Source organism: Phaseolus vulgaris, chromosome 2, assembly GCF_000499845.2.
Source record: "Phaseolus vulgaris cultivar G19833 chromosome 2, P. vulgaris v2.0, whole genome shotgun sequence".
Classification (NCBI taxonomy): Eukaryota; Viridiplantae; Streptophyta; class Magnoliopsida; order Fabales; family Fabaceae; genus Phaseolus; species Phaseolus vulgaris.
The window spans coordinates 18,960,602-19,032,106 of NC_023758.2; the positions used below are offsets into that span (position 1 = coordinate 18,960,602).

The window sequence follows — 71,505 nt, forward strand, 5'->3', positions numbered from 1 at the left end:
CTTTTGGGCTACCCTTGATCGCGCGCCACGCGGCCCATCGCGTGGCCCTCCTTTAGAGGCCTTTGCGCTTCCCCTGGGCAATCGACCTTCTGACGCGTGGCCCGATCTTGCGGCCCTTAGTTAGCGCCTCTTGGGTTACAAAATGTAACGTTTAAGTTACCCCAAACCCCGCGCTCACTCTACTGTTACATTCATTCACTCTGCAATTCCGCATTGTTCATCACCTTCAAAACCCTTTTCTCTGCAATCGCGATTCTCTCCTTCCTACGCTCTCCTACTGCCTCCAAAGGTACGGTTTTTCCCTCCTTGATGATTCTCTTTGCTGTATGAACTGCCTGGGACTGTCCATATTACCGCATTTCTCTGGATGTTGTTTGTATGCGTCGTTGTTCCTCTCGTTTCCCTTCTTTCTTTTGCGGGTAGGGCGCTCCTAGGGTTCTTCCATTTTCCCATTTTCTTCTCTCCAAACCCCTTTTCTCTGAACCCTTTCTTTCTCTTTTGATCTTCAGCATTGGTGTTGATGGCAAAAACCAAGACCACCGCGCCTCCCCCGCTCCCCAAGTCTCATTATAAGGGCGAATATGACTGGGCCCCCGACGAACTTCTGGACGAATGTTCCCTCCTGAACTCCGTTGAGGACGTGGAGGCCCACAGGGGGGACCCTGCCCTCTATAACTTCAATGCTTTCCACAAAAGTCATGACTCCCAAGTCCTGGTAAGCCGAGTGCGACCTGGGATACCCGTTTGCGCGGACTCACGGGATACTGGGGGATGCGCTTTCTTCTTCCTCTACCAGATGGTGCTAAAAAGGGTGGGCCTGCGTCTGCCCCTAACTCCCTTCGAAAAAGAGCTACTGACAGAGATAAACACTGCTCCCGCTCAACTCCATCCCAACAGCTGGGCTTTCGTGAGGGGGTTCCAAATTCTTTGCGGTTATCTAGGTGTTCCCTCCTCTGTGGACGTTTTTCTTCACTTCTTCGAGGTAAAGAAACAAGGGAAAAGTCTCTGGATGAGCTTTTCTGGCATCGCCGGGCGCATCATCCTGACGCTCTTCCAGAATTCGTTCAAAGGCTGGAAGGGGAAATTTTTCAAGGTACGCGCGACCAAGCGCGATCCTACCATTCTAGAGGGCTTTCCCCTGTACTGGACAGACAAGCCCATAACTATGAAGCCCTTGGCTCTGGACGAACTTGCCCCGCCTGACCGGGATATATGCAAAGCCTTGGCGGGATTGGGAATAGTCTTTGATACCGCCAAGCTCATCGCGAACGAATTCAATGCCCATGGGCTTTCTACATACTTCGGTATCTGTTCTTGGCGATTTATGATGCATTAGTTGCTATGGTTATCTGCATTACCATTTTTCACTGTACAATGTTACTTGCCTTTCGCATCTCTTCCTGTATTGTGAATCCACATAACCGCTCTAGTGCTAATCCTTGTTGTTTGGCCTGTCTTGATGTAGGATCGGTGATGGGCACTTCCAAAAGAATAATGTTGGCGAAAGCACTGAAGGAGGCTCGTGCCGCCAAGGCAGGCGCCTCCTCCGGCCCTGCTGCCAATCCGGTTCTCCCACCGGCTCCGTCACCGCCACCTCCCGTCACCGCTGAAGCTTCTTCTAGCCCATCTCCGGCGTCTCCACCTGGCTCTAAAGTGCTCCCGACTCCCAATTCTCCTCCGCCTATCGCCGCCGTTCCCCTAGCTGCGGCCTCATCACCGGCTCCAACCCCTCTCGACAAAGGGAAAAGGGTTTTGGAGATTCTGTCAGATGATGAGGAATCAGAAGGCGTGGCACCCTTCAGGAGGAGAAAATCCGCGCGGGTTCCTCTTCTGGTAGAGACGCCGCCGCCGGGAGGGAACCCCTTCATGGACAACCCTCCAAGCGCAACCTCACTCCCTCCTATGATTCTTCAAGAGGAAAGGGGCGAAGGTGCCGAATCTTCCCCTCCTCTGCCGCCGCCAGAAACCACCGCTTCCCCGGCTCCCGACGCTGCCGCCCCTGACTTCATTGCCATTCCCCCTCCAATCATGCACCTAATCAGGGGTTTCAGTGGCGGGAGTATGCCAGAAGGTACCGACAGGAGGGAAGGTATGCCTTTCGATTTGGGGGCCTTCTTGGCGGTGGCTCTTGAATGGCGCTCCCAGGCCAGAAACGCTGTCTTGCAAACTCAAACTCTCCAGGCCTTGGAAACGAAAGCAACCACCCTGGAGGAGGAGATGAAGGCCCTGGGACGCCAGAACGAGGCTTATTGTTCCTCTCTGAAACAAGCACAAGAGTCCAGGGCAGAAGCTGAGAGGAAACTGGCAGAGGCCTTGGAGCTCCAGGCTGACTTCTATGCTCGTGAAGTTGCTCTCCAAGTATAGGTAGCGGGTCTTCAGGGATTGGTCAAAGCAGACGCAGAAACTCAAAAGGACCTGAAGGACCGTTGCTGTGAACAAACTGCCAAGGTGGAACGGATGGAGGAGGAAATGGCCACGCAGGCCAAAGCTATGGACCTTCTCTGAGTTGACTACGACAAACTGCAGGTCGAGGTTAGCCGGCTTCGTGTGGAGAAAGAGGCTTTGGAGAAGCAGGTGGCCTCTGGAGACGCTGCCATTGAGGAACTGGAGAAGGAGAAAAAGTCCCTTATCCAGGAGATGGCGGGCACCTTCGAGGAGGGGTTCCAAGAGGCCCTGTCCCAGGCGTCCTGCGAGAATCCTGGCGTCAACCTTTCAAACTGCGACCCCACACACCACGTAGTCGACGGGAAGGTCGTGCCCATGGATTTGAACGACTGAACTGCTGCCCCTCATCCGCCACCCTCCTCTTCAAGCTTAACTCTTCATTCTTTACCTTCGCTTTTTAATTCTATCTGCCAAAACTTGTAATTCTTTGAACTATCCACACTCTTGTTACTGATTTGGAACATTCGCATGGTTGTCTCTATTTCTTTTTCACATGCGATTCCGCCTATGCGATCTCGTTCTCATCTTTTCCCTTCATACGCTTCAATTATTTTATCTGTGTTCCGCCCGTTTCTCACACTTCGTTGGGCGGTTTGGTATGATCGGGAAAGGTTGCGCGCCAACCCTCACGCCCATGGAGAGGCTCACTTAGTGAAGCCGTATCGTCCTCGGGACGTCTCTGATACCGAAAGGTCTTTTCCTTGATCTCAAACGCTCGGCGCCCACGCCTAAGGAGAGGCCTGCTAGAGCAGTGCCGTATCGTCCCGGGTGTCTAAAACGCCGAGTGCCGTGGGGGGTGGGGTCTGTTCCCTCCATGGTCTTTCCTTCCCATAGGTATCGGGGAACACCCTGCCAGTGACTCGCTGGCGCTCGGTGGTCTCGCCTCCCTCCACAGTCTTTCCTACCTGTGGGTATCGGGGAGGCGACGCCTGTGACTAACTTTGCTTTCTTTGCTTTCGTCTCCCTCCACAGTCTTTCCTACCTGTGGGTATCGGGGAGGCGATGCCTGTCGGTATTTGGGTTGGCGACACCCGCGACATCTCGCGCGGTCGTCGCCCTTTACGTCCTTCCTGGCAACGCCTCGGGCGTTACCTTTACCTTGACATTGACCTTAACTCTTGCCTTGGTCAACGCTTGATAACAGCGAAGAGCCCAAGGCTTTGTCTGTGCCATCCACGTGGCGCTCCTCGTATAGCTGATGGGACCTTCTGTCATTCGACCTGATCCACGTGGCGCTACTTGTATGGTTTGTGGGACATTTGGTCAGTTCATCAAGCCCTGACTCCTGCTATGCCCCTGACTCATTTTCGACGGCGGATCATACCCTTGGATATTCTGTTGACGGGACATTTTCTGATTTAAACCAGTGGTGCCAGAGTCATCCTTTCATCTTCTGCCACGTGTATCGATCGTGCGGTGCATCCATTCACGTCGTTTGGCGCTCTAACCGCTTTATTTAACTCTTCAAGCTCTGAAACTATCTTCACCATTTTCTCACTCTTCATAACCTACTTACGTTCTTTCTTCTTGCACCCTTTCTTCTTTGTCGAAGGGCTGTTCTAACCGCTCCCCTCGCTCAACTCTTGCATTTCCAGCCATCTTGATCTTGTTAAAGAATGTCTTCTCACGATGCTTCCTCCAGGGTCCGTCCCAAAGACTTGTACCCTTGGGCCTCGGGCGAACTTCTTGATGAGTGTTCATGCTTGCTCTCCACCAGGGCCGTACGGGAACACAAAGGGGATCGTGGGTTCGAGTCCCACGGTGGGCGCCCAATGTTCTGTCCGGTTGACCGGGACGTCTTCGTGCGCGACCTCGACCGTCAGCTAAGGACTCCTTCCCTCTGATTGCCTGTGATTCCTGCAAAAAAAAAGGACAAAGAGGCGCCCTAGCGGCCGTTTGCACTCCGACGCTCAAGTCAGCCAGCAAGAAACACCAAAAAGCTGTCCACCCACGTATCTGAGCACCGCGTGTGGCACTCTGAAGGTGGTAAAAGAACTGTGTATCTGTGTGTGTGTGTTGTCTCCTTTTGGCAAAAGTACTCTCCAGTCACTTGTACGTAACCTTAAAGCACGGGCAAGCAACCAAAGCGTTTCTCGTAAGTTTGCCAAAGGTTCCAACCCTTTTTCCGACATTCTCAGCGCTATTTAAACTGCCCCCAGCATTTAAAGCGCCTTAAAGCGCTTTTAAACTCAAACGTAACGTACTCATTAAAGCGCTTAATTACGAAACGTAGCGCATTTAAGACGTTGAAACGCTTGGGAGCCATAATAGTACCTGAATGCTGAAAAGGGAAACTGTATTGAATATCTTTAATTACCTGGCACCTGACTAGAGGGTGTTTCTATTCCGGCATTGCTGTCATACACGTGGAGGGCCTCACGACGCCATGACCCCATCTGGGGGCGTTTCTGCCCATCTGGGGAAGTTTCTACGTGTGGGTCCTCCTGCTTGGGAGTGCTACTGCGCTAGGGGTGGCTTTTTGGGTGCCAACTCATGCCCCCAAGTATCTAGCCACTTACTCTGAGAGCGTATCTGCCTTCCTCTCACACCCTGCACCCGGTTATCCTGGGCGTGACCTTCCTCTTGGGTCGTATCTGTCCCGAAGGCGTCTCTGGGGCGGCAGGGGTACTTCGCGAGTCAGGCTGCCCTTCACTGGTACTATCACTATGGCCTTGGAGCCACCTTTTCCTTCTCTTTATCACTTTCCCGAGATATCGGGACCTGAGGCTTTCCCACGACGTCGCTCCCTCCATGGTCTTTCCTACCCATGGGTATCGGGGAACCACACCGTGATAGCCTTGCTTTTACACTGTTTAATCTGGCGACGCCCTCACCTGGGCGACGCCTTCACCTGGGCGACGCCTTCACCTAGGCGACGCCTTCACCTAGGCGACGCCTTCACCTAGGCGACGCCTTCGCCTAGGCGACGCCTTGCCTTAGCGACACCTTGTCCTGCCTTGGCGACGCTTCCTCTTGGCGTCTCTACATCTGGGCGACACCTCGAGCTGACTTTGACTTTCCAGTCGTTGACTTTGACCTTGACTTAGTCAACGCCCTGATACGGGACGGTACAAAGGCTGTCTTCTCTTCATCCATGGGATGCATCTTGATCTGATTATACCCTGAGAAGGCATCCAGGAAGCTCAGCAACTTACACCCTGCAGCACTATCTACCAGGGTGTCTATGCTTGGTAAAGGATACGAATCCTTTGGGCAAGCTTTGTTCAGGTCGGTGAAATCGACGCACATGCGCCATTTCCCGTTACTCTTCTTCACCAGCACGACATTTGCCAACCATTCAGGGTACTGGACTTCCCTGATGTGGCCCGCAGCGAGGAGTTTCTGTGTTTCGTCCCTGATCGCCTGCCTCCTCTCCTCGTTGAACTTTCTCCTTCTTTGTCGCACTGGTCTCACCAAATTATCCATCACCAGATGATGGCACAAGAAGTCAGGGTCGATCCCGGGCATGTCCGAAGCGGACCATGCAAATGCGTCCAGATGCCGCTCAATCACCTTGGCGATCTGGTCCTGGAGCTCAACCTCCAGGGATCTTCCCAGCTTGAAGATCTGTACCGTCCCGTATCAGGGCGTTGACTAAGTCAAGGTCAAAGTCAACGACTGGAAAGTCAAAGTCAGCTCGAGGTGTCGCCCAGATGTAGAGACGCCAAGAGGAGGCGTCGCCTAGGCGAAGGCGTCGCCTAGGTGAAGGCGTCGCCTAGGTGAAGGCGTCGCCCAGGTGAGGGCGTCGCCAGATTAAACAGTGTAAAAACAAGGCAATCACGGTGTGGTTCCCTGATACCCATGGGTAGGAAAGACCATGGAGGGAGCGACGTCGTGGGAAAGCCTCAGGTCCCGATATCTCGGGAAAGTGATAAAGAGAAGAAAAAGGTGGCTCCAAGGCCATAGTGATAGTACCAGTAAAGGGCAGCCTGACTCGCGAAGTACCCCTGCCGCCCCAGAGACGCCTTCGGGACAGATACGACCCAAGAGGAAGGTCACGCCCAGGATAACCGGGTGCAGGGTGTGAGAGGAAGGCAGATACGCTCTCAGAGTAAGTGGCTAGATACTTGGGGGCATGAGTTGGCACCCAAAAAGCCACCCCTAGCGCAGTAGCACTCCCAAGCAGGAGGACCCACACGCAGAAACGTCCCCAGATGGGCAGAAACGCCCCCAGATGGGGTCAAGGCGTCGTGAGGCCCTCCACGTGTATGACAGCAATGCCGGAATAGAAACACCCTCAAGTCAGGTGCCAGGTAATTAAAGATATTCAATACAGTTTCCCTTTTTAGCATTCAGGTACTATTATGGCTCCCAAGCGTTTCAACGTCTTAAATGCGTTACGTTTCGTAATTAAGCGCTTTAATGAGTGCGTTACGTTTGAGTGTAAAAGCGCTTTAAGGCGCTTTAAATGCTGGGGCAGTTGAAATAGCGCTGGGAATGTCGGAAAAAGGGTTGGAACCTTGGGCAAATGGATGAGAAACTCTTTGGTTGCTTGCCCGTGCTTTAAGGTTACGTACAAGTGACCGGAGAAGATTTTTGCCTAAAGGAGACAGCACACACACATATACACAGTTTCTTTTACCACCCCCAGAGTGCCATACGCGGTGCTCAGATACGTGGGTGGACAGTTTTTTGGTGTTTCTTGCTGGCTGACTTGAGCGTCAGAGTGCAAACGGCCGCTAGGGCGCCTCTTTGTCCTCTTTTTTGCAGGAATTCGCAGGCAATCAGTGGGAAGGAGTCCTTAGCTGACGGTTGAAGCCACGCACGAAGACGTCCCGGTCAACCGGACGGAACATTTGGCGCCCACCGTGGGGCCGATTTAAAACATCAGCCCCATCGCAAGTTCGAGGAACATTTACCAAGCTACAGTAACGTTGAAGGAGGTTGGAGTGACAATGGCCCCCACCAGACGAAGAGCAGCGCGCGCAGCCCCAGCAGACCTATCCATGCAGCAGGTCCTGGAAATAATGAGGGGGCTGCAGCAGGACATGGCGGATTCAAAGATGGAGCAGGAGCGCATGCAGGCAGATCTTGACGCCTCGCATGAGCGCAACGAAGAGCTCCACCGTGTGAATGAGGAGTTGCGCCAGGGCCTGAGAAACGATCGGAGGCGGCCTGGGCAGGACGAGACGGAGAACCATTCCCCGCCAAGGGAGTTTTCCACCCCGTTCTCGCAGGAGATCCTAGACGCAGCGATCCCGAACATGTTCGCGGGACCCAAGGTAATCTTCACTGGGATGGAGGACCCAGAGACGCACCTCGCGGCATTTCACACGCAGATGGTCCTGATAGGCGGTTCTGATGCTGCCAAGTGCAAGCTCTTCATGAGCACCCTGACCGGGATGGCTATGGACTGGTTCATTAGCCTCCCAGAAGGTCATATCACATCTTTCCGCCAGTTGTCGCGATTGTTCCGAGAACAGTACTTAGCCAACAAGGCCCCGCCGCCGGTCTCCTACGACCTGTTTGACGTGAAGCAGTATCAGGGAGAGACCCTAAAGGAGTATATCAATCGCTTCGGGGCCCAGGTCGTGAAGGTTGGCACAACAGAGGAGCCTATGATCGTGTACGCATTTGTGAAAGGCGTATGCCCTGGCCCCTTCGGAGAATCCATTATCCGCAATCGCCCTAGGACTTTCGCTGAATTACGGCGCAGGGCAGTAGAGCATATTGCTTCGGAAGGGGAGGTATGTGTGAAGCGCACCAGTGCCGTGCCCTCACGCCCGAGGGGACCGGCGCGAGCTCAACCCGTCAGAGTCAATGAGACCACGACGGGGAGAAAGAAGCCAGAGGCGAGACGCCCCTACGAGGCCAGAAAGCCCCAGCCCCGGGGCCCAACAGAAGGCGAACGCCCCGCCAGAGAAAGAGCAAGACCGGCGAGGTACAACTTCGTGGTTGAGTTGAAGGATTTGATCGCCGTGCCCAACATAGCCGAGAGGCTGAGGCGACCGGCGAAGACCGACAAGGTGTTAGGGCCCCGTAAAGACTCTTGGTGCGAATTCCACGAGGCTTTCGGGCACCAAATTGATAATTGCCTGTCGTTGGGCTACCAGCTAGATGAGCTGGTGAGGACTGGGTTTTTGAAAGATTATGTCGCGGAGTCCACTACGACCGCCACCCTGCCGCCGCCGGCGGATGAGCCAGTACACGAGATGCCGGTGCTTGGCGAGGTGCACACCATTGCTGGGGGTTTTTCCGGCGGAGGACCCACCGCCTCCCAGCGGAAGAAAGACGCGAGGGGGGTGAATTCAATTGAAGAGAGGCTCTCGGGGGAGTCCTGGGAGTCAGATATTGTGTTCACATGAAGAGACCTCCGAGATGTGGTGCCCCATGACAACGATCCCGTTGTCATCTCGGTCGTCACGGCTGGAAGGAAGGTCCACAGAGTGCTTGTTGATCAAGGAAGCTCGGCAGACGTCATGTTTCTGTCAACCTTTAATAAATTACGGTTGTCCCCCGATCTGCTGAGTCCCTATACGGGATGTTTGTATGGGTTCGGGGATAACCAGATAGAGGTCCGGGGGTACCTGGAGTTGAGGACTACGTTCACAGACGGAGAGGCCTCCCGAACAGAGAGCATTCGGTACCTCGTCATGAACGCTAATTCTGCCTACAATATTTTGCTGGGCAGACCGGCGTTAAACCGTCTGAGTGCAATATCCTCCACTCGTCACATGAAGATGAAGCTACCGGACCTCAGTGGCCGGGTGATAGTCATCAGATCAGACCAAGAGGAGGCGAGGAAATGCTACGAAAACAGCCTGAAGACGAAGAGAAGCGTTTTCATGGTGTACGAACGTCCGCCGAGCGCGGACGCAACAATGATCGAGGCGACGCCCGCTAGGCAGACGCTGGAAGAGGCCATAGCAGAAAGGGCGATGCCCGAAGCAGATGTGCCAATGGAGGAAGCACACGTGGAAGAGGCGGCGCCCGTAGAAGAAGCGGCGCCCGCCGATGATGATAATAGGGAGCAACCCGCGGCCAACATCCTAGAAAGGGAGATTGGCGGCAAAGCTTTCAAGTTAGGAAGCACGCTAAGTCCAGAAGAACGGGAAGGGGTGGCGGAAGTGATTTCGCGCCACCTGGATGCCTTCGCATGGTCCGCCTCGGACATGCCGGGCATCGACCCCGATTTCCTGTGCCACCACCTCAGCATGGACGCCACGGTCCGCCCCGTGCGTCAGAGAAGGAGGAAGTTCAATGAGGAGCGACAACAGGTGGTGAAAGACGAAACGCAGAAGCTGCTGAGTGCTGGCCACATTAGGGAGATTCAGTACCCTGAGTGGCTCGCCAACGTCGTTTTGGTGAAGAAGGCAAACGGAAAATGGAGAATGTGCGTTGACTTCACGGACTTGAATAAGGCGTGCCCAAAGGATTCCTATCCGCTGCCCAGCATCGACGCCCTAGTGGACAGCGCGTCTGGCAGCAAAGTGTTAAGCTTCCTGGACGCCTTCTCAGGGTATAACCAAATCCAGATGCACCCCAGGGACGAGAGCAAGACTGCGTTCATGACTGAAACATGCAGTTATTGCTATAAGGTGATGCCCTTCGGGCTCAAAAATGCGGGCGCCACGTACCAGAGGTTAATGGACAAGGTCCTGGCGCCAATGCTCGGGAGGAACGTATACGCCTACGTAGACGACATGGTGGTGGCGTCGCAGAACAGGGTGCAGCACATGGCAGACTTGGAGGAATTGTTCAACACAATATCCAAATACCGCCTCAAGTTGAACCCCGAGAAGTGTGTTTTTGGGGTAGAGGCCGGTAAATTCTTGGGTTTTCTGCTCACCGAGAGGGGGATAGAGGCGAACCCCGACAAATGTGCGGCTATTATCGCCATGCGGAGTCCGACATCGGTAAAGGAGGTTCAACAGTTGACAGGGCGGATGGCGGCGCTCTCGAGGTTTGTTTCCGCCGGAGGAGAAAAGGGGCACCCGTACTTCCAGTGCCTCAAGAGAAACAGTCGCTTTGCATGGACTGAGGAATGCGAAGCGGCTTTCGTTAAACTGAAGGATTACCTGGCGACGCCTCTGGTTCTCTGCAAACCGGTAACGGGCGTGCCCCTCCGTTTGTATTTTACTGTAACGGATAGGGCCATCAGTTCTGTGTTGGTACAAGAGCAGGACCAGAGTCAGAAGCCCATCTACTTTGTAAGCAAAGCCTTACAGGGAGCTGAGACAAGGTACCAGGCACTGGAGAAGGCGGCGCTGGCGGTAGTGTTCTCGGCTAGGAGGCTCCGTCATTACTTTCACAGTTTCACGGTGGTGGTAATGACCAACCTCCCCATACAGAAGGTGCTGCAGAAGCCCGATGTGGCAGGAAGAATGGTACGCTGGGTTGTGGAACTGTCAGAATTCGACATACAGTACGAGCCTAGAGGATCCATTAAAGGGCAGGTGTCTCTGTCTCTTCACCTCAAAAAAGTGAAGAAAGAGGTCAACCGAGGGTGCACAACCCAGAAACCCAAAGAGGACATCGAAGGCTTTGACAAAGGCCCAGCTGTTGGGATATAACTGCGCTGGAGCCACGTTGATCTCCGTCAGCAGTTCCTTCTCGAACCGGGAGAAGGGTAAGCGCACCCCGATGGTCTTGAACACCACCTGGTAAAAGTAAAAGAAAGGGACCCCGTCGTCCGCTCGTCCGTCTCCACACACTGGCTCCCCCAGAGTGCAAGGGAGCACAGCGATGTCGTCATCGTGCCTCCTCGCGAAGGCCCGATGGTCGTAAGAACACAACTCCCCTTTGTGTTCCCGTACGGCCCTGGTGGAGAGCAAGCATGAACACTCATCAAGAAGTTCGCCCGAGGCCCAAGGGTACAAGTCTTGGGGACGGACCCTGGAGGAAGCATCGTGAGAAGACATTCTTTAAGAAGATCAAGATGGCTGGAAATGCAAGAGTTGAGCGAGGGGAGCAGTTAGAACAGCCCTTCGACAAAGAAGAAAGGGTGCAAGAAGAAAGAACGTAAGTAGGTTATGAAGAGTGAGAAAATGGTGAAGATAGTTTCAGAGCTTGAAGAGTTAAATAAAGCGGTTAGAGCGCCAAACGACGTGAATGGATGCACCGCACGATCGATACACGTGGCAGAAGATGAAAGGATGACTCTGGCACCACTGGTTTAAATCAGAAAATGTCCCGTCAACAGAATTTCCAAGGGTACGATCCGCCGTCGAAAATGAGTCAGGGGCATAGCAGGAGTCAGGTCTTGATGAACTGACCAAATGTCCCACAAACCATACAAGTAGCGCCACGTGGATCAGGTCGAATGACAGAAGGTCCCATCAGCTATACGAGGAGCGCCACGTGGATGGCACAGACAAAGCCTTGGGCTCTTCGCTGTTATCAAGTGTTGACCAAGGCAAGAGTTAAGGTCGATGACGAAGTAAAGGTGACGCCCGAGGCGTTGCCAGGAAAGACGTAAAGGGCGACGACAGACGAGAAGTCGCGGGCGTCGCCAACCCAAATACCGACTAGCGTTACCTCCCCGATACCCCCAGGTAGGAAAGACTGAGGAGGGAGAAGAAATCAGAGAAAAGCAAAGTTAGTTGCAGGCGTCGCCTCCCCGATACCCACAGGTAGGAAAGACCGTGGAGGGAGACGAGACCGTCAAACGCCAACGAGTCACCGGCAGGGTGTTCCCCGATACCTATGGGCAGGAAAGACCATGGAGGGAACAAAATCCCCACAGCACTCAGCGTTTCAGACACCCGGGGACGATACGGTGCTGCGTTAGCAGGCCTCTCCTTAGGCGTGGGCGCCGAGTGTTAAAAGATCAAAGAAAGAGCTTTTCGGTATCAGAGACGTCCCGTGGACGATACGGCGCCACTTAGTGAGCCTCTCCATGGGCGTAAGGGTTGGCGAGCGACCTTACCCCATCATACCAAACCGCCCAACGAAGTGTGAGAAGCGGGCAGAATACAGATAAAATAATTGAAGCGTATGAAGGGAAAAGATGAGAACGAGATCGCATAGGCGGAATCGTATGTGAAAAAGAAATAAGGACAACCATGCGAATGTCCCGAATCAGTAACAAGAGTGTGGATAGTTCAAAGAATTACAAGTTTTGGCAGATGAAATTAAAAAGCGAAGGTAAAGAATGAAGAGTTAAGCTTGAAGAGGAAGGTGGCGGATGAGGGGCAGCAGTTCAGTCGTTCAAATCCATGGGCACGACCTTCCCGTCGACTACGTGGTGTGTGGGGTCGCAGTTTGAAAGGTTGACGCCAGGATTCTCGCAGGACGCCTGGGACAGGGCCTCTTGGAACCCCTCCTCGAAGGTGCCCGCCATCTCCTGGATAAGGGAATTTTTCTCCTTCTCCAGCTCCTCAATGGCGGCGTCTCCAGAGGCCACCTGCTTCTCCAGAGCCTCTTTCTCCACACGAAGCCGGCTAACCTCGACCTGCAGTTTGTCGTAGTCAACTCGGAGAAGGTCCATAGCTTTGGCCTGCGTGGCCATTTCCTCCTCCATCCGTTCCACCTTGGCAGTTTGTTCACAGCAACGGTCCTTCAGGTCCTTTTGAGTTTCCGCGTCTGCTTTGACCAATTCCTGAAGACCCGCTACCTGTACTTGGAGAGCAACTTCACGAGCGTAGAAGTCAGCCTGGAGCTCCAAGGCCTCTGCCAGTTTCCTCTCAGCTTCTGCCCTGGACTCTTGTGCTTGTTTCAGAGAGGAACAATAAGCCTCGTTCTGGCGTCCCACGGCCTTCATCTCCTCCTCCAGGGTGGTTGCTTTCGTTTCCAAGGCCTGGAGAGTTTGAGTTTGCAAGACAGCGTTTCTGGCCTGGGAGCGCCATTCAAGAGCCACCGCCAAGAAGGCCCCCAAATAGAAAGGCATACCTTCCCTCATGTCAGTACCTTCTGGCATAGTCCCGCCACTGAAACCCCTCATCAGGTGCATGATTGGAGGGGGAATGGCAATGAAGTCAGGTGCGGCAGCGTCGGGAGCCGGGGAAGCGGCGGTTTCTGGCGGCGGCAGAGGAGGGGAAGATTCGGCACCTTCGCCCCTTTCCTCTTGAAGAATCATAGGAGGGAGTGAGGTTGCGCTTGGAGGGTTGTCCATGAAGGGGTTCCCTCCCGGCGGCGGCGTCTCTACCAGAAGAGGAACCCGCGAGGATTTTCTCCTCCTGAAGGGTGCCACGCCCTCTGATTCCTCATCATCTGACAGAATCTCCAAAACCCTTTTTCCTTTGTCGAGAGGGGTTGGAGCTGGTGATGAGGCCGCAACTAGGGGAACGGCGACGATAGGCGGAGGAGAACTGGGAGTCGGGAGCACTTTGGAGCCAGGTGGAGACGCCGGAGATGGGCTAGAACAAGCTTCAGCGGTGACGGGAGGTGGCGGTGACGGAGCCGGTGGGAGAGCCGGATTGGCAGCAGGGTTGGAGGAGGCGCCTGCCTTGGCGGCACGAGCCTCCTTCAGTGCTTTCGCCAACATTATTCTTTTGGAAGTGCCCATCACCGATCCTACATCAAGACAGGCCAAACAACAAGGATTAGCACTGGAGCGGTTATGTGGATTCACAATACAGGAAGAGATGCGAAATGCAAGTAACATTGTGCAGTGAAAAGCGGTAATGCAGATAACCATAGCAACTAATGCATCATAAATCGCCAAGAACAGATACCGAAGTATGTAGAAAGCCCATGGGCATTGAATTCGTTCGCGATGAGCTTGGCGGTATCAAAGACTATTCCCAATCCCGCCAAGGCTTTGCATATATCCCGGTCAGGCGGGGCAAGTTCGTCCAGAGCCAAGGGCTTCATAGTTATGGGCTTGTCTGTCCAGTACAGGGGAAAGCCCTCTAGAATAGTAGGATCGCGCTTGGTCGCGCGTACCTTGAAAAATTTCCCCTTCCAGCCTTTGAACGAATTCTGGAAGAGCGTCAGGATGATGCGCCCGGCGATGCCAGAAAAGCTCATCCAGAGACTTTTCCCTTGTTTCTTTACCTCGAAGAAGTGAAGAAAAACGTCCACAGAGGAGGGAACTCCTAGGTAGCCGCAGAGAATTTGGAACCCCCTCACGAAAGCCCAACTGTTGGGATGGAGTTGGGCGGGAGCAGTGTTTATCTCTGTCAATAGCTCTTTTTCGAAGGGAGTTAGGGGCAGACGCAGGCCCACCCTTTTTAACACCATCTGGTAGAGGAAGAAGAAAGCGCATCCCCCAGTATCCCGTGAGTCCGCGCAAACGGGTATCCCAGGTCGCACTCGGCTTACCAGGACTTGGGAGTCATGACTCTTGTGGAAAGCATTGAAGTTATAGAGGGCAGGGTCCCCCCTGTGGGCCTCCACGTCCTCAACGGAGTTCAGGAGGGAACATTCGTCCAGAAGTTCGTCGGGGGCCCAGTCATATTCGCCCTTATAATGAGACTTGGGGAGCGGGGGAGGCGCGGTGGTCTTGGTTTTCGCCATCAACACCAATGCTGAAGATCAAAAGAGAAAGAAAGGGTTCAGAGAAAAGGGGTTTGGAGAGAAGAAAAGGGGAAAATGGAAGAACCCTAGGAGCGCCCTACCCGCAAAAGAACGAAGGGAAACAAGAGGAATAACGAAGCATACAAGCAACATCCATAAAAATGCGGTAATATGGACAGTCCCAGGCAGTTCATACAGTAAAGAGAATCATCAAGGAGGGAAAAACCGTACCTTTGGAGGCAGTAGGAGAGCGCAGGAAGGAGAGAATCGCGATTGCAGAGAAAGGGGTTTTGAAGGCGATGAACAGTGCGGAATTGCAGAGTGAATGAATGTAACAGTAGAGTGAGCGCGGGGTTTGGGGTAACTTAAACGTTACATTTCGTAACCCAAGAGGCGCTAACTAAGGGCCGCAGGATCGGGCCACGCGTCAGAAGGTCGATTGCCCAGGGGAAACGCAAAGGTCTCTAAAGGAGGGCCACGCGATGGGCCACGTGGCACGCGATAAAGGGTAGCCCAAAAGGCGTAATCATCCCCATTGCAGGGAATGTCCAATCGGTCATTAAGAATACCCCTGTGGTTCAGATAATGTCGCGTCAGTAATTCGAAAATTTGCTGAGTCAGCAGAGAATGACACGTCATCAGGAAGGCACGTGGATGGCGGGGGCAAGGCTTTAGTCTTTGCGCTGAAGACAAGTCTTCGGCTTAAGACTGGGGGGCTTGTGTACCGTCCCGTATTAGGGCGTTGACTAAGTCAAGGTCAAAGTCAACGACTGGAAAGTCAAAGTCAGCTCGAGGTGTCGCCCAGATGTAGAGACGCCAAGAGGAGGCGTCGCCTAGGCGAAGGCGTCGCCTAGGTGAAGGCGTCGCCCAGGTGAGGGCGTCCCCAGATTAAACAGTGTAAAAACAAGGCAATCACGGTGTGGTTCCCCGATACCCATGGGTAGGAAAGACCATGGAGGGAGCGACGTCGTGGGAAAGCCTCAGGTCCCGATATCTCGGGAAAGTGATAAAGAGAAGAAAAAGGTGGCTCCAAGGCCATAGTGATAGTACCAGTAAAGGGCAGCCTGACTCGCGAAGTACCCCTGCCGCCCCAGAGACGCCTTCGGGACAGATACGACCCAAGAGGAAGGTCACGCCCAGGATAACCGGGTGCAGGGTGTGAGAGGAAGGCAGATACGCTCTCAGAGTAAGTGGCTAGATACTTGGGGGCATGAGTTGGCACCCAAAAAGCCACCCCTAGCGCAGTAGCACTCCCAAGCAGGAGGACCCACACGCAGAAACGTCCCCAGATGGGCAGAAACGCCCCCAGATGGGGTCAAGGCGTCGTGAGGCCCTCCACGTGTATGACAGCAATGCCGGAATAGAAACACCCTCAAGTCAGGTGCCAGGTAATTAAAGATATTCAATACAGTTTCCCTTTTTAGCATTCAGGTACTATTATGGCTCCCAAGCGTTTCAACGTCTTAAATGCGTTACGTTTCGTAATTAAGCGCTTTAATGAGTGCGTTACGTTTGAGTGTAAAAGCGCTTTAAGGCGCTTTAAATGCTGGGGCAGTTGAAATAGCGCTGGGAATGTCGGAAAAAGGGTTGGAACCTTGGGCAAATGGATGAGAAACTCTTTGGTTGCTTGCCCGTGCTTTAAGGTTACGTACAAGTGACCGGAGAAGATTTTTGCCTAAAGGAGACAGCACACACACATATACACAGTTTCTTTTACCACCCCCAGAGTGCCATACGCGGTGCTCAGATACGTGGGTGGACAGTTTTTTGGTGTTTCTTGCTGGCTGACTTGAGCGTCGGAGTGCAAACGGCCGCTAGGGCGCCTCTTTGTCCTCTTTTTTGCAGGAATTCGCAGGCAATCAGTGGGAAGGAGTCCTTAGCTAACGGTTGAAGCCACGCACGAAGACGTCCCGGTCAACCGGACGGAACAAGATCTTTCCCCCGATTTCTCTCTCGAGCCACTACTCGACGGGTTTCGGTCTGGTTTCTCTGCCGATCACCGCCCTGGCGATTCCCAGTTCTCTCGCTTCCTCAAGGCGATTCCTTGCCTCTTCCTCTTCCAGACCGGGATTCCCATCCCCTAGCTCAGCATCCACCATCTCCACGTCCCTTCCGGCGGTCTCTTCTGTTACCTTCGATCTGGGCTTCACGCCAGGAGGCGGGGTGGTTGTTACGTAACTCACGGATCTCTTGTTTTTCAGGCTATTCTCATAGCACTTCTTTGCTTCCTTCTGATCGGATTTGATGGTGATAACCACCCCCTCCATGGACGGCAACTTCACCTTCATGTGCCGGGTCGACGGTATGGCACCTATCCTGTTGAGTGTGGGCCTTCCCAACAGGATGTTGTATGCTGAAGGAGCGTTTACAACGAGGTACTTGATTTTCTCCGTTCTTGAACCCGTCACATCTGTAAACGTCGTCCTTAGTTCTATGTACCCCCTGACCTCCACCTGGTCACCAGCGAACCCATACAAACACCCTCCATAGGGCCTCAGCTGGTCAAGGGGCAGCTCTAGCTGCGTGAAAGTCGGCCAAAACATCACATCTGCCGAGCTTCCTTGGTGCACCAGCACCCTGTGGACCTTTCTTCCTGCTGTTATCAGCGAAATTACTATGGGATCGTTGTCATGAGGCACAACATCCCGGAGATCTTGCTTGGTGAATGTGATATCCACTTCCGGCGAGTGGTCTTCAAACATATCCACCGTCATCACAGACCTTGCATACTTCTTCCTCTGTGATGCAGTGCATCCACCTCCTGAGAAACCCCCTGCAATGGTATGGATTTCTCCGTGCGTAGGCATCTCGTGCTGCTGAGCTTCAGCACCTGCTGGCTGGGAGCTCGACGCACCCCCCGTCCTTCTGTCCAGCAAATAATCATTTAGGAACCCGCTCTTTACCAGATCGTCGAGCTGGTATCCTAATGCTAAGCACGAGTCCACTGTATGGCCAAAGCCCTGGTGAAACTCACACCAGGCGTCTGGTTTTGGTCCCAGCACCTTGTCGCACACCTCGCGGATATATTGGGAATGGCGATCAGATCCGCCAATCCCATGACAAACTTGTGCTTAGGCGGGCGATTGTATTCCCGGCGTGCTGGTTGCTGGCGTCCTTGGCCCCTACCCTTGTTCTTCCTTGGATCATAAGGATGGCGAGTCCTCTGATCCCTCCTGGCCGCCGCTGTCTCCAGCACCCTCTGCGGCTGGATCCTCGTCTGGGCGCGTGGCCTGGCGGGAGCCACGCTTCCCCTCTTCTCGGCGACTTCGCTTTCGTCGGCGATGTGGGCCACCGCAAGTCGCCTGACCTCAACAAACGTGGCGGGGTGTGCCCTGATCAACGCCTCGCAGAATGGTCCCGGCAACACGCCCTTCTTGAACGCATAGACCAGCATTTCTTCATCTTTGGCCGGCGATCTGACCATCTGCGCCCCAAAGCGATTCAGGTAGTCTCTGAGGGACTCTCTCTGATATTGCCTTATATCGAACAAATCATAAGACACCCTGGGCGGTGCCTTATTCACGATGTACTGCTCGACGAAAATCTTCGAGAACTGTTGAAAACTGGTTATGTGACCGTTAGGCAAGCTCACAAACCATTCCAGCGCCGTTCCCTGGAGCGTGCTCACGAACATCTTGCAATACACGACGTCTGATCCCCCTGACAGCATCATCTGCGTATGGAACGTGGTGAGATGAGCTTCAGGATCCTCCACGCCAGTGAAAACAGCCTTAACCGGAACCACGCTTGCAGGAATAGGCGTGTCAATAATCGCCTGAACAAAAGGCATAGGAAAAACACGAGGTGGCGACGACGGCGCAACCTCTTCAGCAGAAGAACGCCCTTGCTGCTCCTGAAGAGCTTGACGCAGCTCCTCAGTCACCTTGCTGAGCTCCTCATTCCGGGCGCGAGAGGCGACCAGGTCCTCATGCATTCTCGCCTGTTCTATGCGCGAGGCTTCCACAGTTGCCTGCAACGAACGCATCATCTCTGCCATCTGTGCCATGGTCATGGCTGCGGCGCCTTCAGCAGCGACGGGCGCAACTGGACTTGAACGATTGCTTCTCATTTTTCTCATGAAACTCAGCGAATCACAGAATGCAGCGAACGACACTTACTTCAGCTACGATCAACTCAGCGATCAATCGGAAAAACTGTGCGAAACTCCGCAAGAAAACTCAAAAACACCGCAAACCTTCAAACAAACTTACAACTCCACCAGAAACCACCGCTTTTCCCGCGGATAACCAGACGATCGAAAGAACTCAACTCCACCGAACAAATCACGCGTAAACAGCAGGAAAACCTCACTTCGCCGATCAAAAACCCAAACGAACAGTATAAAACGCGAATTCACCGAACGAATCTCAAGCAAACAGCGAACGATGGTTGCACCAGCACACAACCACGCAGAAAACTTCGAAAACCTCCAAGAACTCACGCTGTGGATGGGAGCAAGTTTTACACGGCCCCACGGTGGGCGCCTGATGATCCTGCCTGTTGACCAGAACGCTGGAAACTGCCTCGTCAAAGGATCGACGTGTGCACCGCTTCAAGCTTCCGTTCTTCTTCGAGATCCACCTCAAGAACCTGCAAAAGAACAGAGCGGCGCCGCTGCGGCCGATCGCACTCCAACGCCCAAGTCAGTGACAGCACCACCAAATACTAAGAGCAAGAACACTCAAGAAATCTCTAGGAACCGTGCAATGTTATCTCTCACAGTGTGCTCTAGAACTCGCAAGCGTAAAGAGTATATTCTAAACGTGCGTACCTCAGAAAGTTCGTTGAGAACTCTTATATACCTGGTCACTTTCTCTCTCCTGGCAGTTACAGACCTGGACACGTGGCTCGCATCCGGTCGTACACGTGCCACCATCTGGAGCCTCCTTGACTTGGGCGCTGCTTCTGACTCCCTTTTGGCTAAGTTACTTATGCATGGTTCTGCCCAGTGCATAGCTAACTTTGAGAGTGCGATCTCTACTGGAACGGGCGAGTTTAGGGTGCTCTCGTACACCTTCCCTGTGGTCTCACCGGCCGCCTTCATAATCTGCACCACCTTCTCCTTCGGCGATGTGCTTTGTTCCGGCGATCTCCAATCACTTGGTCGCCTGAGTTCACATCTGGCGACTTCATCTTCAACTGGGCGATCGCCTGGCATGTTGAAGATCGGAGCGCGCCAACTTAATAACTGGCGATTACACGAACCACCCGACTTCCTTCCCTTCTGTCACTCTGGCGCCTTACCCATACGCCTACTCTGTGGCTTGGTGCCACGTCATCACTTCCGACTTCCAGGACGGTACACCAGATGATGACACGTGTAGGGTTGGGTGCAATAGAGAAATGACGCTCAAGCTATCCTAGCTCAGATGATGACACGTGTAGGGCTGGGTGCTACCTGCTATCCCAACTCAGATGGCGACACGTGCAGGGCTGGATGCGAGCCACGCGTCCAAAAGCATAATGGCCTAGAGAGAGAAGAAACCTAGCTATAAAGGTAAACTTAACAGAATTTGCAGAGGTACGTTTTGATTACGGCTCATTGCTAGGGTTGTGTGCCTTTAGTACGGTTCTACAGAGCATATTTTCTCTCAGTTTTTGGGTGTTCTTGTTACTGACTTGAGCGTCGGAGCGCCACTGGCCGCAGAGGCGCCACCTTGTGTTTTCAGGTTCTCAGAGAGGTGTTTTGTGGTGTGGACTTGAAGGCCACGTGGAGTCAAGCTGGTGAGGAGGTTCGTGACGAGGCAACGCTCTTACGATAGGTCAACCGGCAGGATCATCTGGCGCCCACCGTGGGGCCGTATAAAAGGTGATTCCCAACCATAGTTCGTGTTTGTTGAGTTTTTGGTGCTTTCTGTTCGACTGCTCGCTGTCGCAGTCGGTTTCTGGAGTTTTCACCGTTTGTTTGGAGTTTCTTTGAGCTGCTGAGTTTGCTGAGAAAGGATGAGGACAACGCGATCTAGTTCAGTCGCGCCGTCGACAGATGAGGATGCTGTGTCCATGACACAGGTGATGGATATGATGAGGACGTTGCAGGAGAACCTGGTTGCATCACGTTCTAAACAAGAAAGAATGCACGAGGCGCTGGTGGCCTCGCAAGCTAAAAATGAGAAGCTCAACAGGATCAACGAAGAACTGCGTAAAGCTATTCAAGAACGGGAGGAGCGCGTGGTCGGGAGCAAATCCGCACCCCCATCCCCACCACGTAGCTTACCCATGCCATTCTCTCAAGAGATCATGGACTCGGTGGTCCCAGCCAATACAGTGGCGGTGAAGGCGTCTTTCACTGGGGTGGAAGACCCTGAGGTTCATCTCACGGCGTTTCACACTCAGATGATGCTCTCGGGGGGGTCGGACGCGGTTTACTGTAAGGTGTTCATGAGCACTCTTAGTGGGACAGCGTTGGATTGGTTTGTCAGTTTACCTACTGGCCACATTACCACGTTTGAACAGTTTTCCAAGATGTTTGTTGAGCAGTATATAGTGAACAAGGCACCACCATTGGTGTCTTATGACCTGTTCGACGTGAGGCAGTACCAAGGGGAGTCCCTGAAGGATTTCCTGAACAAATTCGGAGCTCAGATAGTCCGCTTGCCAGGTAAAGACGAGGAAATGTTTGTACATGCCTTCAAGAAGGGTGTGTTGCCCGGACTCTTTAGTGAGTCGCTTATCAGTAGTCACCCCGCCACGTTCGCTGAAATCCGGCGACGTGCCGTGGCTCACATCGCCGCTGAAAGCGAAGTCTCTGAGAAAAGGGGAAACGTGGCCCCAGCTAAGCCGCGCGCCCAGACGAGGGTCCAGCCGCAAAGAGTAATGGAGGCAGCGGCGGAGAAGAGGGACCAGAGGATGCGTCATCCTTATGACCCTAACAAGAGTAAGGGGAAGGGGTCGGGGCGGCCCAGAGAGACTAATCGCCCACCAAGGTATGAGTTCGTGATGGGGTTGGCTGATCTGATCGCCATCCCGAATATCGCTGCCAGGCTCAAAGTGCCTGAGAAGACGACAGAAAAGGTTTTGGGTGAAAAACCAGACACGTGGTGTGAGTTCCACAAGAGCTTTGGCCACTCCATCAACTCGTGTTTGGCTTTGGGTTACCAACTCGCCGAGTTGGTCAAGTGTGGATTCCTGAAAGATTACTTGCTGGAAAAGCAAGCGGGCCAATCAGCAGGTTCCCAACCACCGGGCAATGAAGGACAGCAGCACGAGGTGCCCGTCCACGGCGAGATACACACCATAGCTGGTGGATTCTCAGGTGGAGGGTGCACTGCATCTCAACGCAAGAAGTACGCGAGGTCGGTGATGTCAGTGGAAGTTTTTGAGGATCACTCACCCGACGTGGACATCACGTTCACCAAAGGAGACCTTAGGGACGTTGTACGTCACGACAACAACCCTATTGTGATCTCGCTTGTCACGGAGGGAAGGACTGTCCACCGGGTACTGGTCGACGAAGGAAGCTCGGCAGATGTAATGTTTTGGCCGACTTTTGAAAAGTTACAACTGTCCCCCGAACAACTGAGGCCATATGGGGCCTCCTTGTACGGTTTCGCCGGCGATCAAGTGGAGGTAAGGGGGTGATCCTGTCGCCAACTCCAACGTGAAGGAATTGCTTTGTCGCTTCCCTACCCCGCCTATGGCAAATGTGCTATCTGCAAGACTGCTCTTAGAACCTTCTCCGGGAACTTCAAACGCAACCTGCAAAACACACAGACGGCGCCTCTAGCGGCCGTTTGCACTCCGACCCTCAAGTTAGGTCACAGAACCACCAACAAAAATAATGTCTCTCTGAATCTCTCTCTGATTCTCTCTCTGATTCTCTTTTCATTCTCTCTGTGTTTGTGCATAACAGAATTCTGTTATGCTATTCTCTGCGTGTGTCAAAATTCTGTTATGCTTTTGTGCGAAAACGTACCACAATCAGTAAAGACGTGGGTGTCTGTGTTTTCTGTGTGTACCTTTCACGACGCGGAGTGCACCTTTATCTTGGTCGCGCCCCTCTCAGATGGTGACACGTGGAGGCATGCAACTCACATCTAACCGTACACGTGCCACTACCTGGAGGGCTCTAGCGCCTAAGTTATTCCCTTGTGGAGTAACTTAGCGCGTTTCTTCCATCTGGGTGAATCGCACACTCCCAGGAGAACGCCAGGTGTGGCTGGACTAGGCACACTCACCAAGCATTGCTCTCTGCACACACGATTTCCCCTTCACGATGTCATGCACGTAATGGGTTGAGAGAGTCACCAATCACTGACTGGTTTACTAACTCCCTCAGGCCACTCTCGTGCACAATTCCACCGGCGAGGAGCTCCTCTTTCTCTGAGGTATGATCATGCGAGGTCCATGAGTAACGCTCTCGCTGGGAATCTCAGTCCCAGTTTAACTGCGTGTAACACGAAACCCCGATGACCATGCACCCGATGACTGATTGGTGCTCTATTGCTTCTCGCGTTCTCCCCCGGGTGTTTATCTTGGAACTGATCTGTCGGTGGCCACTCGGTTACTGACCACTGGGTGATCTCCTCCCTGATTTCTCCGCCACCTGATCCACGTGTCACCCTACGAGTGGTCCACGTGGTTATCTGCTGCTGACGTCATCGCTGTCATCGACTACCGATGACCGACCGGATCACAAGCCCCCTAGTCTCGAGCTGTGAACTCGTTCTCAGCGAAGAGACTAAGTGGTCACGCTCTCGGTCCACGTGGCAAGTGGGGCCACATCACGTGCCACCTCACGTGTTGCCTTTTGACGTTATGACTTCCTCCCTTAATTTCGCGACACGTGGACGCATCAACGGCCAGCGTGGAGTGTCGCTAACGCTTCCCTTATTCAAATAGGCGCGCGCTTTCACTGTTTCATCATCGTCTTCAATACTCCAACTCTCAGACACTTCAAATCTCCTCTCTGCGCACCCAACTTTCTTCGAGCTTTCTACCTCAAGACCTTCCGCGATCATCTAAAGGTATGACTTTTCTTCTTCCTTAATCCATTTAGGTTCTTTTCACCGATTGCATTCACCCTTTTCACTACCATGCATTCATCTTCTCTGTTTTTCTTCTTCTCAACCCGCGCTAGGGTTTTTTGCGTTTCTCACTTCGTTCTCTACTTCTCCCCCTTCCTCTTCTTCGCCTGGACCTTTCTTTCTTCTTCCTTTCCTCTGTTTTTCACCGAACCATTCATCATTCCCTCTTCTTCCGTTCATCTGACCTTTTGCTTTCCTCCATTGCAGTTATCTCGCAATGGCTCGCTTGAAGCAAACTGCTCGCATCGTTGCCTCATCCTCTGGTGCACAGCCTTCAGCAAGTGCACCAGCGTCACCTCCACCTGATGCAGCTCCCTATCAGGACTACGCCAGGGTCTACGACTGGGCTGCCCTGGCATTGCTGGCCGAAACTTGCACTCAACTACCTAAAGGCCATCTCAAGACCCTTCTGAGCAACGACCCTGATGAGCCCTCCTGCGTCATCGACAGGGAGAACGACTTCAACGTTCGTATACGCATTCCTCCTCGAGGGATGCCAATCTGTGTGGACGATAGGGCTACCAATGGGGTGCCCTTCACCTTCATATACTCCGCCATCTTCAAAAGGTTGAAGCTGCGCTTGCCCTTCACCTTCTTTGAGAAGGAGCTGATGATGGAGCTGAACGTAGCCCCTTGCCAACTCCACCCGAATGCCTGGGCTTTCATACGGGCATTCGAGATCCTCTGCAACTACTTTGGGCATAACGCCTCAGTAGACGTCTTCCTACATTTCTTCGAGGCGAAGAACCCTGGGGATAGGTCTCGGGTCAGCCTGAATGGAGTTGCTGGACGAGTGATCTTGGGCCTGTATCAGCAATCGTTTAAAGATTGGAAGGGCAGGTTCTACATGATCTCTGCTACTCAGCAAAGCCCAACGCTGCTCGAGGGGTTTCCCCTTTATTGGGTTCCTGGAGTCGAGTTTAAGAAACCCCGGGTCCTTTGATGTGAATGTAACTACAAGAACACATGATTCTTGACATTCTTAGGAACAACTTGAGCTGGATTTAAAAGGCACTCTACTTTAGAATTGGATCAATGTTCTAAATTCAAGAACTCACCAAAACTAAGCACCAACCAAGACTCATATTGAAGTCCATGTATTGTCAAATTGAATCAAAACAAAAGGAAAGAAGAACAAGAATTAAAACTGGACAGAATTTAAATGATAGCTACTGAACCAAAACAGAATTAAGAACACAATGCTGGAAACACAAAATAAACGGTAGAAAAAGAAGTAAACTCTAGGAATCAAAACTACCGAATGGAAAATTGAAGAAAAGGGAAGAAGAACACTTATAGAATAAGATGCTTGCTGGATTTTGAGAATTGGAAGAAGCCATTCACGCCACTTGGAACCTTGAACCAAGATAAGTGATGGAGTGCCACCACTTGAAGCTCACCATAGCTCACAAGATAAGGCAAAGAAGAGGAAGACTCAAAACTCACAAATTCTCTCCCAAATTCAGTATAGTCTCTCTACTATAAAATTCCAATCTGAATTGTACAAGCTAAGCACCTTTATTTATAGCCTAGAGGTGCTGAAAATGCAAGCTAAATGGCACACAAATGCAATGAAATTCGGTTTGGCACCCCCTAGGCTCCTATCTACACTCCCCACTAGACTCCCTTACTACTTACACCTTTTTATTACATTCACACCCCTATTCTATAAAAGAAATAAGAAGAGCCATTTTATTATACTCTTGTCCCAAAGCTCTTGCCATGCTCCTAGTAATTCGTTGGGCTTGGGCCCCTTGTTGGGCTTGGACCCCTTGATGGGCTTGGGCCCCTTGTTGGGCTTGGTCTTCATGGCCTAGAGCATCCTCTACTTGGTTTCCATCATGCTCCCCGGGTTGGAGAGAATTCGTCCACGAATTTGGGAAACCTGCAGCAAAAGGAGTGAGATCAGTAACATTGAAAGAATTACTACCAAGATAAGTAGAGGGCATATCTAACTCATAGGCATTATCATTAATCCTCTTGATGACTTGGAAAGGGCCATCACCACGAGGCATAAGTTTGGACTTCCTTAGAGAAGGAAATCTATCCTTTCTCAAATGAAGCCAAACCCAATCACCGAGCTCAAAGATTAATGCCTTTCTCCTTTGGTTGGCAGTGTCAGCATACTTACCAACTTTCTTCTCAATTTGTAACTTGATGCGGTTATGCAAATCTTTAACAAAAGATGCCTTTTCAAAACCGTCTTTGCATAGAACCTCATCAAGGACAGGAATGGGAAGAAGATCTAGAGGTGTGAGGGGATTAAACCCATAAACAACCTCAAAAGGAGAATGGTTAGTGGTGGAATTCACTACTCTATTATAGGCAAATTCAACATGAGGTAGTAAATCCTCCCAAGCCCTTGGATTCCCGGAAATAAAGCATCTTAATAATTGACCCAAAGTTCTATTAACCACTTCGGTTTGACCATCAGTTTGGGGGTGGCAGGTAGTAGAAAACAGAAGTTTGGTGCCAAGTTTCCCCCATAAGGTCCGCCAAAAGTGACTTAAGAACTTAGAATCCCTATCAGATACTATACTTCTAGGAAGTCCATGCAAACGAACAACTTCCTTGAAGAAAAGATTTGCAATATGGCATGCATCATCCACTTTGTGGCATGGAATAAAATGAGCCATTGTAGAAAAACGGTCCACTACCACAAAGATGGAATCCTTACCCTTCGATGTCTTGGGTAGTCCTAAGATAAAATCCATAGAAATATCAACCCAAGGCATTGTAGGGATAGGAAGAGGGGTATATAAACCATGGGGTTGGACCTTAGATTTAGCCTTCCTACATGCTATACATCTATCACAGAAGGTATGTACGGATTTGCGCATGTGAGGCCAAAAGAAATGTTCATGCAATGTTTCTAAGGTCTTAGCTACCCCAAAATGTCCCATAAGCCCACCCTCATGAGCCTCTCTAACAAGAGATTGTCTAATAGATCCTTGGGGAACACAAAGTCTTTTTCCTTTGAAAAGAAAACCATTATGTAAGAAAAAGTCTTTATGACCTCCCTTGGAACACTCTTGATAGATTAGAGAGAAATCTAAGTCATCATGATAAAGTTCCTTTATGTGATCAAAACCTAAATATTGAACATTTAAAACATTTAACAAGGTATATCTTCGTGAAAGAGCATCGGCCACTACATTAATTTTACCTTGTTTATGTTTGATCACATAAGGAAATTGCTCAATAAACTCCACCCACTTAGCATGTCTCTTATTAAGCTTGCTTTGGCTTTTCAAATATTTAAGGGACTCATGATCACTATGAATCACAAATTCCTTTGGAAAAAGATAATGTTGCCAATTTTGCAAAGCTCTAACAAGAGCATAAAGTTCTTTATCATAAGTGGAGTAATTGAGATGACTCCCTTTGAGTTTCTCACTAAAATAAGCGATGGGGTGTCCTTCTTGAAGGAGGACGGCCCCAATGCCTATATTAGAGGCATCACACTCTATTTCAAATGTCTTAGCAAAGTTAGGAAGGGCTAGAATGGGGGCTTTAGTTAATTTATCCTTCAAAGTTTGAAAAGCGTTTTCTTGCTCTTGTCCCCACTTAAAAACCACATCCTTCTTTACTATGGCATTTAAAGGTGCGGCAATTGTACTAAAGTCTTTCACAAACCGCCTATAAAAACTAGCAAGGCCATGAAAGCTTCGTACTTCGTTGACATTGGTGGGTGTAGGCCAATGTTGAATTGCTGCAACTTTTGTTTGATCTACATGCACCCCTTTATGACTAACCACAAACCCTAGGAAGTCTATATGATCTAATGCAAAGAAACATTTAGCATGGTTAGCATACAACTTCTCCTTCCTAAGGGTTTCTAGAACTTGTCTAACATGTGACTCATGATCTTCTAAGGACAAGCTATATATAAGAATATCATCAAAGTAAACCACAACAAACTTGCCAATGAATGCTCTTAAAACATGATGCATGAGTCGCATGAAGGTACTAGGAGCATTAGTCAAGCCAAAAGGCATGACCAACCACTCATATAAACCAAATTTGGTCTTAAAAGCGGTTTTCCATTCATCACCATGTTTAATTCGAATTTGATTGTAACCACTCTTAAGATCAATTTTGGAAAATATTTTAGACCCATGTAATTCATCCAACAAGTCATCTAACCTAGGAATGGGATGCCTATATTTGATGGTGATGTTATTTATAGCGCGACAATCCGTACACATCCTCCATGTCCCATCCTTTTTAGGGACAAGTATGACAGGCATAGCACATGGGCTCATGCTATCTTGTACCCACCCCTTAGCTAATAAATCCTCAACTTGTCTTTGAATTTCTTTGGTCTCTTGGGGATTGGTCCTATATGCAGGGCGATTTGGTAAAGAAACCCCGGGCATGAAGTCTATTTGGTGTTCAATCCCTCTTAGAGGTGGTAAGCCTTTAGGAGGATCTTGAAACACATCTTCATATTCCTTTACCAAATGGTCCAAACATGTGGGACTATCCTTAGCCGACTCATATTCAATAGGTCTAGGAATAGCTAAAAAAATAGGCTTGTGAGTAACTATTACCTTTTGAACTTGTTGGGAAGATATGAGAAGGCTTCTCTTGGAATTTTTAATTTCTTTTTCTTTCTCTCTCTTTTCTCTCATTTTGACTTGGTCCTCATGTACCTCCTTTGGAGAGAGAGACTTGAGAATGACTTTGTGTCCATGGAAGTTAAAAGAAATTTTGTTGGTAAAGCCATCATGAAAAATTTTTCTATCAAATTGCCATGGCCTACCTAAAAGGATATGAGTAGCTTCCATTGGAACAACATCACACAAGACCTCATCTTTATATTTGCCAATGGAAAATGTAATGAGGACTTGTTTGTTCACCACTATCTCACCCACCTCACTCAACCATTGTAACTTGTAAGGCTTGGCATGAGAGATGGTAGGCAATCCAAGTTTGTCTACCACTCTTGTGCTTGCCACATTTGCACAACTCCCCCCATCCACAATCAAAGAGCAAACTCTATCATTAATAAGACACCTTGAATGAAAAATATTTTCTCTTTGAGTTTCATCAAAAGGTTTTAACACTTGTCCAAGCATGCGCCTTATTACTAATAGGTCACCCTCATGTGGGCTTTCACTTTCACTCTCACTTGGGGATCTAGAAGGTGAGGAATGTCTAGAAGATTCGGACCCATGCTCACTACTATCTACCCCATCATGCATATACATAGTTCGTTTAGTAGGGCAATTAGAAGCAATATGTCCATAGCTTAAACATTTAAAACACTTCTTACTAGACGATTTTTGTGGTGATTTAGGCCTAGCATTGGAAGTGGAAGGCTTAGACTCTCTAGGTTTGAAAGTAGAGTCCTTAGAAGGGATGTTTGAAAAAGAGTTTTTATTTTTCCAAGAAGAGTGGTAGTAGTTATCTTTAGAAGAATTTTTGAAAGCATTTTTCCTTGCAAGTTGATTTTCAATTTTGCTAGCAAGGTGCACCACATTTTCCAAAGAAGAATATTCTTGTAACTCTACCACGTCTTGAATATCCCTTCGAAGTCCACTCACAAACCTAGCTATCTTAGCCTCCTCACTCTCATCCATATTAACTCGAATTAAAAGCGTGTCTAGTTGTTTAAAGTAATCATCCACACTTAGCGCGCCTTGATGAAACCGTTGGAGTTTCAACATAAGGTCTTTCCTAAAGTGTGGGGGTACGAATCTAGCGCGTAAACATGCTTTCAAATCGTTCCAAGAGACCACGGGCGGCCTCTTGTGTAGGTCAATGTCCATGAGGTATTGATGCCACCATTGCATGGCATAGTCCAAAAATTCTAAAGAAGCTAACTTAACCCTATGCTCATCCCTAACCCCATTTACATCAAAAATTTGGTCCACCTTAGCCTCCCATCCTAAGTATACATTGGGATCACTATCACCACTAAAACTAGGAAGTTTTACATTTGGAGAACAAGGGCCAGCCACATGTTGGCGCCTCTCTTCATGGTGATGATGTCTTGGCCTTGGATTGTCTTCATAATAACCATGGGAGTGCCTTGAAGAATGCCGACTAGGAGGAGGAGTTCTTTTCTCACGGTTTTGATGCATTTCCTCTCGGTTTAACTCCAAACTTTGGAGCCGTGCTTCCATCTTCCTTATCACCTCAAGATAGTGAGCATTGGATTGCTTGGCATTCTTTAAGTCCTCATAAAGGGCTGCCTTTTGTGGTGAGCACGGTTTGGAGGACTCTCCACTAGAGAAATGAGCCATGAGCAGAAAATACACAAAAACAGAAAACAAAACAGTGAAAGAAACTTGTTAAACAATTAAAAACAGTGAGATATAGGTTGCTGGAAAAATGCCCAAGAAAGCACTCAAACCACTCCAAGAAAAAATTCTGTCCTCAACCAAGCCTTGCTTGTGAAATGGAGTAGCTTCAAGTGAAATATGTTACAGCAAACCAACTTACTTAAGAACAAGTCTCCACACAACTTTTAAGAAGAACAAAAAGACAAGCAAGAAAAAGGTGTAAACAATAAAAGCTAAACCAAAAACAGAGAGTAATGTATGACAAACTAGAAAGAATATGAATGAAAGACAATCAAGAAAAATAAGGAACTCAATGAATAAAGAAGGCACACAAAAAGAGTCCTAAAGAAAAGTGCTAGAGTAGATTAAAGAAAACAGAAAACAGCTACTGGAAATGTATTGTTTTTTTTTTTTAAAGCAAACTGTGCTATGTTTACAGATTTAACTGTACCGATTGAAAGCGAACTGGACTGTGAAAAATTAACCACAGAAACTTCAATGTCTTAACTCAAAAATGGCACTGGAATGAGGTAAAAACAGTAAGCCAATTGAGAGAAATAAATTTTTCAAAATTGCTGCCCAATTACCGTATTCTTTTCGGCAGTATTGTACACTTTTCGTATTTTATTTATCATTTTTTGTGTACTTGGAATTTTTGAGTGATTCTTTTTTCTATGCTTTTGTAACACTTTGAAGTATGTAAATCCAAATTTTCACAAATTTTCAGTGAGCCAATTAATTGCAGTAAATTGAAAACAGTAGCACGTTTGTAAGAAAACAGAGTATCCTATTCAGGAAAGAAAAACAGTAAGATGAACTAGCAAAGACATAATGGAATTTGTGTAAAAGAACTTGTATAGAATGAAGATACAAGCATGAACTCAAATCTAAAAATGAAAATGCACAAAGGATCAAGCAATAAACTAAAAAACAGAAAGTAATACCAAAGCAAGAAACAATCAAAGCAATAAAAGTACTACAAGAAGTAATGACAATTATGGAATAACATGACTAAACAAAACTTGACATGATTACAAAATTAAAAGACATATAACAAGGTATAACCACAAGTGAAAGGAAGCTTAAGGTCAGCTCTAGGAAGGAGAATGCCATTCCAAAAGAGCAGCCATACTCATATGAACAATGAGTGCTAGAGTCCTTTTCACAAACACATGGTGTAACAAAAGAAAACAGCAAGAAAACTCAAAATAAATCCTAAAACAGAATGGTAAACAACTTGAATTAAAGAGCTCTTGAAAGTAAAGTGCAATACAACTCAAGAATTAAGCAAAAACAAGCCTAGACTCTAGATACCACATGATGTGAATGTAACTACAAGAACACATGATTCTTGACATTCTTAGGAACAACTTGAGCTGGATTTAAAAGGCACTCTACTTTAGAATTGGATCAATGTTCTAAATTCAAGAACTCACCAAAACTAAGCACCAACCAAGACTCATATTGAAGTCCATGTATTGTCAAATTGAATCAAAACAAAAGGAAAGAAGAACAAGAATTAAAACTGGACAGAATTTAAATGATAGCTACTGAACCAAAACAGAATTAAGAACACAATGCTGGAAACACAAAATAAACGGTAGAAAAAGAAGTAAACTCTAGGAATCAAAACTACCGAATGGAAAATTGAAGAAAAGGGAAGAAGAACACTTATAGAATAAGATGCTTGCTGGATTTTGAGAATTGGAAGAAGCCATTCACGCCACTTGGAACCTTGAACCAAGATAAGTGATGGAGTGCCACCACTTGAAGCTCACCATAGCTCACAAGATAAGGCAAAGAAGAGGAAGACTCAAAACTCACAAATTCTCTCCCAAATTCAGTATAGTCTCTCTACTATAAAATTCCAATCTGAATTGTACAAGCTAAGCACCTTTATTTATAGCCTAGAGGTGCTGAAAATGCAAGCTAAATGGCACACAAATGCAATGAAATTCGGTTTGGCACCCCCTAGGCTCCTATCTACACTCCCCACTAGACTCCCTTACTACTTACACCTTTTTATTACATTCACACCCCTATTCTATAAAAGAAATAAGAAGAGCCATTTTATTATACTCTTGTCCCAAAGCTCTTGCCATGCTCCTAGTAATTCGTTGGGCTTGGGCCCCTTGTTGGGCTTGGACCCCTTGATGGGCTTGGGCCCCTTGTTGGGCTTGGTCTTCATGGCCTAGAGCATCCTCTACTTGGTTTCCATCATCCTTGAAGCCATGGCCCCCTACGAGCGCGAGCTGTGTAGGTTACTCCTAGGGGCAAAGTATAACTTGGCCCTTCTCATCAAACACGAGTTTGATGTGGTGTCTCTGAAGAAGTACATAGGTAGGCTCTTCTTCTTGCACCCCTTAGAATACTTGCACACCCTCATGCATACTTGCATAACATTTTATCAACTTGCATAATTATGCAATCTAACTCTTCTTTTTACCCTTGATGTAAACATGACTTCAGGGAAAGATAGGAGGAGGGCATTACTGGAGCTTGCCCGGACCAGGGGAGCCAAGGGGACTGGTTCTTCCTCCTCTACCACCGAGCCCATCGCAGCTCCCCCTCTCTCGGTCGCGCCAGCTGAAGGCCTCGAGCCAGAGAAGAAAAGAAGAAGGCTAGTAAAGGCTTTTCCCACAACTGTGGCGGTCGCTGCTGATCCTACCCCCTCAACCGAGGAGGATAGTTCTGGCTCTCCTCTCATACATTGCAAGAGGAAACACCAAGAGGTTGGGGGGGCTTCGTCTCTTAGGCCTGGGAACATTGAAGTGGTACAGATCGAGGAGGGTTCATCCCCACCTCCTCCTACCCAACCTGCCTCAACACCAACTTTCTCTCCCTCCCCTCAGCGCCTACCATCTCCGACGCCTCAACCTCTGTCTCCAACATCACTTCCACCTGCACCCCCAGCGGGCCAAGCTATTGGTCAACCCACTCCACCTGCTGGGAGTGATTCTGCCCATTCAGGGGGTCTCTCAAGACTTCCTGCATCGCCACCACCGCCAACCTCTGCTGCTATTGCTGAAGGTGGTGAGGCCAGCTCGCAGCCAAGCAGCTCTGGCGCTAGCAATGAGAATTTCAGTCGGGTCATTGCCTTGGTCCGACATTTCATACGCAGCCGTGAGCTTCTCGAGTGGAGTGGGCAGGAGGTGGACATGCACTTGGCCAAGCAGATAGTGCTTTCCCTAGAGTTTTCCACCCAACACCGCAAGCAATTAGTCCTGGAGAAGAGGATCAAGGAGCTTGAGCACGACAAGGAGTCACTGCAGAGTGACTTTGAGGCTGCCCAAGGGTCCGTAGACCTGATGAGGGACATGGTGGAAAAGTCCAGGAAAGAGTACCTATCGCAGGTCCAAGAGACCATCAAGACTGAGATTTTGATGGGACAAGCTGTCAACGCTCTGGACAGCGAAGTGGTGGAGCTGAGGAGCAAGGTAATCAACTTGGAGGCTGAGACTTCTTCCCTACGCCAACTGAACTCACAACTAGCGGGGGATCTCAAGTCCACCAAGGAGGAGGCCACTGAAGGGGGGAGGAAACTTGAGAAGGCAGAGGACGAGCTTTCTGCGATGAAGGTCGAGCTTGCCGAAGCAAAGGGCAAACTGGGAGAAGCTGCCTCTTCCATTGCTTCCCTCACCATTGAGAAGAAAGCCTTGGAGACTTCAAAGCAGAAGCTCAAAGCTGACAACGCCGAACTTATGAATGTGGGTGCTGATGCCCTTGCTGATGGGTTTGAGTTGGCATTCGAGCAGATTCGTTGCGTTCTTCCTGACGTGGACCAGTCGCAGTTCAGCATCTACCACGAAGTGGTAGATGGCAAGCTCATTCCTCCTTCTTAAGTTTTCTTCTTGTAATTTCATATTTCTGCACAATTCCGGTACTTGAAACTTGTATATAAACCTTGGTGTGAATACATACTTGCTCCAGCTATGTGTTTCTTCTCTCGTACCTTCTTAAGCTTCATCTTTCTCTTTGCACATGACTAACTGTTAACTAGCTTAGGTTTAGCGCGATCTGTACTCTTTGATCTTGGCCTCTACCTTGATCACGACTAACTACTCCTTTAGCTTTGTCTTTAACAGTTCTTATGCATAGCTTCGTACTAGATGACTGACTAGGCATAGTCTGGCTACTTCGGCTTGTTGTGTAAGAACTTGTTTGGAAAAGCTTCCTCCGACAAGGCACTACGCACTAGCATATCCACCGACAACTCATCAGTCATCGTTCTTCGGTCTTCACCTTGCTTCTCTGTCGCTCTAGCGCTAAGTGCATAGAGGACTTTGACATCGATCGTCTGAGGTGATGCCTTGTTTTGGGGGAAGAAGAGTGTTTCTCGATAGCCCCTCTTATCTTCCCCAAGGTCATCAACCTTGGGCGGATCGGGTCGTTCTTTCCCTGTCTCACTCCTGGGGTGAGAAGGGTTTAAACTAAGAGCTTTACTGGGCCAATATTGGTATATGCCAAGTGGGTAAGGACGTTTGTCGAAATCCTTCCTTTCCCTCTCTTGGTCTTACTAACACCCCTGGCTTTTCGAACCCTAGTCGCCTGCACTCACACCTGGGGTAAGGAGGACTTAGATTAGCGCCCATATTCGCGCCTAGGGCGAATAAGGCCTAACCGATCACCTGCACTCGCGCCTGGGGCGAGGAGGATTTTAACTTGAAAACTCTCGCACACTTGATATGCTGATAATCTTTTCATTGGGTGGCCTCGTTAAAAACCCTCCTTAGGGAAAAAAGTGCCCCCTTATCTGTTCAACTGTTTTCAGTATATACACTGAGTGTGTCTTTAGCGCGAGAACGCAACTACTTTACAACTTAACTGAAATAAAATTTCAAGTGGGTGGCGTTCCACATTCTGGGGATTGCTCCTCCCTCCAGAGTTTCCAGCCGATAAGCTCCATTCTCCAATGCCTCAACCACTCTGTATGGACCTATCCACTTTGGAGACAACTTGTTTTCCATCTCATTCTGATGCACCTTTCTCATCACCAGATCACCTTCCTGGAAGCGCCTGAGCCTCACCTTGGAGTTGTGCCTCCGTTCTACTCTTCTCTTGACGGCTTCAGCACTAACTCTGGCTTCTTCTCGCACTTCGTCCAGTAGGCCGAGATTCACCTTTCGCTCTTCGTTGGATTCTTCGGCAATGAAATTCAAAAACCTAGGGGAGCTCTCCTGTATCTCCACGGGAATCATGGCATCTGTCCCGTAGACAAGGCTAAAGGGTGTCTCATGGGTGCTGGACTGTGGAGTGGTATGGTAAGACCAAACGATTCTGGGGTCCTCCTCTGCCCATTTTCCTTTAGCTTTCTCTAGTCTTCGCTTCAGCCCCCTGAGCAGTACTCGGTTCGCTGACTCCACCTGCCCATTGGTTTGTGGGTGTTCCACCGAGGCGAAAACCTGTTGTATCTTTAACTCCTCGCACATCTTCTTTAGCTGATGACTTGTGAACTGGGTGCCATTGTCGGAGACCAGCCTCTTGGGTACTCCAAAACGACATACAATATTCTTCCAGACAAAGTGCTCGACTTTCTGTGCGGTGATGTGCGCGACTGGTTCTGCCTCCACCCACTTGGTGAAATACTCGATGGCCACGATGAGGAACTTCATCTGCCTTATCGCCAGGGGAAAAGGTCCCAGGATTTTGATTCCCCATGTGTGAAATGGCCACGGGCTATGGATGGACTTCAACTCCTCGTGAGGTGCCTTATGCCAATCTGCGTGAAGTTGACACTGTTTGCAACGTTGAGCATACCTCACGCAGTCTTCCTTCAGCGTTGGCCAGTAGTACCCCGCGCGGAGGATCCTACTTGCCAAAGCGCGACCACCTACGTGACTTCCGCATACCCTCTCGTGTAGCTTTGACATAAGTCTAGTGCATTGCTCGCCATACACGCAGATCTGCACAGGATGAGAAAACCCAAATCTAAACAGGTTTCCATCAATCAAAGTAAACTTACTCGAGCTCCTCTTTATTCTTTTTTCCTCTGTCGGGTCAAGTGGGAGTACACCATCTTCTAAGTACAACTGGTACGGTGTTATCCACGTGTCGGGCTCCCTAACAGCGCAGACTTCCATCACCTCATCGGTCTTTGCCGGTCCCGCTCTAACCCTCGGCGCTTTCAACGTCTCTTGAGTCAACGAGCGATGACCGATCGCCAGACGCTCCATCGATTTGTACACTTGAAGTACCTGGTTGTCTGACACGAACGCTCGCGGTACCTTCAAGGTCTCCTGAATGACGGTCCTCTATTTTCCCCCCTTGCCTGAGCTGGCCAGCTTGGCAAGCAGGTCTGCTCTGGCATTTTGCTCTCTCGGCACATGAACTAGTTCAAACTCGGTGAAGGACGTCTTCAGGAGCTGTACGTATTCCAGGTAAGCTGCCATCTGGGGATCTTTCGCCTGGAACTCCCCTGTAACTTGCCCGGTGACTAGCAAAGAGTCACTCTTAGCAACCAGACTTCTTGCTCCCATTTCTCTTGCTAGCAACATTCCTGCGATTAGGGCTTCATACTCCGCCTGATTGTTGCTAACCTTGAAGGCAAAGCGGAGGGACTGCTCGATCAGCACTCCGTTCGGGCCTTCCAAAATGACCCCAGCGCCGCTCCCTTGCTGATTGGAAGAGCCATCCACTGATAATACCCATCGGAAGTCTAACCCTTCTGAAGGTGTCGCGACCGACGACAGCTCGACCATAAAGTCGGCGAACACCTGCCCCTTTATCGGTCCTCGGGGCTCGTACTGAATGTCGAACTCTGACAATTCCACCGCCCACTTGACCATCCTTCCCGCTACGTCTGGTTTCTTTAGCACCTTTTGGATGGGCAGATCTGTCATTACCACTACTGTGAAGCTGTGGAAATAATGTCTCAGTCTTCTTGCTGAAAATACTACCGTCAGGGCAGCCTTTTCGAGGGCTTGGTACCTTGTTTCAGGGCCTTGCAGTACCTTACTCACAAACTACACAGGCTTCTGGACCTGATCTTGCTCTTGCACCAGGACTGAGCTGACTGCTCTCTCCGTCACAGCAAAGTATAGACGAAGAGGGGTGCCCACTTGTGGTTTACGCAAGACCGGTGGGCTTGCCAGGTACTCCTTCAACTTGATGAAGGCCTCCTCGCACTCCTGTGTCCAAAGGAATCTACGGATGACCTTTCTCCCCTCTAGTGGACATAAACCGGGATAATGCTGCCAGCCGACCGGTAGTTGTTGCACCTCCTTCACCGTCGTTGGACTCCTCATTGCCACCATTGCTGCGCACTTCTCTGGATTAGCTTCGATTCCACGCTCTGTCAGGAGGAAACCCAAGAACTTCCCTGCCTCCACGCCGAAAATACATTTCTCAGGGTTGAGCTTCAACTTGTACCTGGCGATGGTGGTGAATAATTCCTCCAGATCGGCCACATGATGCTCCTTCTCTCGGGATGTGACCACCATGTCATCTACATATGCATGCACGTTTCTTCCGAGCATGGGCGAGAGCACCCTATCCATAACTCGCTGATAGGTAGCCCCCGCGTTCTTCAGCTCGAACGGCATTACCTTGTAGTAGTGGCAAGACCGTTCAGTCATGAATGCTGTCTTGCATTCATCCCTGGGGTGCATTCTGATCTGGTTGTATACTGAGAATGCATCCAAGAAACTGAGTAGCTTCCCCCTGATGCGCTATCCACCAGAGCGTCTATACTGGGTAGAGGGTAGGAATCTTTGGGGCATGCCTTGTTGAGGTCAGTGAAGTCCACGCACATCCTCCACTTGCCGTTTGTCTTCTGAACCAGTACCACGTTCGCTAGCCACTCTGGGTACTGGATCTCCCTGACGTGCCCTGCGGCAAGGAGCTTTTGCGCTTCGTCGTAGATCACTTTCCTCTTCTCTTCGTTGAACTTCCTTCGCCTCTGACGCACAGGTCGGACTTTAGGATCCATCGACAGACGATGGCAAAGGAAGTCAGGGTCGATTCCTGGCATGTCAGATGCTGACCATGCGAACGCACCCATGTGCTTCTCGATCAGCCCTCGTTCTTCTCCGCCGAGCGATCCTCCCAACTTGAACTTTTTCTCCCTTATATCTACTTCTTCCCACCCCTCAGGTGGGTGGGGTATTCTCTCGCTGGCGATGACCGCCCTCGCGATCCCTGACTCGCGAGGAGTGATCATGCCCTCCTCCTCTGCTTCCTCCTGAGCTACCTGGGAGCCCCCCAGCGTAGCAGCCTCCATCTCCTGATCGCCATGCGTTCCCCTAACCACCGATCGCTCTTCGAGCACACCTGGTGGTGGTGTTGAGGTGACATGGCATATGCTCCTTTTCTGCCTGAGGCTGTTCACATAACAGCGCCTAGCCTCAGCCTGATCTGACTTGATGGTTATTACAGTCCCCTCCATCGACAGCAGCTTCAGCTTCATGTGCCTCGTCGATGGCACTGCACCCAACCTATTGAGTGTTGGCCTTCCCAGCAAGATGTTGTACGCAGAAGGGGCGTTCACCACCAAGTACCTTATCTTTTCGGTGCGGGCTGTTGTTCCATCGGTGAACGTCGTCCTCAGCTCAATGTACCCCCGCACCTCTACCTGATCCCCTGCAAAGCCGTAAAGACATCCGGTATACGGCCTTAGTTGATCAGGGGACAGCTGCAACTTGTTGAACGTCGGCCAGAACATGACGTCTGCCGAGCTCCCTTGGTCTACGAGCACTCTGTGCACTCGCCTTCCTGCTGTGATGAGGGAGATGACCACATGATCGTTGTCGTGCGGTACAACGTCCCGTAGATCAGCTTTCTTGAAAGTGATATCTACCTCGGGGAAATGGCCCTCGTCCACCGAGTCCACGGCCATTACCGATCGAGCATACCTTCTTCTTTGTGATGCGGTGCATCCCCCACCGGAGAAGCCCCCCGCAATCGTCTGCACCTCCCCGTGCACAGGGATTTCATGCTGCTGTTCTCCTGCCTGGGCCCCTGATGCGCGATCACCCTGCGCCTCCCGCAGGTAATCTGCCAGGAACCCAGACTTTACCAACTCCGCCAGCTGGTGTCCCAACGCCAAGCAGGAGTGGAGTGTGTGGCCAAAGGCTTGGTGAAACTCACACCACTCGTTCTTTTTCCTCCCAAGTACCTTATCTGTCTTCTCTGGTACTCGGAGTCTCGTGGCTATGGCAGGAAGGGCGATCAGATCCGCCAACCCTACCATGAAATCGTATCTTGGGGGTGTATTATTATCCCTTGCACGCCCCCTGCCCTGGTCCTTCCTGGGTGCATAAGGACGAGTTTTCCCCTGCACCTTCTTTCCCTCCTTTGCTTCATGCACCCTCGTGTGCTGTTGTTGCTTCCCCTGTCCTCCATGCGGCTTCAGTGGTGCAACACTTCCTCTTTTCTCGGAAACCTCTGTCTCTGCCACTATGTGCGCCACCGCGCGTCGCCGGATCTCCGCAAAGGTGCTGGGATGGCTTTTGATGAACGACTCACTGAAGGGACCAGGCAGCACTCCCTTCTTAAACGCATGCGCCAACATATCCTCGTCCTTGCTGGGCAATATAACCACTTGTGCTCCGAAGCGGTTGAGGTAGTCTTTCAGCGACTCACCTTGATATTGGCGTACATCGAACAGATCGTACGACACCACTGAAGGTGCTCTGTTAACGTTGTACTGCTCAGTGAAAAGCTTCGAAAACTGATGGAAGGACGTGACATGACCCTCTGGCAGACTCACGAACCATTCCATGGCGATCCCACTCAGTGTACTCATGAACATCTTGCAATGCACGGCATCTGAGCCCCCAGACAGCATCATCTGAGTGTGGAACGCCGTCAGATGCGCTTCCGGATCTTCTACCTCTGTGAACGACGCCTTCACTCCCACTAGGTTGGGAGGTACCATGGTTTGCATGATTTCAGGGGAGAATGGCATAGGGAACGCTCTCGGAGGCGATGGTGGCATCGACATCCCTTCTCCAACTGCGCGTTCCTTCTGCATCTGTAACGTCCTTCTCAGCTCCTCATTAACGCGATTCAGCTCATCGTTCCTACTCTGCGATGCAGCCAACTTCGCCAGCATCTTCTCTTGTTCAGCTCTCGATGCTGCGACATTGTCCTGCAGCGCACGCATCATCTCCAGGACCTGCGCCGTTGTCACAGCTCCTTCCTCAGCAGATGGCGCAGGTGATGTTTGTCTTGTTCTCCTCATTTTCTTAGCAAAAACTTTGAGTAACTTCAGAAACTTTGGTGTGGATGGGACCACGATTCACACGGGCCCCACGGTGGGCGCCAAATGATTCTGTCGCCAACTCCAACGTGAAGAATTGCTTTGTCGCTTCCCTACCCCGCCTATGGCAACTGTGCTATCTGCAAGACTGCTCTTAGAACCTTCTCCGGGAACTTCAAACGCAACCTGCAAAACACACAGACGGCGCCTCTAGCGGCCGTTTGCACTCCGACGCTCAAGTTAGGTCACATAACCACCAACAAAAATAATGTCTCTCTGAATCTCTCTCTGATTCTCTTTTTATTCTCTCTGTGTCTGTGCTTAACAGAATTCTGTTACGCTATTCTCTGCGTGTGTCAGAATTCTGTTATGCTTTTGTGCGAAAACGTACCACAATCAGTAAAGACGTGGGTGTCTGTGTTTTCTGTGTGTACCTTTCACGACGCGGAGTGCACCTTTATCTTTGCCGCGCCCCTCTCAGATGGTGACACGTGGAGACATGCAACTCACATCTAACCGTACACGTGCCACTACCTGGAGGGCTCTAGCGCATCTCTTTGTGCGCCTAAGTTATTCCCTTGCGGAGTAACTTAGCGCGTTTCTCCCATCTGGGTGAATCGCACACTCCCAGGAGAACGCCAGGTGTGGCTGGACTAGGCACACTCACCAAGCATTGCTCTCTGCATACACGATTTCCCCTTCACGATGTCATGCACGTAATGGGTTGAGAGAGTCACCAATCACTGACTGGTTTACTAACTCCCTCAGGCCATTCTCGTGCACAATTCCACCGGCGAGGAGCTCCTCTTTCTCTGAGGTATGATCATGCGAGGTCCATGCGTAACGCTCTCGCTGGGAATCTCAGTCCCAGTTTAACTGCGTGTAACACGAAACCCCGATGACCATGCACCCGATGACTGATCGGTGCTCTATTGCTTCTCGCGTTCTCCCCCCGGGTGTTTATCTTGGAACTGGTCTGTCGGTGGCCACTCGGTTACTGACCACCGGGTGATCTCCTCCCTGATTTCTCTTCCACCTGATCCACGTGTCACCCTGCGGGTGGTCCACGTGGTTATCTGCTGCTGACGTCATCGACTACCGATGACCGACCGGATCAGGGGGTATATTGAGTTGAGGACGACCTTCACAGATGGTTTGGCCTCACGAACAGAGAAGATCAGGTATCTTGTTGTAAACGCTCCGTCGACATACAACATACTGTTGGGAAGGCCAACGCTCAACAGAACGGGAGCTGTGCCTTCAACAAGGCACATGAAGGTCAAACTACCGTCTATGGAGGGTTTGATCATCACCATCTGTTCTGACCAAAAGGAGGCGAAGAAGTGTTACGAAAACAGCCTCAAGAACAAGAGGTCTGTATGCCACGTAACCACAACGGCTCCCCCTGGCACAAAGCCTGCACGGGAAACCCTGCGAGTGCTGGATACGGCGTTGGAGGTGGCCGCCGAGGGCGACGTCCCAATGGACGATATCGAGGCGAGGTCCGAGAACGCCGCCCAGATGGAAGGAGAGAGAAACTGCTCAGAGACCGCCAGAGAAGCAGGTATCGCGAGGGCACTGATCGCCAGTGAAAAGAAGCCTCAGCCAGTAGAGGAATGGCTTGAGAAGAAGATCAACGACAAGACGTTTAAGCTGGGGAGAACCTTAGACAGCGAGACGCGAGACCAAATCGCCAAGGTGATAAGTAGACACCTGGATGCATTTGCGTGGTCTGCTTCAGACATGCCGGGAATCGACCCCGATTTCCTATGCCATCGTTTAGCAATGGATCCCCAAGTCAGGCCCATCCGCCAAAGAAGGAGAAAGTTCAACGAGGAAAAAAGGCAGGCGATCAAAGACGAAACACAAAAACTCCTCGCAGCAGGCCACATCATGGAGATCCAATATCCGGAATGGCTCGCCAATATCCGGTTCTGGTCAAGAAGAGTAACGGAAAATGGCGGATGTGTGTTGACTTCACAGACTTGAATAAGGCTTGTCCAAAGGATTCCTATCCTTTGCCGAGTATAGACGCCCTGGTGGACAGTGCATTAGGGTGCAAGCTACTCAGTTTTCTAGATGCCTTCTCGGGGTACAACCAAATCGAAATGCACCCCATGGATGAAGAGAAGACTGCCTTCATGACGGAAAGGTCATGCTACTGCTACAAGGTGATGCCCTTCGGGCTGAAGAATGCGGGAGCCACATACCAAAGGCTAATGGACAAGGTGCTCACACCTATGCTCGGGAGGAATGTGCAGGCATACGTTGACGACATGGTCGTGACGTCCCTGGAAAAAAGCAAACACGTCGCCGATTTAGAAGAGTTGTTCGTTACCATTGCCAGGTACAAGTTGAAACTAAATCCTGAGAAGTGCGTCTTTGGTGTGGAGGCAGGGATATTTCTGGGATTTCTCCTGTCGGAGAGGGAAATCGAGGCTAACCTCGAAAAATGTGCCGCCATTTTGGCGATGAGGAGCCCCGCCACTGTGAAGGAGGTGCAGTAGCTCACCGGGCGGATGGCCGCCCTGTCCCGATTCGTATCGGCCAGTGGAGAGAAGGGCCACCAACACTTCCAGTGCTTGAAGAGGAACAACAGGTTTGTCTGGACGAAGGAGTGTGAGGAGGCCTTCATAAAGCTCAAAGAATATTTGGCGAGCCCACCAGTTCTATGCAAACCCCAAGCAGCAATGCCACTCAGGCTGTATTTTTCCATAACTGAGAGGGCAATAAGCGCAGTGCTCGTCCAGGATCAAGATCAGGTCCAAAAACCCATCTATTTTGTTAGCAAGGTGCTGCAAGGCCCAGAAGTGAGGTATCAGGCCTTAGAAAAGGCGGCGTTAGCGGTTGTATTTTCGGCGAGGAGGTTGCGCCATTCCTTCCAGAGCTTTATGGTGTTGGTAATGATTGACTTGCCCATCCAGAAGGTTTTGAAGAAACCGGATGTAGCTGGAAGAATGGTGAAGTGGGCGGTGGAACTGTCGGAATTCGACATCAAGTATGAGCCCCGGGGATCGATCAAGGGGCAAATCTTCGCTGATTTCGTGGTCGAGCTGTCTTCCGAAATAGCTCAAAACGCCAAGGATGACTTTCGTTGGGTACTCTCGGTGGATGGGTCGTCTAACCAGCTGGGCAGCGGGGCTGGGGTTTTTTTGGAGGGACCCAACGGCGTGTTGATAGAGCAATCACTAAGGTTTGCTTTTAAAGCAAGCAACAATCAAGAAAAGTATGAGGCCTTGATCGCTGATCCTGCCTGTTGACCAGAACACTGGAACCTGCCTCGTCAAAGGATCGACGTGTGCACCGCTTCAAGCCTCCGTCCTTCTTCGAGATCCACCTCAAGAACCTGCAAAAGAACAGAGCGGCGCCGCTGCGGCCGATCGCACTCCAACGCCCAAGTCAGTGACAGAACCACCAAATACTAAGAGCAAGAACACTCAAGAAATCTCAAGGAACCGTGCAATGTTCTCTCTCACAGTAAGCTCTAGAACTCGCAAGCGTAAAGAGTATAATCTGAATGTGCGTACCTCAGAAGTTCGTTGAGAACTCTTATATACCTGGTCACTTTCTCTCTCCTGGCAGTTACAGACCTGGACACGTGGCTCGCATCCAGTCGTACACGTGCCACCATCTGGAGCCTCCTTGACTTGGGCGCTGCTTCTGACTCTCTTTTTGGCTAAGTTACTTATGCATGGTACTGCCCAGTGCATAGCTAACTTGGGAGCGCGATCTCTACTGGATTTGGCGAGTTAGGGTGCTCTCGTACACCTTCCCTGTGGTCTCGCCGGCCGCCTTCATAATCTGCATCACCTTCATCTTCGGCGATGTGCTTGCTCTGGCGATCTCCAATCACTTGGTCGCCTGAGTTTACCATCTGGCGACTTCATCTTCAACTGGGCGATCGCCTGGTATGCTGGAGATCGGAGCACGCCAACTTAATAACTGGCGATTACACGAACCCCCCGACTTCCTTCCCTTCTGCAAGTCTGGCGCCTTGTCAACACGCCTACACTGTGGCTTGGTGCCACGTCATCACTTCCGACTACCAGGGCGGTACACAAGCCCCCCAGTCTTAAGCGAAGACTTGTCCAACGAAAAGACTGAAAGAGTCACGTCAACACCGATCTACGTGGCACTGGCGCAGAATTCCAAGCGGTTGTACTTTCTGCTTCTCTGACGCTCCACCAAACCCCTCACCCATCGCTCGACACGTGGCTTCATCAACGGTTACCTTCAGTTACCGTTTGCGCTTCTCAAACTCATTTCGAAAAACCCTTAAACCCATTTTCGCTCCACTGTTCCATCACTTTTCTTCGTATTCTCAAACGCTCTAACTTTCTTCTGCAAAAAGCTCTCAGCGTTCTTCAACATTCCGAATCACCAGCATCCTTCATCGTCTTCCTGATCATCAAAAGGTACCTCCTTTCCCTCTTCTGCTGGTTTTTCCTGCATTTTAACCGATTCGCATCATCCTGTAACTGTCTGGTGCATACGTTGTGGGTTGTTTTTTCCATTTCTCCTTTCTCGTAACTTAGGGCTTCGTCAATCGCTGCAACGAACCTACGTTCGTTCGTTTTTCACCCTTCTCCCATGATCGAGTCAGCCTCTGCGAACCCTGATCATTTTTCCTTTTCTTCTTCCTTTGCAGCTTCGACAATGACTCGCTCAAAGATCACCCCGAATCCTCCTCCTTCATCGCGAAACCCCTCTTCTCAAGCACTCAACCCACCGCGAGCACGCGGTGCTTCGTCTTCACAGGCTGAGAGGCCTGCACCTTCCCGCCCCAACCCGGCCCAGGCTACTCCACCTGTCACCGGAGGAGCCTCCGTTCCCCCACCAGACTTCAAAACCCTGTATCCCTGGGCCAACTCGACCCTCTTTAAGGAAACATCTTCTGTGAACACTGCTGGGGCAGTTTTGCGGTTGACTAAGGGGCATGAGCCTCACCAAACATTCCACAAGGAGCACGACGAGAAGATGACAGTGCTGCCTTGCCCCCCCGAGCTGCCAGTTTGCGTCGACGACAAGGCGAGCAATGACGGGCCCTTCTGCTTCGTTTACACAACTTTATTCAAGAAGGTGAAGCTCAAGTTTCCCTTTACTCGTTTTGAGAGGGAGCTCCTCACCGAGCTCAACATCGCCGCCGCCCAGCTCCATCCCAACAGCTGGGCGTTTGTGCGAGCGTTCCAAGTGATGTGCGACCATCTGGGGTTGCCAGCATCGGTGGATGTATTCTTGTTCCTTTTTGAAGCCAAGCACCCAGGAGACCGCCTGTGGGTAAGCTTGAATGGGATTGCTGGGAGGTCGATCCTCTCCATCTTCCAGCAATCCTATAAAGACTGGAAGGGAAAGTTCGTCCAAGTGCGCCCCAACGACAAGGACGCTTCCCTACTCGACGGTTTCCCCTTGTACTGGGTGAACAAGGGGAACAAGGAGTCCAAGAGCTGCTTCAGGAGACCCAAAAGTCTTGATAGCATGGGCGCCTTGGACAGAGATCTCTGTTTCTTTTGGAAGAGTGTGGCGGACGCCAACATCACCTTCCTTACCACCACGCTCATCAGCTTCGAGTTCTTCGAGGACCAACTCGAGATTCGTATAGGTTAGAACGCCTAAGTTCTTGTTTTAATACTGCTTCTGTTAACTGTTTCTGGGCGTCTTGTGCGTTGTGCACAAGACTTTGGTTTTATTTTTCTGCACTCTTTATCTGCTTTGTTGTTGCATACTGCCTTATGCATTGATTTTCTCTCTGAACTAACCCATGCATTTTTGCTCTATGCAGATAACATGCTGGGCAAGGGCAAGCTCGCTGAATTGAGGGCGCTCGCCCGAACCCACGGGTTGGCAACGGGCTCTCAAACAGTGCCAAACTCTGTGGTGGAGATCGCCGCCACACAGGGCTGATCGCCACCTAAGGGCCCAGCTCCCTCCGATGTCCAACCCGCCGCCCAACGCAAAAAACTTGTCCTCAAAAGACCCAAGAGGAAAGCTCCCCAAGTAGTCCACGAGGAGGAGGAGGAAGACGACGAGGTCACTGAAGATGGCCTTGTTACGAAGAGGAAGAGGGTGGCACCTTCTTCACCACCTGCCCCACCTCCTCTTCCAACATCAACACCTCCATCCACGCCGGCTCCACCTCCAACACTGCCACCTCCGCCAGCTCCTGCCTCACCAGTCCAAGCAATCCCACTGGCAACTGCGCCACCTGCGGATGAGGCTCCCGAGCCAAACTTCATGGAGGACCCCCGAGCGCCTCCACACCATATGTATCAGCTGGAGGGGGTCCTCCTTCAAATGCCTCAGCCGCAGATGTTGCTCCAATCGGGGATGAGGTTGCCCATACCTCTCCAATTCTGATCACCGAATCCCCGACGTCGCCACCACGCCCAGAAGCGCCTACTGAAGAACCAACTAAAGAAGGTGGCGACGAAAACCAACAACAGGCCCACCCGGCGCCTCTACAAGCAGCAAACCTCCCTCTTGAGGTCACGAGGATGTTGGAGCCTTTATCTGCCAAGCTGAAGACGATAGCAGAAGACATCCCCTCCATCATAACCAGAGCTGTGGAGAGCTCCACCAGGAAGCTCCAGGATGACCTCTTCAACCTTAGAACTGAGAATAGCACCATGAGGGTTGAGGTGGAGAAGTTGTCCTTCAGTCTGACACTCGCGGAGATTGAACACTCCCGAGTGGAAGACGCAATGAGCACCGAGCTCAGGATGGCGCGCAAGGAGGCCACTGAACTCCGCCACAAGGTGCAGCAACTGGCTCAAAAAAAGATCGAACTAGAGAGCAAGATTGTGCCTTATCGCGTCAAGGTGGCTGACCTGGAGGCTCTCATAAAAACTGACGCCGCCAAGGTGAAGAAACTGGAGCAAAGGTCAGCCGACCGGGAGATCTTCCTTGGCAAGGTGGAGAAGGCGAGGGATGACGCCATGGCTGAGCTCGACGAAGCCAACAAGGAAAAAGGGGAGCTTGCTGCTGAACTGGGCAAGGTGCAAGCAGAATCCAAGAAGGTTGCTGAAGACCTTCTCCAGGCTCAAGAAACCAACTAACAACTCAAGAAGCAAGTTGAAGAGCTGGAGCAGCAGAATAAGGGGCTGAAGGAACAAACTGAAGAACTCAAGAAGCAGATTGAAGAACTTAATCTGAGTTCTGCCCAAATTCTGGCTGCTGGATTCGAAGCTGCACGGGAACAGTTCGCCTGCTTGTTCCCCGATCTGGATCTCAGCATGGTGTCTCTTGACAACGAGGTAGTGGATGGGAAAGTGGTTCCCGCTGAAGACTGATCAGTTTACTCCATCCACTGCCTTTATACTTTCCTTTTGTGTATAACTTGTAATAAACTTTATATCTTCCTGTACATATGTTCTGAACTGATATTTACTTAATGAAATTACCTTGGCATTTCTTCTTGTAACTTCTTTCTCTGCCTTTAACTTTCCTTGTGTGATTTACTTCAAAGAAATTAACTTAGCGATTTTGTAAGCGCGAGCATATACTTAACTGCTCAGAACCACTTCGACTTCAAATAATAATCGCTTTAAAACTTGTAATCTCAAGGCAATTAACCTTAGCGCAAAATTACTCTTCAAACAACGAACTTTAACTCAACTACCGGCTTAAAACATTGCTTCACCCGATCTACTTCATCAAAACGGGTCTTTAGCTTTCTCGCCACTGTTTGAACTTTTCCTGGTCGCCACAGACTCTTGGCGATATCAGCTTCTTTCCAGCTCCATACCTTGGCCATTGTTCTTTTATTCGGGGGTAGAGGCGCCTTTCGGATCCTCCTCTACCTTCCTGAACTTCAGGACAAAAGACCGGGTGGCTAGGCGCTCTCTTCGAACCTACCTTAGCCACCGTCCAAACTTCGTCCACCCTTAACACCATACCTGAACTCGTTCGAGACGAGAAGGATTTTATCTTGCCTGAACTCGCTCATAGGCGAGAAGGTCTTTAACTCGCCTGAACTCGCTCATAGGCGAGAAGGTCTTTTACTTGCCTCTACATTGCCCCAGGGGTTACATCTTCTCGCCCCCAGAAACACTGAGGATTTTTCGCTGGTGCCTCTACATTGCTCCAGGGGTTACATCTTCTCGCCCCCAGAAACACTGAGGACTTTTCGCTGGTGCCTCTACATTGCTCCAGGGGTTACATCTTCTCGCCCCCAGAAACACTGAGGACTTTTCGCTGGTGCCTCTACATTGCTCCAGGGGTTACATCTTCTCGCCCCCAGAAACACTGAGGACTTTTCGCTCTTCCTCGCCTGCGCTCGCTCGACGGCGAGGAGGTCTTTATCTTGCCTCAGAACACGCGAGGGTGCTGAGGTCTTTTAACTGGTGCCTCCGATCGCCAAAAGACGATGAGGACTTAAAACTTTTAACTGATGCCTCCGATCGCCGAAAAACGATGAGGACTTAAAACTTTTAACTGATGCCTCCGATCGCCGAAAAACGATGAGGACTTAAAACTTTAACTGATGCCTCCGATCGCCGAAAAACGATGAGGACTTAAAACTTTAATTGATGCCTCCGATCGCCGAAAAACGATGAGGACTTAAAACTTTTTAGAAAGCATGCAATATATCTTTAACTTGCCTTAAGTCACATATAAGTGACAAGGTCTTTCTTCAAAACTTTCTGAAAACAACAGGCACGCAATCTAAAACAACTTGTACTTTGAAAACTCTTCTTTTATTGGGTGGCTTCATCAAAAACCCTCCTTAGGGAAAAAAGAGTGCCCCCTGCAAACTGTTTTAACAGAGACATTGTAAAGTAACTTCGTGTTTATCTTTACTTACAAAGTTCTCAACTGTAATACAACTTCAGGTGTGTGGCGTTCCAAGTGCGAGGAATCGCCCCTCCTTCCAATGTCTCTAAGCGGTAGGCGCCGTTCCCGAGCGCCTCGGTTATTCTGAACGGTCCAGTCCACTTGGGCGACAGTTTATTCTCCATCTCGTACTGGTGGGCTTTCCTCATCACCAGGTCGCCTTCTCTAAACTGTCTCGGCATCACCTTCGAGTTATATCTTCGCTCAATCCTTCTCTTCACCGCTTCAGCCTTCAATCTCGCCTCTTCCCTGACCTCATCCAGTAGATCCAGGTTCAGCCTTCTCTCTTCATTCGAGTCTTCCTCTACAAAGTTCTGGAATCTCGGCGAGCTCTCCTGGATCTCCACTGGAATCATTGCATCACACCCATAGACCAAGCTGAACGGGGTCTCATGGGTTCCTGACTGCTCGGTGGTGTGGTACGCCCAGACTATACAGGGTACCTGCTCAGCCCAGCTTCCTTTGGCTTTCTCTAGCCTTCTCTTCAAACCTCTCAGCAACACCCGATTAGCTGACTCCACCTGGCCATTTGTCTGAGGGTGCTCGACGGATGCAAACACTTGTTGAATTCCCACCCCTTCGAAAAGCTTCTTCAACAGGTGGCTTGCAAACTGAGAGTACTTCATCTGCCTGATCGCCAGCGGGAAAGATCCCAGGATGTCGATTCCCCAAGTATGAAACGGCCAAGGGCTGTAGATCGACCTCAACTCCTCGGGAGGCGCCTTGTGCCAATCGGCGTGCTGTTGGCATTGTTTGCAACATTGGGCATACTTCTTGCAATCTTCTCTCATCGTTGGCCAGTAGTAACCTGCACGGAGAGTCCTTGCGGCCAGAGCTCGACCCCCGACGTGGCTTCCGCATATACCTTCGTGGAGCTCTGCCATGATTCTCGTGCACTTCTCGCCATGTACGCATTCCAGGAGTGGGTGAGTGAACCCAAACCTGTACAGATCGCCATCAATCAACGTGTACTTGCTAGAATTTTTCTTTACCTTCCTAGCCTCTGTCGGATCCAATGGGAGAAGGCCATCTGCTAGGCATCGCTTGTACTGTGTTATCCAGGTGTCTGGCTCATGGATAGCGCAGACCTGCGTCATGTTCACCTTCTCTCCTCGACATGCTCTAATTCTCGGCGATCTCAAAGTTTCTTACGTCAGGGACTTATGACTTCTTGCTGCTTTCTCCGTCGACTTGCTTATCTGAAGAACCAAGTGATCTGCCACAAAAGCTCTCGGCGTCTTCAGAGTTTCTTGAATCACCGTCCTCTGCCTACCCCCCTTGCCTGAACTGGCGAGCTTAGCTAGCAAGTCAGCTCGGGCATTCTGCTCTCTGGGCACATGCACTACTTCAAAGGAGGCAAAGGAACTCTTCAATTCTTGCACATACTCCAAGTAAGCCGCCAAGATGGCGGCACACTTATCAGGGTTGGCCTCTATGCCTCTTTCAGTCAAGAGGAAACCCAAAAACTTTCCAGCCTCCACGCCGAAAATGCATTTCTCTGGATTCAGCTTCAGTCTGAACTTGGCGATCGTCGTGAACAATTCTTCCAAGTCTGCAACGTGCTTGCTCTTTTCCGGCGAGGTCACGACCATGTCATCGACGTACGCTTGCACGTTCCTTCCCAGCATCGGTGCAAGTACTCGATCCATCAGCCTCTGGTACGTGGCCCCCGCGTTCTTCAGCCCAAACGGCATCACCTTATAGCAATAGCACGATCTCTCCGTCATGAAGGCTGTCTTCTCTTCATCCATGGGATGCATCTTGATCTGATTATACCCCGAGAAGGCATCCAGGAAGCTCAGCAACTTACACCCTGCAGCACTATCTACCAGGGCGTCTATGCTTGGTAAAGGATACGAATCCTTTGGGCAAGCTCTGTTCAGGTTAGTGAAATCGACGCACATGCGCCATTTCCCGTTACTCTTCTTCACCAGCACGACATTTGCCAGCCATTCAGGGTACTGGACTTCCCTGATGTGGCCTGCAGCGAGGAGTTTCTGTGTTTCGTCCCTGATCGCCTGCCTCCTCTCCTCGTTGAACTTTCTTCTTCTTTGTCGAACTGGTCTCACCAAGTTATCCATTGCTAGATAATGGCACAAGAAGTCGGGATCGATCCCGGGCATGTCCAAAGCGGACCATGCAAACGCGTCCAGATGCCGCTCAATCACCTTGGCGATCTGGTCCTGGAGCTCAACCTCCAGGGATCTTCCCAGCTTGAAGATCTTTCCCCCGATTTCTCTCTCGAGCCACTGCTCGACAGGTTTTGGTCTGGTTTCTCTGGCGATCACCGCCATGGCGATTCCTAGTTCTCTCGCTTCCTCAGGGCGATTCCTTGCCTCTTCCTCCTCCAGACCGGCATTCCCCTCCCCTAGCTCAGCATCCACCATCTCCACGTCCCTTCCGGCGGTCTCTTCTGTTATCGTCGACCTGGGCTTCACACCAGGAGGCGGGGTGGTCGTTACGTAACTCACCGATCTCTTGTTTTTCAGGCTATTCTCATAGCACTTCTTCGCTTCCTTCTGATCGGATTTGATGGTGATAACCACCCCCTCCATGGACGGCAACTTCACCTTCATGTGCCGGGTCGACGGTATGGCACCTATGCTGTTGAGCGTGGGCCTTCCCAACAGGATGTTGTATGCTGAAGGAGCGTTTACAACGAGGTATTTGATCTTCTCCGTTCTTGAACCCGCCACATCTGTAAACGTTGTCCTCAATTCTATGTACCCCCTGACCTCCACCTGGTCACCAGCGAACCCATACAAACACCCTCCATAGGGCCTCAGCTGGTCAAGGGGCAGCTCTAGCTGCGTGAAAGTCGGCCAAAACATCACATTTGCCGAGCTTCCTTGGTCCACCAGCACCCTGTGGACCTTTCTTCCCGCTGTTATCAACGAAATGACTATGGGATTGTTGTCATGAGGCACAACATCCCGGAGATCTTGCTTGGTGAATGTAATATCCACTTCCGGCGAGTGGTCTTCAAACATATCCACCGTCATCACAGACCTCGCGTACCTCTTCCTCTGTGATGCGGTGCATCCACCTCCTGAGAAACCCCCTGCAATGGTGTGGATTTCTCCGTGCGTAGGCATCTCGTGCTGTTGAGCTTCAGCACCTGCTGGTTGGGAACTCGACGCACCCCCCGTCCTTCTGTCCAGCAAATAATCATTTAGGAACTCGCTCTTTACCAGATCGTCGAGCTGGTATCCTAATGCTAAGCACGAGTCCACTGTAAGGCCAAAGCCTTGGTGAAACTCACACCAGGCGTCTGGCTTTGGTCCCAGCACCTTGTCGCCCACCTTTTCTGGCGCCTTCAACCTAGCGGATATATTGGGAATGGCGATCAGATCCGCCAATCCCATGACAAACTTGTGCTTAGGTGGGCGATTGTATTCCCGGCGTGCTGGTTGCTGGCGCCCTTGGCCCCTGCCTTTGTTCTTCCTTGGATCATAAGGATGGCGAGTCCTCTGATCCCTCCTGGCCGCCGCTGTCTCCAGCACCCTCTGTGGCTGGATCCTGGTCTGGGCGCGTGGCCTAGTGGGGGCCACGCTTCCTCTCTTCTCGGCGACTTCGCTCTCGTCGGCGATGTGGGCCACCGCAAGTCGCCTAACCTCAGCAAACGTGGCGGGGTGTGCCCTGATCAACGCCTCGCAGAATGGTCCTGGCAGCACGCCTTTCTTAAATGCATAGACCAGCATTTCTTCGTCTTTGGCCGGCGATCTGACCATCTGCGCCCCAAAGCGATTTAGGTAGTCCCTGAGGGACTCTCCCCGGTACTGCCTTATGCCAAATAGGTCGTAAGACACCCTGGGCGGTGCCTTATTCACGATGTACTGCTCGACGAAAATCTTCGAGAACTGTTGAAAACTGGTTATGTGACCGTTAGGCAGGCTCACAAACCATTCCAGCGCCGTTCCCTGGAGCGTGCTCACAAACATCTTGCAATACACGGCGTCTGATCCCCCTGACAGCATCATCTGCGTATGGAACGTGGTGAGATGAGCTTCAGGATCCTCCACGCCGGTGAAAACAGCCTTAACCGGAACCACGCTCGCAAGAATAGGCGTGTCAGTAATCGCCTGATCGAAAGGCATAGGAAAAACACGAGGTGGCAACGTCGGCGCGACCTCTTCAGCAACAGAACGCCCTTGCTGCTCCTGAAGAGCTTGACGCAGCTGCTCAGTCACCTTGCTAAGCTCGTCATTCCTGGCCCGAGAGGCGGCCAGGTCCTCGTGCATTCTCGCCTGTTCTATGCGCGAGGCTTCCACAGTTGCCTGCAACGAGCGCATAATCTCTACCATCTGCGCCACGGTCATGGCGGCGACGCCTTCAGCAGCGACGGGCGCAACTGGACTTGAACGATTGCTTCTCATTTTTCTCATGAAACTTAGCGAATCACAGAATGCAGCGAACAACACTTACTTCAGCTACGATCGATTCAGCGATCAATCGGAAAAAACTTGTGCGAAACTCCGCAAGAAAACTCAAGAACACCGCGAACCTTCAAAGAAACCTGCAACTCCACCAGAAACCACCGCTTCTCCCACGGATAACCAAACGAACGAAAGAACTCAAACTCCATCGAACGAATCACGCGTAAACAGCAGAAAACCCCACTTCACCGATCAAAAATCCAAACGAACGGTATAAAACGCGAAATCACCGAACAAATCTCAAGCGAACAGCGAACGATGGTTGCACCAGCACACAACCACGCAGAAAACTACGAAAACCTCCAAGAACTCACGCTGTGGATGGGAGCAAGTTTTACACGGCCCCACGGTGGGCGCCTGATGATCCTGCCTGTAAACCAGAACACTGGAACCTGCCTCGTCAAAGGATCGACGTGTGCACCGCTTCAAGCCTCCGTCCTTCTTCGAGATCCACCTCAAGAACCTGCAAAAGAACAGAGCGGCGCCGCTGCGGCCGATCGCACTCCAACGCCCAAGTCAGTGACAAAACCACCAAATACTAAGAGCAAGAACACTCAAGAAATCTCAAGGAACCGTGCAATGTTCTCTCTCACAGTAAGCTCTAGAACTCGCAAGCGTAAAGAGTATAATCTGAATGTGCGTACCTCAGAAGTTCGTTGAGAACTCTTATATACCTGGTCACTTTCTCTCTCCTGGCAGTTACAGACCTGGACACGTGGCTCGCATCCAGTCGTACACGTGCCACCATCTGGAGCCTCCTTGACTTGGGCGCTGCTTCTGACTCTCTTTTTGGCTAAGTTACTTATGCATGGTACTGCCCAGTGCATAGCTAACTTGGGAGCGTGATCTCTACTGGAATTGGCGAGTTAGGGTGCTCTCGTACACCTTCCCTGTGGTCTCGCCGGCCGCCTTCATAATCTGCATCACCTTCATCTTCGGCGATGTGCTTGCTCTGGCGATCTCCAATCACTTGGTCGCCTGAGTTTACCATCTGGCGACTTCATCTTCAACGAGGCGATCGCCTGGTATGCTGGAGAACGGAGCACGCCAACTTAATAACTGGCGATTACACGAACCCCCCGACTTCCTTCCCTTCTGCAAGTCTAGCGCCTTGTCAACACGCCTACACTGTGGCTTGGTGCCACGTCATCACTTCCGACTACCAGGGCGGTACAATCGCCGATATCCTGTTGGTGAAGGAGATGGGGGCGAAGGTCCTGATGGCCAAGAGCGATTCGTTGTTGGTCACTGGACAGGTAACTGGCGAGTTCCAAGCCAAGGACCCGCAGATGGCAGCCTACCTGGAGTACGTGCAAGAGCTAAGGAGATCTTTCGCTTTGTTTGAAGTGGTACACGTGCCGAGAGAGCAGAATGCCCAAGCTGACTTGCTAGCCAAGCTTGCCAGTTCGGGCAAGGGGGGCAGACAGAGAACCGTTATTCAAGAAACTTTGAAGACTCCTCGGGCTTTTTTCGCAGATCACCAGGTCCTTTACGTTTGTAAATCGACGGAAAGGACAGCAAGGGGCCATAGATCTCTAACGCAGGAGACCTTGAGGACGCCAAGGGTCAGGGCGCACCCAGCGAAAGAGGTAAGAACGATGCAAGTTTGCGCTATCCACGAGCCAGATACGTGGATAACGCCATACCAGCGCTACTTGGCAGATGGCGTGCTCTCAATGGATTCAACGGAAGCCAGAAAGATGATGAAAAGCTCTAGCAAGTTTACCCTCATTGATGGCGAGTTGTACAGGTTCGGATTTACACATCCTCTTCTTGTATGTGTACACGGAGAGAAGTGCACGAGAATTATGACCGAGCTCCATGAAGGGATCTGTGGGAGCCACATTGGAGGTCGATCTCTGGCGACAAGAACTGTTCGTGCAGGTTATTACTGGCCCACAATGAGGGAAGATTGCAAGAGATATGCCCAGCGTTGCGAGCAATGCCAGCAACACACCGACAGGCACAAGGCACCCCCAGAAGAGTTAAAGTCAATCTACAGCCCCTGGCCGTTCCATACGAGGGGAATCGACATTCTGGGGCCCTTCCTGTTGGCAATCAGGAAAATGAAGTATTTGGTTGTGGCGATCGAATACTTCACGAAATGGATTGAGGCAGAACCAGTAGCCCAGATCACCGCACACAAAATCCAGAGTTTCATGTGGAAGAATATTGTGTGTCGTTTTGGCGTGCCCAAGCGTCTAGTATCGGACAATGGGACTCAGTTCGCAAGCCACCTGTTGAAGAAGCTGTGTGAGGACATCGGGACACAACAGGTGTTTGCTTCCGTGGAACACCCGCAAACGAATGGGCAAGTGGAGTCCGCTAACCGGGTTCTACTGAGAGGATTGAAGAGGAGGTTGGAAAAGGCCAAGGGGTCTTGGGCTGAGGAAGTTCCCCGCATAGTGTAGGCATATCATACCACTGAGCAATCGGGAACCCACGAAACCCCGTTTAGCCTAGTGTATGGATGCGATGCGATGATTCCAGTTGAAATCCAGGAAAGCTCGCCGAGATTCCAGAACTTCGTGGCGGAAGACTTGAACGAAGAAAGGAGAATGAACTTGGATTTGCTAGACGAGGTTAGGGAGGAAGCGCGGGTGAAGGCCGAGGCAGTAAAGAGAAGAGTTGAGCGTAAGTACAACTCCAATATAAAGGCGAGGCAATTCAGAGATGGCGACCTGGTGATGAGGAAGGCCCACCAGTACGAGATGGAAAACAAACTGTCACCCAAGTGGACAGGACCGTTCAAAATAACCGAAGCACTCGGGAACGACGCCTACCGCTTGGAGACGCTGGAGGGAGGGGCGATTCCTCGCACTTGGAACGCCACCCATCTCAAGTTTTACTACAGTTAAGCCATTGTAAGTAGCAATTAACTCCAACAGTTTAAGATGTATCAGTTTAAACAATTTTTCAAAGGGGCACTCTTTTTTCCCTAAGGAGGGTTTTTAATGAGGCCACCCAATAAAGAAGGTTTCGAAGTTTATCGAAGTTTCCCAGTTATTAAGTTTGCATGCTGTTTGTTTTTCAAGTTTGTGGGGAAAGACTCTATTGCCCTTGTGTAGTTTTAAAAATGGTAAATCCAAATCGCATGCATCCAGTACAAAACTTTCTAAACATGAAGTCTTAAGCCCTCATCGCCACCCGGCGACTGGAGGTGCAAGTTTAAGTTTTAAGTCCTCATCGCCATATGGCGATCGAAGGCACAGGAACAATGTTTTTTAAGTCCTCATCGCCTCCCGGCGATCGGAGGCACAAGTATTAAATTTCCTCTCGGCGAGAAAGAGATTCAAAAGACCTCCTCGCCTTGAGCGAGCGTAGGCGAGAAAGAGATTTTAAAAGACCTCCTCGCCTTGAGAGAGCGTAGGCGAGAAAGAGATTTAAAAGACCTCCTCGCCTTGAGCGAGCGTAGGCTAGAAAGAGATTTAAAAGACCTCCTCGCCTTGAGCGAGCGTAGGCAAGAAAGAGATTTAAAAGACCTCCTCGCCTTGAGTGAGCGTAAGCGAGAAAGAGATTTAAAAGACCTCCTCGCTTTGAGCGAGTGTAGGCGAGAAAAGATTAAAGTCCTCCTCGCCCTGAGCGAGCACAGGCAAGTACAGATCACAAGACCTCTTTGCGTGAGGGAATTGAGGCAAGTTGAAAGCCCTCAGTGCATCCGGGGGAGGAGGAGATGTAACCCCTGGGCAAGTTTAGGCATCAGGAAAAGTCCTTCTCACCCTCGAGTGAGTTCAGGTAAGATGAAACTGAAAAGTCAGGGGTGTTAACGATCTCAAGTATGGGAAAGGAGGGTTGGAGAAGAACTCTTTTCCCCCTTGAGAGAGACACCAATATTGACCTAGTAAGACCGGTTAAATCGGAGGTAAAGGGTGGTTGGGGAAGGTTTACAGAGGGCACCCCACCACCTAAATCGTTGTTCTAAAACCCAGGGAGGTAGAGAAGGATCCGAAAGGCGGCTCTACCCCCAAATGGGGGAACAATGATGTAAGTTATCTCAGGGTAAAGACTCGGGGAAGGTAGAGAGAGATCCGAAAGAAAGCTCTCCCCCCAGATGAGCAAAGATGAAATCCGGAGGTGGTCTCGCAGGGGACGCTCTCAGTTAAAAGGAAGATGACGTCGCCAGAAGCCCATGGTTTGAGATCGAAATAGAAAGAGAATCGCATGGCGAGGGCCGCATCAGCGAAGTTCTTGGCGACGATGTAGAAACGCCTTTGGCCCTTGGTAGATCGGGCGAGAGAGGTTTCAGATACTAAGATCGACCTAAGCCCTTTTTGTCGAAGAGTTAAGTACCGGTTGGTACAAAGTACATTGAGTTGGGAAAAACCCTTCCAGTTAAACCAGTCGATTGCACGGCAGACAAATTAGAAGACTATATATATATATACACGTGCACATGAATATCGAACAGTTTGAGTAGAATAAAAGTTATTACATACAAGTCAAAATCAAATACAAGAAGTTTCAAGGCGATATGTCAACTGGGGGTACGATCTTGCCGTCCACCACTTCATTGTACACCGAAAGCTCCGAAAGGTCAAGATCAGGAAATTTACAGGCAAACTGCTCCAGAGCTGCTCCAAAGCCCGAAGTGAGAACTTGGGCAGCCTCAAGCTGAAGGTCGTCGATCTTTGCCTTGAACCCGTTGTTCTCTTCACGAACCCGGGTGACTTCAAGTTCAAGTTCGTCGGCTTTCTTCTTGAATCCGCTGTTCTCCTCGCGAACTCGAGCAAGCTCAGTGGCCATTTCGCTCAGCTCTTTGGTTGCCTTATCCCGATCTTGTTCGACCTTACCCAGAAGAGTCTCCCTCTCGATTGACCTCTTCTCCAAGTTGGCCTTCCTTTGGGCGTCAGTTTTCTTTGCCTCCTCTAGCGTGGCAATTTTCTCCCTCAGAGGGACGATCCTGTTCTCCAGCTCGACGGCGTCCTGGAGTTTGTCGTGAAGTTTCTTGCGTAGTTCTTTGTTGTCCTTGCGCATGCTTTGATGCTCGTCCTTGAGAGCGTTTTCGACCCGCGAAAACTTGAGGCCTTGCATCAGCATGTCACACTTGGTCTTCTCGGCTTCGGCTTTCGCGGTGCTCGCCACCTCCTGATGGACCCGATTATCAAGTTCGAACTTCTCCAAGGAGTCCCTTAGCCCTTCGCCGACGATTTCGACGATTTGAGGAAGAAAATCGTCAACCCTGGCACTTAGGCTCACGGTGAAGGACTTCAAGGCTTCCTGAAGAGGGGTTGGGAGGCTTGAGGTTGCTGGAGGAGGCGGAGGTTGGTGCTCACCACCACCCTCACAAGGTTGGATGGCGAGGGGAGCTTCGAGGCGTGGTGGTGAGGCAGGAAGTTCTTCGGCGACTTGGGAAGAGGCTTGCGTATCAGCAAGTTGCTCAGGAACAGCTTCAGCAACTGAGGCGTTTGAAGCAAGAACATCCCCAACGGACTCGAATGGCGTGGAGGCGCTGGGGGGGTTCTCGATATAGTTTGGGGCGGCGCTCTCAATTGTTGGGGGCTCAATCACAGCCCCTCTCTTCCTCTTACAGACTAGCCTGTCCTCGGTGCTTTCGTCCGCCTCTTCGTCTGACACTACCCTGGGGGCTTTCCTCTTAGCCTTCTTGAGGGGTAGTTTCTTGCGCTGGGGGGCTGGAAGAGCAGCAGCTGTGGGTGGACCCACTGGCGGAGATTGGCCTTGGCAACGGCGATCTCCGCGACAGAGTTTGGGACCCTCTGGGAGCCTGCCGCAAGTTTGTGGGACTTGGCTATGGCGCGTAGCTCAGCCATCCTATCATTCCCCAACATCATATCTGCATTAGTGACCCACAGTTACCAACCAGCACAAGAATTCAGTAGTTAACAATGCACAGAAAGATAAGCAATATAAGACAATGCACGGGGAAAGTTAAAACCACACACAAGTCAGAACAGTAACATCAAAGTAAAGACAGGGCGATGCAAGTGTAAGCTAAGGGAACTCAAGGACTTAAGGACAAACCTATGTGAACGTCTAGCTGGCCTTCGAGAAACTCGTAGGCGATGATGGAGGAAGTGGGCAGAATCACGTTGGAGGAGGCAGCTCTTTTCCAGAAACCGTACAAGTCCTTGTCGAGCTCTCCCATTTTTTCTGGCCCCCTGGCCTTCCTGAAGCTCGACTCCTTCTTCCCCTTGTTCACCCAATAGAAGGGGAACCCGTCGAGAAGGGAAGGGTCTTGGTCGCTACAGCAAACACGCACGAACTTCCCCTTCCAGTCCTTATAGGATTGCTGGAAGATGGAGAGAATGGACCTCCCAGCGACCCCATTGAGGCTAACCCATAGACGATCGCCCGGGTTCTTCGCCTCGAACAAGTAGAGGAACACATCCACTGAGGCCGGATGTCCCAAGTGCGCGCAGATAATTTTGTAAGCCCGGACGAACGCCCAGTTGTTGGGATGAAGCTGGGCGGGGGCTATGTCGAGCTCGGTCAGGAGCTCCCTCTCAAAGTGTGTGGAGGGAATCCGAAGCTTGACCTTCTTGAACATAGTGGTATAGACAAAGCAGAAAGGGGCATCGTCGCTCCCCTGATTATCGGTGCAGATGGGCTCGCCGGGAGGACAAGGGCGCACAGATACTTTGTCATCGTGCTCTTTGCTGAAAGAAAGGTGATCCGGATCACCTTTCTTGAGACGAAGGATACCGCGATCAGAGTTGATGGATGAAGTCTCACCCAGCAGGGTTGCGGAAGCCCACGGGCATAGTCGTTTGTAGTCTGGAAGAGGCCTCACCATCGCGCTGGGTTGTGGTGGGTTTGGTTGTGGTTGGCTAGGTCGAGAGGACGCAAGTCTCGCGACTCGGTCGGAAGGGACGTTGGGATCCCTTGGGGGGTCACGGGAAGAGGAAGGGTTTGCCCTACGGGTTTTCGTCGGAGGGTCGCGAGGAGATGGAGGAGGGTTTGGTGTGATTTTTGAACGAGCCATCGAGGAAGCTGCAAGAAGACGAAAAGGGAAGATATGAGAGTTCGTAAACAGAGAGACTCGACAGAAGAAAAGGAGATGGAAGAACAAGAAACCCTAAACGCAGGAAAGAGAAAACAAAGCAGAGAAAACATCCCACGACGTATGCTCCAGACAGTTAATGGATGATGCAAACCGATTAAAATGCATCAAATATCAGTAGAAGTGATAAAAAAGTTACCTTTGGATGATCAGAAGAGTATTCAGAAAGATGGAGGTTGGGGGAATCGAAGCGTTCGCTGGAGCGTTTCGAGAGTCTGAAGAGAGGTAGAAGATAATGAAACAGTGAAATGGCGCGAAGTGTTTAAGAGTTTCGAAGAGTTTCGAACGTTGCGAGAAGCGCAAACGACAATGAATAATGGTCGTTGATGAATCCACGTGTCGAATGATTGAAGGAGTTGGTGAAGTGTCAAGTCAGTGAACAGTACGAGCGCCAACGCGCAAAGCCACGTAGGCCGCCGGATTTAAACCTCTTTAGTCTTTTCGCTGAACAAGTCGCAGCTCGAGACTGGGGGGCTTGTGTACCGACCAGGTCATCGGGTTTGATGACGTGTCTAGCACGTGACTACGTGAGGCGTGTTTAGCAGAGCACGTGGCTAGAGAAGGGCGAGTGGTTCAGAAGCTAGTGTAGTCGTCGTTCGCGGAAGCGGCGTGCTACAACGTACATGATCGGTTGTCGACGAGATTGTATAACATCGACGTGTTAGACGATTGGCGACCGGGTGACCTGACGTCGCCGCAAGAAGCACGTCGCCGGATTTCCCAACAGACTTAGTTAAGGCTGCTGGGAACTCAGAAGAGTAAGTCCAAGCGTGTAAGTCCAGCGAGACGATTGTTGCGCTAGCATGGGGCATGGAGGTCCAGTAGGCTGAAGGGACCAGTTTTCCCATCAGCGACAGGATTCCCAAAGTGGACATTCGATGGTGGCAAGGTTCCCCCAGCTAGAACATGCATGGTGTAGCAATAAGGAAGGTACCACTAACGACAAGCTATGTCATAGAGATGGTGCATTTTGCTGCACCCGATACTCGCCTTGTCAGGTGGTGTTCTAGGGCATATTGCGTGCTAGCTTGCTCCTTGAGTAGAGGACTTGGCCGCGCGGCTGGTTACTACACAGAAATAACGTTCAAGTTGCCCCAACCCAGATGACGACACGTGTAGGGTTGGATGCTACCTGTTACTCTAATCCAGATGATGACACGTGTAGGGTTGGGTGCAATAGAGAAATGACGCTCAAGCTATCCTAGCTCAGATGATGACACGTGTAGGGCTGGGTGCTACCATCTATCCCAGCTCAGATGGCGACACGTGCAGGGCAGGATGCGAGCCACGCGTCCAAAAGCATAACGGCCTGGAGAGAGAAGAAACCTAGCTATAAAGAATTTGTAGAGGTACGTTTTGATTACGGCTCATTGCTAGGATTGTGTGCCTTTAGTACGGCTCTACAAAGCATATTTTCTCTCAGTTTTTGGGTGTTCTTGTTACTGACTTGAGCGTCGGAGTGCCACCGGCCGCAGAGGCGCCACCTTGTGTTTTCAGGTTCTCAGAGAGGTTTTCTGTGTTGTGCACTTGAAGGCCACGTGGAGTCAAGCTGGTGAGGAGGTTCGTGACGAGGCAACGCTCTTACGCTAGGTCAACCAGCAGGATCAGATTTAATCATAGGGTGGATTACAACATATAAACTACCCCAGAACAAAGCTTAAACCAGCACAGCAACATCAAGCACAACAGAGGCTTCAACATCCTTCAAAGGATTTGGATTCTTCAAAGCTTGAACACCACTTGGTTCAACAATCTCCCCCTATTTGATGAAGACAAATCCCTGATGCTTGTGTTGTACCTGATTAAATCTGAAGCAGTTCCTGCAATAGAACTTTGAGCAAAACATTGAACTTCTGATATTTTTTTAGGATACAGATTAACAGTTAAAGATAAAAACACTTAATATCAGAAACATATTACATAACCCAAACTGTTTTATCAACTGAAAACAGAAACTTAAATCACAACAGCATATATCTCCCCCTATTTGTCTTCACAAATAGACAAAGATAAAAGATAAAACAAAATATTGTTTTCATTACATCAGAATTAAAGCAGCAACAGCAGAAGGAAGGAAATAAAAACCAGAAAGATTAGCCAAAAACAATCGATTGGTTATCGAAACAATCGGTTGTTTTTCCTTCAATCTTCTTCATCAGCAAACTGAAGATCAAAGATTTGATTCTGAACAGCTTCAATCTGTTCATCCAGAGTCATAAACGTTGCATCCATGTTGTCAAATCTGGTGTCAATCCTTTGGAAATTACTAACATAGAGATCATGGAGGCTCCTTTGATTTTCAGCAAAGCTATCAAGCCTATTCATGATGAGTCTTTCAAAAGACGACATGGTTGGCATTCTTTCTCCTTGATGTCCATCATCAGCACTTGGTCCTGCATATTGAAAATCTTCAGGTGGATTTTCATGTTGAACATCCATATCAACAGGTTCATCTTGTTCAAGATTTGCAGCACCACTAGATGAGCCACCATGATCACCGTCCTTGCTTATCCATTTTCCACCTACTTTTGTAAAACCCATCTTGCTGAGAGATCCATTGTTCAACTCTTGAGTTGACTTGACCAGCTCAGAAGTTTCATCTTCAAGATTAACTTCAAAATAGAGTAGAAATTTAGATATCAAAACAGCATATGGATAGTTATAATCACCTAACCTCATGGCTTTTTGCATGTGTTCTTTGATTATATGAATCCAATTGATCTTGATTTTCTTGGTGATGCAGAAGATACAAACCAGATCTTCTTCAGTTAGCACAGAATGATTACTCCCCCTTGGAGTTAGAATCCAAGTTATAATGAGAGCAAGCAATCTCTCATCATGTTTCAAACCTCCAACCGAGCATGTACTAACTTGAGCATGATTATTCTTCAAGCAACTTTTGTATAATTGGATTTTGTTAAAATCCTCCACCACACCAAGGTTTCCCTTGTTGATTCTTAGACCAGAAAACTTAAGTCCAGCAACAGCAGTCCAAACTTCATGAGTTATCTCCATTTCTACACCTTTCACATGAGAAACTAGATTGTTTCCCTCAAACTTCAAGTTTACGTAGAATACTCTCACCAAATCTGGATAAATGTTTCCCTTCATCTCCAGAAACTTTCTGAGAGATTGATCCTTGAGCAGCCTTCTCACATTATCAAGCTTTTGACTTTTCAGCCAATCAAAACTTACAACCTTGGGGTTGTTTATCTTCTTGATACTTGTTTCATACCTATAGTTCTCAATGAGATCATTATCTCCAGAAAACCAGCCTTCTAGCCTTCCTCCAGACCTTACAGCCCTTGTTTTGATTTTTTTGAGGTGGGAGGAGTTGATTCCATGACAGCAAAGACGAAAACAGAGGAGAACACTCTTCACAGATTTTTGCAAGAGATGTTGCAAGAGATGTTGCAATTGGTTGTTCTTTGTTGAAGAATTCTGCACTGGATTTTATAGTAGTAAGAGAATCAAAAATGAATTTAATTTCATTAAAGGGTACCTGATTTTCAAAGAGAGAGGACTTGACTCTGCTCTGCACAGAAAAAGTCAGAAAAAGTTGAAAATCACATGGTCTTCACATGTGATCTTTGACTAGTCATTAAGGCTCTTGAATTTCCAAGACTTTGGAATATTCTCCTTTAAGACTGTTGTAACTTCTCCCTGAACGTAATCAACTTTTAATTACAGGTTCTTTGACCAAGATTCTCCCTTTGAATTGATCTGCAACGAATAGAAATTCAAAATAGCAATTAAAAGAATTTCTTCACAGTGCTGTCAGACCCAAAACAATTGGTTGTTTTTCTGCAGCAATTAAAACTGTTTTTGAATTTTAACCATGAGCAGAAGCAGTTCAAAGCAGATGATATTAATCATAACAAGATTGTTTTAACCATGAGAAGGAACTTTGAAACAGAAATTGAGAAGAAAAAAAATAAAGGACAGTCTTATCCTTATGTTGATTCTTCAATGAGCCATGTGCTTTTTGATCAAGAAACTTCTTTTCACTATTGATGTCTTTTGCATAGTATTGATTCAACTTCAATGATTGCCTTTTTCTTCAACAGCTTGATCAGATGACTGAGTTCCTCCTTTTCTCTTGATTTTTCCTGCATAAGTAATTTCAAGTAGCAAGATTTGGTCCCCTTACAAATTTGGGTCCGTTTGACTTTTCTTTGCAGTTAGAAACATCACATCCCTTTGGAATCTGATCCTGCCTGTTGACCGGAACGCTTGGAGAATGCCTCGTCAAAGGATCGACGTGCGCACCGCTTCTCACCTCCGTTCCTTTCCGGGATCTACTTCAAGAACCTGCAAAGAAACAATACGGCGCCGCTGCGGCCGATCGCACTCCGACGCTCAAGTCAGTGACGGTATCACCAAATACTAAGAACAAGAACCGTGCAAATCCTCTCTCACAATCAGCTCTATCACTCGCAAGCGTAAAGTGTATGAACTGAACGTGCGTACCTCAGAAAGTTTGTTAAGAACTCTTATATACCTGGTGGCTTTCTCTCCCCTGGCAGTTACAGACTTGGACACGTGGCTCGCATCCAACTGTACACGTGCCATCATCTGGAGGCTCCCTGACTTGGCGCTGCTTCTACTCTCATTTTGGCTAAGTTACTTATGCATGGTACTGCCCGGTGCATAGCTAACTTGGGAGTGCGATCTCTGCTGGAACTGGCGAGTTTAGGGGCTTTCATACACCTTCCCTGTGGTCTCGCCGGCCGCCTTCATAACCTGCTGCTTCTCCTTCATTTTCGGCGATGTGCTTGCTCTGGCGATCTCCAATGCCTAGGTCGCCTGAATCTACATCTGGCGACTTGATCTTTAACCTGGCGATCGCCTATTCTGGTAAGCTGGAAATCGGAACACGCCAGCTTAACAACTGGCGACTACACGTGCCTCCCGACTTCCTTCCTATCTGCCAACCTGGTGCCTTGTCAACACGCTTATACTGTAGGAGGATGCCACGTCATCACACCCGACCACCAGGGCGGTACACAAGCCCCCTAGTCTTAAGCGAAGACTTGTCTAGCGAAAAGACTGAAAGAGCCTTCGTTAACCCCGATCTACGTGGCACTGACGCAGAATTCCAAGCGATTGTACTTTCTGCTGCTCTGACGCTCCACCAAACCCTTCACTCATCGTTCGACACGTGGCTTCATCAACGGCTCTCTTCATCTGCCGTTAGCGCTTCCTAAAATCATTTCGAAAACCCTTAAACCCCTTACGCTCCACTGTTCCATCACTTTCTTCGTGCTTGCAAACGCTCTCACTTCCTTCTGCGAAAGCTCTCGACGCTCTTCAACGCTCTAGATCACCATCTTCCTTCACCGTCTTCCTGATCATCGAAAGGTAACTACTTTCCTTCATCTGCTGGGTTTCCTTGCATTTTCACCGATTTGTATCATCCTGTAACTGCCTGGTGCATACGCTGTGGGTTGTTCTTTCCATTTCTCATTCTGAGCAACTTAGGGCTTCGTCATCGTCGCAACGAACCTTCATTCGTTCGTTCTTCTCCTTCCTTCTATGATCGAGTCAGCCTCTATAACCCCCTGACCATTTTTCCTTTCTTCTTCCTTTGCAGCTGCTATCATGACTCGCACAAAGATTACCCCGAACCCACCTCCTTCAGCACGAAACCTTCCTTCACAAGCACACGACCCAACACAAGTTCGTGGCGCTTCGTCTTCGCAGGCTGTGAGGCCTGCGTCTTCCCAACCTGTCCTGGCTCAGGCGACTCCATCTAACTCTGGAGGAGCCCCCGTCCCTCTGCCAGACTTCAAAACTCTATACCCCTGGGCTAACTCAACCCTTCTGAAGGAGACCTCGTCGGTGAACACTGCGGGAGCAGTTTTGCGGCTGACTAAGGGGGACGAGGCCTATCAATCGTTTCACAAGGAGCACGACGAGAAGATGATGGTGCTGCCTTGCCCCACTGATCTGCCAGTGTGCGCTGATGACAGAGTAAGCGCCGACGGGCCCTTCTGCTTTGTCTATACAACTTTCTTCAAGAAGGTCAAGCTCAGGTTCCCTCTCACCCGATTCGAGAGGGAACTTCTGACCGAGCTCAACATTGCTGCCGCCCAGCTTCACCCCAACAGCTGGGCGTTTGTTCGAGCCTTTCAAATAACATGCGACCACCTGGGGTTGCCCGCGTCAGTGGACGTGTTTTTGTTCCTTTTCGAGGCCAAGCACCCAGGAGACCGCCTGTGGGTCAGCTTGAATGCGATTGCTGGGAGATCCATTTTTACCATCTTCCAGCAATCGTACAAAGACTGGAAGGGGAAATTCATCCAAGTACGTGCAAACGACAAGGACACCTCCCTTCTTGATGGCTTCCCCTTGTACTGGGTGGACAAGGGGAAAAAGGAGTCCAAGAGCTGCTTCAGAAGGCCTAGAAGTCCTGATAGCATGGGAGCATTGGACAGAGACCTCTGTCTTTTCTGGAAGAGGGTGGCGGACGCCAATATAACATTCCTGACCACCACCCTGATCTCCTTCGAATTCTTTGAGGATCAGCTAGAATTCCAAATAGGTTAGGACATCCAAACCGTCGCTTTGATACTACTTCTGATACTGCTTCTGGGCGTCCTGTGCGATATGCACAAGACTTTGGTTTTACCTTTTCTGCACATACCATCTGCTCTGCTGCTTATTACCTTATACACTTATCTTTTTCTTCTTTGAGCTAACCCATGCATTTTCGTTTCATGCAGACAACATGTTGGGCAGAGGCATGCTCGCCGAATTAAAGGCGCTCGCCCGAAACCACGGGTTGGCGACCGGCTCCCAAACGGTGCCCAACTCGGCGGTCGAGAAGGCCATCGTTCATGGGCGATCACCGCCCAAGGAACCCACCCAGCGCAAGAAACTGGTCCTTGAGAGACCTAAGCGAAAAGCCCCTCAAATCGTCCATGAGGAGGAAGAAGAGGATGACGAGGTCACAGAGGATGGCCTCGTTACGAAAAGGAAGAGGGTGGCACCTTCTTCTCCACCTGCTCCACCCCCTCTTCCAACTTCAACACCACCGTCGACGCCTGCTCCTCCTCCATCATCGCCAACGCCGCAGGCTCCTCCCTCTCCAGTCCAGGCGATTCCACTGGCCACTGCGCCACCTGCAGCTGAGGCCCAAGAGCCAAATTTCCTGGAGGACCCCCCAAGCGCCTCTACGCCACACATGTCAGCTGGATGGGGCCCCCCTTCAAACGCTTCAGCTGCAGAAAATGCTCCAATCGGGGATGAGGTGGCTCATACCTCTCCAATTCTGATCACCGAATCCCCGATCCCGTCGCCACGCCAAGAAGCAAACACTGAAGATCCTGCTAAGGAAGGTGGCGACGAGAACCCTCAACAGGCCCACCTGGCGCCTCTTCAAGCCGCAAACCTTCCCCTTGAGGTCACAAGGATGTGGGAGCCCCTAACCGCCAAACTGAAAACCATAGCGGAGGATATCCCAGCAATCATAACCAGGGCGGTGGAAGGCTCAACCCGGAGGCTTCAAGACGACCTCTTCAACCTCAGAACCGAAAACAGCACCATGAGGCTCGAGGTGGAGAAGTTGTCTGCCAATCTGACGCTCGCGGAGATGGAACACTCCCGAGTAGAAGACGCGATGAGCACCGAGCTCAGATTGGCGCGCCAGGAGGCCACTGACCTTCGCCGCAAGGTTCATCAACTTGCCCAAGAGAAAATCGAATTGGAGAGCAAGATCGTACCTCTTCGCACCAGGGCGGTCGACCTGGAGGCCCTCATGAAAGCTGACGCCGCTATGGTGCAGAAACTAGAGCAGAGGTCGATCGACCGAGAGAAACTACTTGGGCAAGTAGAAAAGGCGAGGGACGACGCCATGGCTGATCTCGTCGAGGCCAACAAAGAGAAAGAAAAGATGGCTGCTGAGTTGGCCCAAGCGCAGTCAGAATCCAAGAAGGTTACTGAAGACCTTCTCCATGCTCAAGAGACCAACGAACAACTCAGGAAACAGGTTGAAGAGCTGGAGCAGCAGAATAAAGAGCTCAAGAAGCAGGTTGAGGAACTTCAAGGGCAAATTGAAGAACTTAAACTAAACTCTGCTCAGATTCTGGCTGCTGGATTCGAAGCCGCTCGGGAACAATTCGCATGCCTATTCCCCGATCTCGACCTCAGCATGGTGTCGTTGGACAACGAAGTAGTAGATGGAAAGGTCGTTCCTGCTGAAGACTGATCAATTCCACCTCATCTGCTACTTTTATGATTTCCCCTGTATATATCTTGTAATAAACTCGCGCATATGTATTTTTAACAGATACTTATTTCAATGACAAAGCTTGGATATCCTCTCTCCTGACTCCTTTGAAGCGCTTTAACCTTCTTTGCATGTTTAACTTTGTCGGATTTAACTTAGTGATTTTGCAAACGCCACTTTTGACGTAACTGCTTCGAGCCACTTCAAACTTAAGCAATAATCACTTTAAACAACTTCTACTCTTGAGGCACTAACCTTATCATAAGAATACCTTCCAAGCAACGAACTGTCACTCAATTATTGGCTCAAAACACCGTCCCACCCGACCTGCTTCATCAAACAGGTATTTTAACCTTCTCGCCGTCGTTTAAACTCTTCCCGATCGCCAAGACCTCTTGGTAACATCAGCTTTTCCTAGCCTCATGCTTTGGCAATCGTTTCTTTATCTGGGGTAGAAGCGCCCTTTGGGATCTTCCTTTGCCCCCCTGAACTTCAGAGCAAAAGACCGGCTGACTAGGCGTTCTCTTCGAACCTACCTTAGCCACCTTTGAAGCTTCTTCCACCCTCTGCGCCATACCTGAACTCGTTCGAGACGAGAATGATTTTATCTTGCCTATGCTCGCACGTAAGCGAGAAGGTCTTTAACTCGCCTGAACTCGCTCAACGGCGAGAAGGACTTTATCTGGTGCCTCAACTTGCCCAGGGTGTACATCTCCTCCCCCCTGGATGCACTGAGGACCTTTTCTTTCTCTCGCCTGCACTCGCTCGGCGGCGAGAAGGTCTTTAACTGGCCTTAGCTCGCACAACGGCGATAAGGACTTTATCTGGTGCCTCAACTTGCCCAGGGTGTACATCTCCTCCCCCCTAGATGCACTGAGGACCTTTTCTTTCTCTCGCCTGCACTCGCTCGTCGGCGAGGAGGTCTTTATCTTGCCTCTACATTGCCCCAGGGGTTACATCTTCTCGCCCCCAGAAACACGGAGGACTTTTACTCTTTCTCGCCTGCACTCGCTCGACGGCGAGGAGGTCTTTATCTTTCCTCAGGACGCGCGAGAGCGTTGAGGTCTTTCATCTGGTGCCTCCGATCGCCGAAAGACGATGAGGACTTTTAAAACTTAACTGGTGCCTCCAATCGCCGCAAAACGGTGAGGACTTAAAATTTAACTGGTGCCTCCAATCGCCGAAAAACGATGAGGACTTAAAACTTAACTGGTGCCTCCAATCGCCGAAAAACGATGAGGACTTAAAACTTTTTAGAAAGCACGCGATATATCTTTTCTTGCCTTAAATCATGTACAAATGACAAGGTCTTTCTTCAAAACTTTTGAAAATGGCACACATGCAATCTGAAAACACCTTATACTTCGAAAGCTCTTTTTTATTGGGTGGCCTCATTAAAAACCCTCCTCAGGGAAAAAAGAGTGCCCCCTTGAAACTGTTTTAACAGAGACATTGTAATATAACATTGTGTTCGTCTTTACTTACAAAGCTCTTAACTATAGTACAACTTGAGGTGTGTGGCGTTCCAGGTGCGAGGGATCGCCCCTCCTTCCAGCGTCTCTAAGCGGTAGGCCCCGTTCCCGAGCGCCTCGGTTATTCTGAACGGTCCAGTCCACTTGGGTGACAATTTATTCTCCATCTCGTACTGGTGGGCCTTCCTCATCACCAAGTCGCCCTCTCTAAACTGCCTTGGCATCACATTCGAGTTGTATCTTCGTTCAACCCTTCTCTTCACGGCCTCAGCCTTCAACCTCGCCTCTTCCCTGACCTCATCCAGCAGATCCAGGTTCAGCCTTCTCTCTTCGTTCGAATCTTCCTCTACGAAGTTCTGGAATCTCGGCGAGCTCTCCTGGATCTCCACTGGAATCATGGCATCACACCCATAGACCAAGCTAAACGGGGTCTCATGGGTTCCTGACTGCTCGGTGGTGTGGTACGCCCAGACTATACGGGGCACCTCCTCAGCCCAACTGCCCTTGGCTTTCTCAAGCCTTCTCTTCAAACCTCTCAACAACACCCGATTAGCTGACTCCACCTGGCCATTTGTCTGAGGGTGCTCGACGGATGCAAACACTTGTTGAATTCCAACCCCTTCACAAAGTTTCTTCAACAGGTGGCTTGCAAACTGCGTCCCATTATCTGACACCAGGCGTTTAGGCACTCCAAACCGGCACACGATGTTCTTCCATACAAAACCTTCGATCTTGTGTGCGGTGATCTGGGCCACTGGTTCTGCTTCAATCCACTTGGTGAAATACTCAATCGCCACCACCAAGTACTTCATCTGCCTGATCGCCAGCGGGAAAGGTCCCAGGATGTCGATTCCCCAGGTATGAAATGGCCAAGGGCTATAGATCGACTTCAACTCCTCGGGAGGTGCCTTATGCCAATCGGCGTGCTGCTGGCATTGTTTACAGCATTGGGCATATTTCTTGCAATCTTCTCTCATGGATGGCCAGTAGTAGCCTGCACGGAGAGTCCTCGCGGCCAGAGCTCGACCCCCGACGTGGCTTCCGCATATACCTTCGTGGAGCTCTGCCATAATTCTCGTGCACTTCTCGCCGTGTATACATTCCAGGAGCGGGTGAGTGAACCCAAACCTGTACAGATCGCCATCAATCAACGTATACTTGATGG

At 50.2% G+C, this 71,505-nt stretch overlaps 2 protein-coding genes across 2 annotated transcripts; one reads left to right on the plus strand and one right to left on the minus strand.

Moving 5' to 3' along the window:
* The first annotated feature begins 20,844 nt into the window (after positions 1-20,844).
* On the plus strand, positions 20,845-22,422 carry LOC137809151 (uncharacterized). The gene has a single exon (XM_068610288.1). It carries the CDS (start codon positions 20,845-20,847, stop codon positions 22,420-22,422), a length of 1,578 nt encoding a protein of 525 aa, XP_068466389.1.
* A 15,305-nt stretch (positions 22,423-37,727) lies between these two features.
* Positions 37,728-40,337, minus strand: LOC137809152 (uncharacterized). Its single transcript, XM_068610290.1, has 2 exons — positions 38,653-40,337; positions 37,728-38,475 (listed from the first exon to the last, which is right to left on the minus strand). Exons 1-2 carry the CDS (start codon positions 40,335-40,337, stop codon positions 37,728-37,730), a joined length of 2,433 nt encoding a protein of 810 aa, XP_068466391.1.
* Positions 40,338-71,505: the final 31,168 nt, after the last annotated feature.

Excerpts from the sequence above, each read along its gene's own strand:
- LOC137809151 (XM_068610288.1), top strand. The coding sequence starts at position 20,845 with ATGACACAGGTGATGGATATGATGAGGACGTTGCAGGAGAACCTGGTT.
- LOC137809152 (XM_068610290.1), bottom strand. The coding sequence starts at position 40,337 with ATGAGGAGAACAAGACAAACATCACCTGCGCCATCTGCTGAGGAAGGA. Across the intron at positions 38,476-38,652 it reads GCCCGCACCGAAAAGATAAG|CCTCAGGCAGAAAAGGAGCA; the intron begins GTACTTGGTGGT and ends TTATGTGAACAG.